We start from the raw sequence: 72089 nt of genomic DNA on the forward strand, positions 1-72089 counted from the left end.
CATAAAGTGGCATAGTTTAAAGTGGCTAGTTGGATAACAGTGTATTACATGCGATTGCGTCGTCTGTGGACCTATTGGGTCGGTAAGCAAATTGGAGTGGGTCTAGGGTGTCAGGTAGGGTGGAGGTATATGGTCCTTGACTAGTCTCTCAAAGCACTTCATGATGACGGAAGTGAGTGCTACGGGAGGATAGTCGTTTAGCTCAGTTACCCTAGCTTTCTTGGGAACAGGAACAATGGTGACCCTCTTGAAGCATGTGGGAACAGCAGACTGGGATAAGGATTGATTGAATATGTCCTTAAACACACCAGCCAGCTGGTCTGCGCATGCTCTGAGGACGCGGCTGGGAATGCCGCCTGGGCCTGCAGCCTTGCGAGGGTTAACARGTTTAAATGTTTTACTCACCTCGGCTGCAGTGAAGGAGAGCCCGCAGGTTTTGGTAGCGGGCCGTGTCAGTGGCACTGTATTGTCCTCAAAGCGGGCAAAAAAGTTATTTAGTCTGTCTGGGAGCAAGACATCCTGGTCCGCGACGGGGCTGGTTTTTCTTTTTGTAATCCGTGATTGACTGTAGACCCTGCCACATACCTCTTGTGTCTGAGCTGTTGAATTGCGACTCTACTTTGTCTCTATACTGGCACTTAGCTTGTTTGATTGCCTTGCGGAGGGAATAGCTACACTGTTTGTATTCGGTCATGTTTCCGGTCARCWTGCCCTGGTTAAAAGCAGTGGTTCGCGCTTTCAGTTTCACGCGAATGCTGCCATCAATCCACGGTTTCTGGTTTGGGAATGTTTTAATCGTTGCTGTGGGTATTACGTTGCCGATGCACTTAAGGTAAGTGGGACGTTATTCAGCTAAAGTTGTGTAAAAACATAATGGGGATGTATTCTAATCAGTTTTTGTGTGCTTTAAGGAGCTACAAATTTGCATGCTAAAATGTTGTGGTAATATGTACTATGTATTTCTTACATTGTTATCCCAGAAAATGTTATGTGTTATTACATACAGCCTGGAATAACGATTGGGTATCAGAACAGCGGTAACTCACCAGTATTATCAGCATTACGACCAGGAAAACGACTTCCCCGAAGCGGAGCCTTTGTTTCAGTGCAATTGAACTTATTCCAGAGGCCGACCCAAAACAACGCCGGCAGAGATGAGGTAGTCGGAGCAGTCTTCTAGTCACTTAGGAGGCGCGCTCACCACCCACCACTTCCGAGTATATTACTCGCTAGTGTTCAGCCCCTGGATAACAAGGTTTATGAGATCAGGGCAAGAGTTTCTTTCCAGAGAAAAATCAGGGATTGTAACATACTCTGTTTCACGGAAACCTGGCTCTCCCGGGATATACTGTCGGAGTTGGACCAGCCATCTGGATTCTCTGTCCATCGCGCCGACAGGATTAAACATCTCTCCTTGAAGAAGAAGAAGGGGGTGTATGTTTCATGATTAACAACTCATGGTGTAATTTTAATAGCATACAGGAACTCAAGTCCTTTTGTTCACCCGAACTTGAATACCTCACAATCAAATGCTGACCGTATTATCTCCCAAGAGAATTCTCTTCGGTTATTGTCACAATGTATATACCCCCTCAAGCTGATACCACAACGGCCCTCAAGGAACTTCACTGGACTTTATGCAAACTGGAAACCATATATCCTGAGGGTGCATTTATTGTAGCAAGGGATTTTAACAAAGCAAATTTGAGGAAAAGGCTTCCTAAATTCTATCAACATATCGATTGTAGCACTCGCGCTAGAAAAACATTCGACCATTGCTACTCCAACTTCCAGGATGCATACAAGGCCCTCCCCCGCACTCTTTTCGGCAAATCTGACCACGACTCAATTTTGCTCCTCCCTTCCTACAGGCAGAAACTTTAACAGGAAGTAAGGACTATTCAACGCTGGTCTGACCAATCAGAATCCATGCTTCAATGTTGTTTTGATCACGCGGACTGGTATATGTTCCGGGTAGCTTCGGAGAATAATATTGACATATACACCAAGACGGTTACTGAGTTTATCAAGCAGTGCATAGGATATCTTCTACCTACTGTGACTATTAGAAACTATCTTAATTAACCAGAAACCGTGGATAGATGGCAGCATTCGTGCTAAACTGAAAGCGTGAACAATCGCATTTAACCATGGCAAGGGGACTGGGAATATGGCAGAATACAAACAGAGTGGTCATTCCCTCCGTAAGGAAATCAAACAGGTGAAACGTCAGTATAGAGACAAAGTGGAGTAGCAATTTTAATGGCTCAGACATGAGACGTATGTGGCAGGGTCTACAGGCAATCACGGACTACAAAGGAAAACCAGCTACGTCGCTGACACCGACGCCTTGCTCCCATACAGCTAAACACGTTCTTTGCCCGCTTTGAGGATAGCACAGTGCCACCGACGAGGCCAGCTACAACTGTGGGCTCTCCTTCTCCGTGGCCGACGTGAGTAAAACATTTAAACGTGTTAACCCTCTCAAGGCTGCCGGCCCAGACGGCATCCCTAGCCGCGTCCTCAGAGCATGCGCAGACCAGCTGTTTGGTGTGTTTACAGACATATTTATCTCTCCCTATCCCAGTCTGCTGTCCCCACATGCTTCAAGATGGCCACCATTGTCCCTGTTTCCAAGAATGCAGAGGTAACTGAACTAAATGACTATTGCCCCGTAACACTCACTTCTGTCATCATGAAGTGCTTTGAGAGACTAGTCAAGGATCAGATCACCTTCACCTTACCTGTCACCCTAGACCCACTCCAATTTGCTTACCGACCTAATAGGTCCACAGACAATGCAATCGCTGTCACACTGCACACTGCCCTATCCCATCTGGACAAGAGGAATACCTATGTAAGAATGCTGTTCATTTGACTATAGCTCAGCATTCAACACCATAGTACCCTCCAAGCTCATAATTAAGCTCGAGGCCCTGTGTCTGAAACCTGCCCTGTGCAATTAGGTCCTGGACTTCCTGATTGGCCGTCCCCAGGTGGTGAAGGTAGGAAACAACGCCTCCACTTCGCTGATCCTCAACACTGAGGTCCCGCAAGGGTGCGTTCTGAGCCCTCCTGTACTCCGTGTTCACCCATGACTGCGTGGACATGCATTCCTCCAAATAAATCATRYAGTTTGCAGATGACACAACAGTAGTAGGCTTGATTACAAACAACGATGAGACAGTTTACGGGGAGGAGGTGAGGGCTCTGGGAGTGTGGTGTCAGGAAAATAACCTCTCACTCAACGTCAACAAAACAAAAAAGATGATTGTGGACTTCAGGAAACAGCAGAGGGAGCACCCCCCGATCCACATCGACGGGACACCAGTGGAGAAGGTGGAAGGTTTTAAGTTCCTCGGCGTACACATCACCGACAAACTGAAATGGTCCACCCACACAGAGGTTGAAGAAATTCTGCTTGTCACATAAAACCTTCACAAACTTTTACAGATGCACAACTGAGAGCATCCTGTCGGCTGTATCACCACCTGGTACGGCAACTGCACCGCCCACACCCGCAGGGCTCTCCAGAGGGTGGTGCGGTCTGCACAATGCATCACCGGGGGCAAACTTCCTGCCCTCCAGGACACCTACAGCACCCGGTGTCATAGGGAGGCCAAAAAGATCATCAAGGACAACAACCACCCAAGCCACTGCCTGTTCACCTCGCCATCATCCCGAACGCGAGGTCAGTACAGGTGCATCAAAGCTGGGACCGAGAGACTGAAAAACAGCTTCTATCTCAAGGCCATCAGACTGTTAAATAGCCAACACTAGCACAGAGAGGCTGCAGCCTACATACACACACTTGAAATCATTGGCTACTTTAATAAATGGAACACTAGTCACTTTAAATAATGTCTCTTTATTAATATTTACATATCTTGCATTACTCATCTCAATCAGTATGTATATGCTGTATTCTATACTATCTACTCTATCTCAGTCTATTGCGCTCTGACATTGCCCGTCCATATATATATTCTTAATTCCATTCCCTTACTTAGATTTGTGTGTGTTAGGTATTTGTTGTGAAATTTTTTGATATTACTTGTCAGWTATTACTGCACTGTTGGAGCTAGAAACACAAGCATTTCGCTACACCTGTATTAACATCTGCTAAACAGGTGTATAACAAATATAATTAGAATTGATTTGATTTAATATTATGTAAAACTTTAACATTTTCGAAATGTTTTTGCAATGTTCTGAGGACCTCTAAGAAAGGTATAATGTATATTGCGTGAACATCTATGGAATATTATGATAAACCGAAAACAAATATGCCCATGAACGAAATATACAGACTTATTTGGAAATCATAGAACATTGTGCAACATTGAGGGAATGTTTTGTGCAACTTATATATCACAAGAATATTCTTGCAACATCCCCAGACAACTCCCATAACTTAATTAAATGTTCTGGGAACCTGTAGCCCTTTCCTGCAGTCAAATGAGTGGTCTCAATGGTGGAATGTTATTCATCTTTTTCATAATTAATACTTTTAATTAATAKATTTCATAATTAATACACCTCACAATGTTCCCACCAGACTGTTCCCTCAACCTAATAAAACATTCTGATCATCTTTAAAGAACAGATTACATGTGTTCTAGGAACGTTTCCACAACACCAGGTGAATGTTTTTTTACAAACATTCTATAATCATCAGCACGACAGGACAGTTTTATGTTATGAGAACATTTTCCGCGACCTAACGAATGATGTGGAAACTTCAATGAACAAATTTGGGTTTGCTGGAAATGCTCCGTTAAATGAGTTAACAATTGTAAAAAAAAAAAAAAAAATGATGCGAACTCCCCGTTTTTACGTAGCGCTCATAAGCTTCCATGAATTTCAAAAGAAAGCTTGACCTGGGCCTGAGCATCAGACTCCAGAGCCCTTTATTGCAGAGTTGTGTCAATGACGTGGTCAGTTTACAATTGGCTAACATTTATCATGTGGTATGCGCAGGCTAAAACATGGTGTGTTCAGAAGCAATCGAAAACTTGAACATTTGAAACAAGCATGGTAACAAATTTTAAGCATCAGCTGTCAGAGCAGCTTACCGATTACTGCACCTGTTGTCAAGGCCGTTGTAAGGAGGAAACCAATGCGCAGCGTGGTAAGCGTACATTCTTCTTTATTATAAGAACGAACACTGAACAAACAAACAAAATAACAAAACGAACCGTGAAGCTAATATGAGTAGTGCAGACAGGCAACTAAACATAGAACAAGAACCCACGAACACCAAAGCGAAAATGGCTATAAACGATAAACAGCTGCCTCTGATTGGGAACCATATCAGGCCACCATAGACATACAAATCACCTAGACCTACAAAAACCCTAGACATACAAAGAACCATAGACAATACAAAAACTAACGTACCCACCCTTGTCACACCCTGACCTAACCAAAATATAAAGAAAACAGAGATATCTCAGGTCAGGGCGTGACACCTGTACACAGCCCATCTGTAAATAGCCCACCCAACTACCTGAAACCCATATTATACATTTTTTGCTCTTTTGCACCCCAGTGTCTCTACTTGCACATCATCATCTGCACATGTATCACTCCAGTGTTAATGCTAAATTGTAATTATTTCGCCACTATGGCCTATTTATTGCCTTACCTCCCTAATCTTACTACATTTGCACACACTGTACATAGATGTTTCTATTGTGTTATCGACTGTATGTTTGTTTATCCCATGTGTAACTCTGTGTTATTGTTTTTTTGTCACACTGCTTTGCATTATCTTGGCCAGGTTGCAGTTGTAAATGAGAACTTGTTCTCAACTGGCCTACCTGGTTAAATAAAGTTTAAAAAATAAATAAATWAATTATGACAATCAATTACAATACCTGTTACACTGTAATTTGATATGTAATTACACACTGTAATAACAACCCCTTAAAATCCAAAGGTATYTATGCTCTCTCTAATTCTCTCTTTCTCTCTTTCTTTCTCTCTCTCGAAGGACCTGAGCCCTAGGACCATGCCTCAGGACTACCTGGCCTGATGACTCCTTGCCACCTGGTCGTGCTGCTGCTCCAGTTTCAACTGTTCTGCCTGCGGCTATGGAACCCTGACCTGTTCACCGGACGTGCTACCTTGTACCAGACCTGCTGTTTTTGACTCTCTCTCTCTACCGCACCTGCTGTCTCGAACTCTGAATGCTTGGCTATGAAAAGCCAACTGACATTTACTCCTGAGGTGCTGACCTTTTGCACCCTCTGTTGCACCCTCTACAACTACTTTGATTATTATTATTTGACCCTGCTGGTCATCTATAAACGTTTGAACATCTTGGCCATGTACTGTTGTACTCTCCACCTGGCACAACCAGAAGAGGACTGGCCACCCCTCAGAGCCTTTTCCTCTCTAGGTTTCTTCCTAGGTTCTTTCCTTTCGAGGGAGTTTTTCCTAGCCACCATGCTTCTACATCTGCATTGCTTGCTGTTTGGGGTTTTAGGCTGGGTTTCTGCATCACACTTTGTGACATCAGCTGATGTAAGAAGGGCTTTATAAATACATTTGATTGATTGGTTGATATTTAATAATTGTTAATGAGTGCATTTGTAAATGTGGGTACATGCTCTGACTAATACTTTGAGAGGCTATTAGCCCATACAAATGCATTGAATGACATATTCACTACAGATTCACCCCCCCAAAAATTGAAAGGAAGTTTGTTCTGAGGTGTCTGTCCTATATCTGAGAGATACATGAAATATCAGGAAACATTTTTTTTTTTATTTTTTTTTTTTACATGTGTGTAACCCCTCATTTTTGGCACTAAGCTGTCTCCATATACAGTATACTTCCATAAAGAAAATTCAACTGGTAACGGGGAACGTTTAGACAAGTCTTGTGCGACCTGTGGGTATCCTAGAGCAAAACCGACATGTACGTGTTCGTGAGAGTCTCACCTTTCCACAGAGGGGTCATTAGTGTGTAGCCCAAACTGTTCGGACGCTACAGACAGAAGTTGGCAGATTAGCTGTACCGACTTCAGACGAGTCCCAAGATGCGTGTGGGGGTTGTAGAGCAAAACGGAGAACACCATCATTTTTGTGAGAGTTTCATCATTCCATAGAGGGTCATTATAGCTTGTAGGTCAAACCATTCGGACGCTATAAATGATTTGTGAATTTTGTGAGAAGAAAGATTTTCGGGTTGTCTGATGGTCTGAAAAACACCGCTCTAGCTCTGTCAACTTTCACCACAGATACAGATGTGCAACATACAGTAGGTGGATGCAGTGGATTGAGATGCAGCCAATGCAAAACAACTGATGTCTCTAGCCTAAATTGACAGATTTTTATGGGGATACTCTACCTACATGTACATATTACCTCAATTACCTCAACTAACCTGTGCTCCCGCATACTGACTCTGTACCAGTACCCCCTGTATATAGCCTCGCTATTGTTATTTTTCTGCTGCTGTTTAATTATTTGTTACTTTTATTTTCTATTTTTTAACACATATTTTTCTTAAAACTTATTAAAGCATTTTTGGTTAAGGGCTTGTAAGTAAGCATTGCACTGTAATACCTGTGTCACGTTCTGACCTTAGTTCCTTTGTTATGTCTTTATTTTAGTTTGGTCAGGGCGTGAGTTGGGGTGGGCATTCTATGTTGATTTTCTATGTTTTGTTCTGTAGGTAATTTTCTTTGTGTTTGGCCTAGTATGGTTCTCAATCAGAGGCAGGTGTCAGTCATTGTCTCTGATTGGGAGCCATATTTAGGTAGCCTGTTTTTCATTGTGTTTTGTGGGTGATTATTTTCTGTGCTGGTTTTTGTTTCACCGTACAGGAGTGTTCGTTTGTCGGTTTATTGTTTTTGTTCAGTGTTCATTTATTCGTATTAAAACAATATGGACACTTACCACGCTGCGCATTGGTCCTCCTCTTCTTCCAACCACAACAAGCGTTACAACCTGTTGTATTCAGTGCATGTGACAATTTTTTTTATTTGATATTATTATTATGCTAATTCAATTTCTGTGGGGGTGTGGACATTATGGGGTTGACAAACTATTTTGCAGATCCTCATCTAAAGTGTGCACTATATACACTTTATAAACATTTATACATTACTTGTTACTCCCCAAAAGCTGGCCACATTAGTAGACAGTACCTGATTCTCCACCAATGGCAAAATATAAACTAAAACATGCAATTTTCAAGGACATTCAGACTTGGCTGTGTGTTTAGGGTCGTTGTCTTGCTGGAAGGTGAACCTTCGCCCCAGTCTTATGTCCTGAGTGCTCTGTAGCAYTTTTTCATCAAGGATCTCTCTGTACTTTGCACCAATCATCTTTCCTTCGATCCAAACTAGTCTCCCTGTTGTCATGACGTTGGCCTGTGGGTAAGGTTTATGACCCCCCCCCATAAATACCTTTCTCCCCTCTCTCTCTTGACTCTACTGAAGGACTCTTGAATAGCCTTTGTTAAACATAGAGAGTCTGGGAACATCAAACAAGTTGGGGAAAGGAACCATATTTCGGTAATAGAACCAGTTGAAAATATACGTTGGTACTTAATGAATATGATGTCAGATCGGGACATTATGTCATCTGAGACATAATCTCAGACATCATCTCAGTCATAATGTCATCTGAGACATTATGACTGATGACAGGACGACATAAACTGTATCTGGGAAAGTCTACACATTCTAGTTATCAGATTCACATGGAATTATTGTGCAATTTAAATGTTTAAAGATGACACTATTTGTGAAAAGATTAAATGTAAATTTAGCTTCCAAATGAGAGATTTGGGTTTTCATAAAGTTAGAGCTCTGCTCAATCAGTGGCCCGCCCCTGTGAAGAGACATGGGTTATAAACTATGAAACACACCCTTCTCTCCCTCCACTATATAAGCCCTTGATGAAAATGTAACTATCTGTTCCGAGGACGATAGGACGATGGTCCATACGTTGAAAAGGACTAACATGTCAACTACAGAACTAAGGTATAAACTTTGAACTCTTATTCACTAAATAAGTGAGACATCCTAGCCGTTGAGTTAGCAACAGCAGCTGTAAACGTGGGCTAGGAAAGGACGGACGACCTATCCCGTCTACCACACGTATACAATTTACCACCAGTGACATTCTTCCGAGGACAGGAAGATCTCTGTTGGCCAACACGGCCAGCATCTACGACCAACCTACCGAAGCGCAGCTCAGAGTAAATATTTATTGCATTTTCCTTTTCCAAATGGGCGGTAATTTAGAATGCATGATACTGTATTTACGATAGCAGAGCTTATCCCTTTGTTCCTCAGTTTTCCCGCTCTTTCACTCAAACCCAACCCCCTTTCCTTTGTGTAACCAGAAATTATGGCGGCTCCGTCCACCAGGGACGTTTTCTGTATGACATCATTTGCATTCTGTGTATATGTAATTCTGTGTGATTAGTTAGTTATTTAGTAAATAAACAACTAAACCCAATTTTGTATTGCTGATTCAACTTGTTAGCCAGGGTTCGTGAAGAATTTGCAACTTTCAGATGAGACTGAAATAAGGTGACGATTAATATTGATGCTATTGATGTAAAATATTACTTGGTCTTTAAGAGTTTATTCGGGAGATAACAGCTCTATAAACACTCTTTCATGGTGCCACGAATTTCTAATTAATTACATTTACATGATTAGCTCAATCAGGTAATATTAATCACAGAGAAAGGATTTTATAGAATAGCATGTCATATCACTTAATCCGGCATAGCCAAAGACACGACACTGTCAATGGTGTGCGTACTGGTAGCGAAGTCAGGTGCAGGAGAGCAGAGGGTTGTGAACAGGCGCACACTTTATTGAGGCAGGAGAAACCAACAGAAGGACGCAACTGTGTCAAAACCTCCAGCCAATTGGCAAAAGTGCAAAAGCGCGCAAACAGTCACAAAATGTATGTTTAAAAAATAAACATACCTCGTGAACAACACGGAATATAAGAACACCAGTCAAGAAAGCACAGGGGCGGAGCTTCGGTGGCGTGCCCGAGCGCTGAGAGAGCACGGCTCCTATCCCAGCCTCGGATGCATCCACCTCCACTATGAACGCCAAAGAGGGATCCGGATGGGCCAGCATGGGAACCGAGGTAAACAGAGCTCTTAGGTGCCCAAAAGCCCTGTCCGCCTCAACCGACCACTGCAGACGTACAGGACCCCCCTTCAGCAGTGAGGTAATGGGAGCAGCCACAACCCCTGATAAATCTATGGTAGTAATTGGCAAACCCGAAYAAACGCTGCACCTCCTTTACCATGGTGGGAGTCTACCAATTACGCACGGCTGAAATGCTGTCACTCTCCATCTCCACCCCTGATGTGGAAATGCGATACCCTAGGAAGGAGACGGCCTGCTGAAAGAACAGGCATTTCTCAGCCTTGACTTGACGTACAGGTACCCTGCGCACCAAGGACACATGCTCGGCGCGTGTAGCGGAGTATATCAGAATGTCATCGATATACACCACTACACCCTGCCCYTGCAGGTCCCTGAAAATCTCGTCTACAAAGGATTGGAAGACTGATGGAGCATTCATCAACCCGTACGGCATGACGAGGTACTCATAATGCCCTGAGGTGGTACTAAACGCCATCTTCCACTCGTCTCCCTCCCGGAGACGCACCAGGTTGTATGCGCTCCTGAGATCCAGTTTAGTGAAGAAGCACCCCCGTGCATTGACTCAATCGCCGTGGCGATAAGAGGTAGCGGGTAACGCTTCGAACACACCGACTGCGTCATTGCATCACTGCTGCATAACATTTTGCGCAGCTAGGCAACTATACTGATGCAGGTATCTTTTGCAGATGGTCGCATGCGGTTGGACACATGGAGGAGAGAATCATTTTCGCAGTATCCTCAAAACCGTGTCTTTTTGACACAACTGCTGACAGCTACAGGGACATAAACACAAAAAATACCCCTTGGAGACAAGTGTCCACAATAGTAGGATTTGCAGGTCAGTTTAGTAGTGAGCTTGTGCTAGATGTGGCTAGTTAACGTTAACTAACAGTAGGTGACATGTTCATGATAGCTATCTAATAACTATAGTTATGCTAGGTAATGGTTTGGCTTATCATGTTCATGTCTATGTAGAAGAAGACTGTAGGAGGAAGTGAAGAGGACTCAGGGACAGGTATCAGAGAGAGAGAAGGGCAAAGAAAGAGAATAAGAGGTCTGGGTCAGCAGCTTCAGGCCAGCAGCCTTGGCGTTTCTGCCACATTCTTTCTTTTCTGGATCCATTTATTGTGCCTATGGCAACGAGTGGCAATTTTACAGCCAGACCCTCTACTACGTCATCCACAAGTGTTGTCACCACCGGTGCATCAAGACCGTCAACGTCATCTACAAGTGCGACCATCGCCTCCACCGGTGCAGCGAGACCCTCTACAACGTCAACATCATCCACGAGTATGACCATCACCGATGCAGCCATGGAAGATGATGAAATGGAGGAAGCACCTCTGGATCTAGGACCACCTGAGATTATTATGAACCTCACAGAAGTGACCACTGAGGACCTCGTTGAACAGGATGTGGCCATGGAGAGAAACAGGGAGAGAAACGAAGAGGAACAACGTCACACCAGGTGTCATCGGAGGTACCAGCCCCCAGAGCCACTCAACTCATTTCAGCAGAGGCTCCTCCAAGCCGTCGAGAGGGATGCAGCCCAACCTGATGCTCACAGGAAGGAGGATGAGGAGACCCTCTTTGCCATGAGCCTGGTGCCAACACTGAAGAGGCTGCCTCAGCAAAGAAAAGCAGCAGTCAAGGTTAAAATGTATCAGCTGCTTTTCAAAGCCGAGTTCAATGGTACGTTTTTTTTCTCTCCACATCACAGGTAGTGTCATAAGTGTTGCGACAGTGAAGTAAAGTAGGTCATTTTTACAGTATACTCATGTAGGCTAATTGATATTTCAGATCAAAGTATTAATATGAGGCAAATGTATAGCTGTTGTTTCTAGGTTAGATAATATCCCAAAACAAGTTTACTGTCTAAATATTTGCCTGTCATATTCATCTTTATCTCTGAAATACAAATTCCATGAGTAAACAGCAAGTAATACCAACTTTACCGCACTGTTCCAATATGTATGCCTCTAACTACACTATATAAGCAGTATTTAGTTGAAATAAATTTCACCTTTTATGGTGTTCCAGAGATGGACTCAATTTAGCCGAGCAGCTCACAGGAAGGACAGGAAGAGGAGTTGTCTGGTTGTTGTTTTGACCTCCCTCATTGTACCTTTCTTTTCACACACGTCAGTTCCGTCTAAATTCAGTCAATTCATAAGGTAATTTGTTTATAAAGTCTTAGGATAGCATTCATTATTAGTGTTACATAGATTTCTGAATTGACAGAATTGAAACTCATACGGAGTTTTCACAGATGCTCTTGGTCTCTTACGAGACTAAAGGTCAATATATTTCTTTCATTTAAAACCACTTGAAAACCAGGGTGTTGAAACTTTTTGTGAAGTTATGTTCCATCGACTGGTCCATGACGTCCAGGGGCCATTTGTTTGTTTAGCTGTGTTATGGCTACATATTTTTTTTTTTTCAGAGACAGAGACACACACACACACCTCTTCTCCACTCCTCTCTGTGCCTCAGATCTCCAGTGCCCTGCCCTCTTTCTCTTTATGGCCATGTCTGAAGTTCCCCTACTACGTCTAGGCTTTATGAGTAGTTCCTGTATTGGTCTGCAGTTGTGCCAAAAATACATGCTCTTGTTGTTCTCTTACAGATTACAGACTACACATTCATTTTTTTTATTTTACACGCACACACACCTCTTTCAATAGTTTTATATATTTTTTAATTTTTACAACACACATACCTGTCATGTTCTTTCCTGTACTTGAATACTTATTAAATTATAATGTTTTCATAGTCAGTTGTTTCAGTTGTTTATTAATATCTAATTTAGACTTAATCTGCTTATTTCTTCCCTACACCTTTGCTGATCTAAGACAAGATGAAAGTAAAAACACATTCTCTTCCTAGGTTTTTTTCCACCTGTATTTTGTCAGGCGAGTGAACATGGTGGTAAACTGTACTATATGTATGGACCCTAGGTTACCCTTTCCCTTTGTTATCATACTAACTGTATGTCGTATAACCTTAATTAGTGCTCCCGCTCACCTGATGTACCATGCCAGGTGTGTATAATACTGACGTTAATGGGAGAGGGAAGGGGTTATGGTGTGGTTTTTACTCCCAAATTTCACTTAAATATAACTTCCAAATGAAGAGAGACAATGATACATAAAGTAATCTGGGGAAAAAAATGCAATTTTATGGACAACGGTGGATGGTTCTTAAAATAACCTTTGTGTTATGGGGCTCTTAAAAGAGCAGTTTCACTCCACGGCATACTACCATGGGACTTCACCTGCTGGCGATGAGAAGTAGGTGGTCAGCTTCTCCCTCACCTGGAGTGCCTGTCTGGGGGCGTTGTTGGCACCTGCCCTGGTGACATCAGGAAGGTTACCATTTGGCGTGCCCATCTCCATCCGGAGCGGATCCTGGAATGACCTCCGCAGGTAGTTGTGGAGAACACATGTGGCCTTCACGCAGGCATCGACATTTGAGGGGCTGAGACCAAGCACTCTCCGATACATTCTCCACCGGGCTGCCAGAATCCCAAAGGAGCATTCAATAACTAACCTTGCCCTGGACAGTCGTTTGTTAAAGATCCTTACAGGCTTTGGCAATGGCAGCTGCGTCCAGCGTAGGGCCTCATGAGGTTGGGTCTTAAAGGGAAGGCCTCATCGCCGACGAACACGTGGGGAACAGGTCCCAGGTCTTCAGCCCCAGGGAGTGATGCAGGTGGTGGAATCTCCAGGGTGCCATCCTGAAGTGCCTGGCCAAAGGCAGAGTCCCGGAGGGTCCCGCCATCACTTCCCTTGCCGTAAGCACCAACATCGACAACACGGAAACAGTAGATGGCATCTCCTACAGCCAAGAGTACAACTGAATATGTACCCTTGTAGTTGTAGAATTGCGAACCTGAGCACGGTGGAGCCTGGATTACTACATGTTTCCCGTCAATGGAGCCAAGACAGTTGGGGAAATTCCACCTCTCCAGGAACTTGGCAGCGATGGCCCTCCAGTCTTCCTCCTTGGGGACAGGCATGTATTCACCTACCAGACAATCCCAAATGGCTTATGCCACAGATGGGACAATGCCTGCCACCGTGGACCGTCCAACTCGGAAGCTGAATCCTATGGTCCTGTAGGAGTCCCCTGTCGCCAAGAATCTAAAATATATTTCAAAATAATGATCCATATTGTGTGTAACTTGAATTCCACCCACATATTATATCTACTCATATAGCTACCACATTACTGTTTATTATGCTCTACTAATTATATTGTAATACTCATCAACCATCATTAACAATGCCTTGAAACAGTACAATTCAGTCTATGACTATATCAATAAACTGTAGTCCAGGCCAACTCTACTCTTAGAAAGAATGGTACTATCTACTTAAAAGGGTTCTCTGGCTGTCCCCATAGGAGATCCCMTTTAGGTTCCAGGTAGTACCCCTTTTGGTTCCAAGTAGAACCCTATTGGGTTCCATGTATTAAGTATTATACCTGGAACCAAAAAAGGTTATCCTATGGGGAAAGCAGAAGGACACTTTTGGAAAAAAATTCTCTAAGAGTGTATGGGAGTCCAATAAGAATGTAATGAATGACTGTAACTGTCTTGAACAACAATGGGTCCTGGAGAAGACTAGCCTACCTTCATCAGGGCAGAAGGCACCTTTCTTTTCATTTGGTAACATTGCATAATTAAAAAAGGATTATAAACCAACTTTGTGAAAAGTTATAGTCCCAATGAACATTCTGTAAAAGTACATCTGATGTCAAATAAGGACTATTAACTAGAGAGCCCTTTAGCTAGCTAGGTTGCACATAAAAACAATGTATCAAATATCAATCAATTATGGTATCAAAGGCTTTAAAAATGTACTAGAATGTAGCTTACCGGAGACAAATCGCCAGGCGTTCAACTGGGCTGATGGACTCCTGGTAGTTGGTATCCATCCGGGTGATCCTGGCTCCAACCATCTGGAGCAGGTGATCGAACTGGCTTCGGTCCAGACGAAAGTAACTTCGGAATTCCTCTCCAAACAMTCGAAGCTCTTGAATGAGACGGTGGAACTCCCCTGCCTGCTTTCGGGACTTTAACCATCTCTGGACCCACACTGACCTGCGCTTTCGGCACGGCTGGTCCCGGCCCAACAGCGCGATCAAGACCACCTTCCTCAACGTTGGTCTCATTGTTGAAAGAGCCTACTCTGCTATCTTGACTATTTATTATTGCATTTCGCTCCAAAACTGCATTTTGGAGGGAAATTATATTATAGGCTCTCACAATTAATTTGTGGATGTCATTGAATAAAGATTCCAAGAACACAGGATGAGATGTTACTATCCTTTGTGCAAGCACTTCCAAGAGTTCATGAACAGTGAGCCTGGTGAAATTTGGGGAGCGCATCGTCAGTAGTGTACCTTTGGTTCCTAGGGTGTTTCGGCCTTTCACACTATACACCCTCCCCAAAGGCGGCCAGCGACAGGGTGATCAATCCTACGCTTGCGTCCCATTCCCAATTAGTCATAGGAGTTGCCTTGTTGGGACTATGCATGCTTGGGACTATGCATGGCAGGGGCGTCCTCCTTCTTGAGCGAACGGGACCAGAGCACCATGTCAGGTCTTAGGGTGGTGGTTGCGATCTCCGGAGGAAACACAAGTTGCCGGCCAATGTCAGCTAGCATTTTCCAGTCGCGGGCCAAGCGCAGCTGGTCTCGCTCTAATAGTGTGGAGCCGCTCTTCGGTGGTTTAGCCCCTTTGCGGACAAAGGTCGTCCGTAAGGGGTGTGATGCTGCTGGGGGTGGTAGGGAGTTGGTGGCAGCTCGCTTGTCCTCCAGGGCGGACGCAAGGTTTTTAAGGACTTGGTTGTGACGCCAAGTGTCCTTGGGTGTGGCTTGTTTTACACCCTGTGAGAATGTGCCTGAGGTTGGCTGGCATGGAACAGAGGGCACAGTCCGGATCTTCACCATACCATTGGTGAAGATTAACTGGTGTTGGAAGGACGTCATATGTTGCTCTGATGGAAAAGCTCAACCGCCTCGCTTCCATGGCCCACAGATCCTTCCAGCTGATCTTCCTCTTCTCCACACTGTCCCATCGAGTCCACTGTCCCTGTTTGGCAAGAGAGACTGCCTTGGCCCACCTTGCAGCCTCCTCCTGATGGCGTACTTCCTGCACTACCATCTTCCGCCGCTCTGGTGCAGTGGCCTTACTCCAAGCAGCACGGGTAGTTAGCCCAAGGCCTCCTCTCCCTTGCTGAACATGACCCACAATGTCAGCATGTCTGAGGGCTGCTGTTGCCTCCTGGACTGCTTTTCCTGGCCTCCATTTGCGCCCAGTTGCCAAGGTCGGCGTGTTGTTGCTCACCACTGGGTCTCGAGATTCATTCAGTGTCATCTGGAGCCTGGTTTTTGCACACTTGAATTCCTCTGTTAGACTGGTGAGGGGCAGCTTGAGGACACCATCTCCATAGAGGCCTATGGTGGTAAGGCATCGTGGAACTCCGAGCCACTTCTTTAAGTAGCCTGTGACTCCTCTTTCCATCTTCTCCACTGTTGAGATTSTAACCTCATACACTGCTAGGGGCCACAACACCCGGGGTAGGAGACCAAACTGCAGACACCAGGCCTTTAACTTTCCAGGTAGCTGGGTGTTGTCGATGGACTGTAGGCTACTACTGATGTCTTTGCGCAGCTGTTGCACCTGGTCTTTGTCCTTCAGGCTTGCATCATACCACCTTCCAAGGCTTTTTACCGGCTGCTCAGACACTGTTGGGATTTGGTCATCTCCGATGAAGAATTTCAGGTCAGCGAGTACTCCCTTCACAATCGAGATGCTGTGTGACTTGGATGGTTTAATCTTCATACGGGCCCAGCTGATGTTCTCCTCGAGTTTTCTGAGCAGTCTCCTGGTGCATGGGACAGTGGTGGTCAATGTTGTAATGTCGTCCATGTAGGCTCTGAGTGCAGGGAGGCGGAAACCAGAGTCGACTCGCTGTCCACCAGCAACCCATTTTGAGGATCTGATGATAACCTCCATTGCCATTATGAATGCCAACGGAGAAATGGTACATCCCGCCATTATACCTACATTCAGGCACTGCCATGAGGTGGTGAACTCTGAGGTGGTGAAGCGGTAGTGAATAAATAATATACTTGGCAAATAAATGAATAAAAAATGTAAAGAAATTATGCAATCAAACTGTTTTTATGTAATCCCACATTGTTTTTATGTAATCCCACATTTGTTTACTGAATATGTGTGCAACAAAAAAAATCTACATTCATATTTTGCTACTATCTGTCAAGTCTACACATACAATTTGATGCATATGTTCGATAAATGCACCACACAGAACGCACTGCAACTGCCTCTGCAACGCAATGCTGCAAGGCAAACGCAGCGTTCCATTGGAAATGAATGTACTTCTGGTGTATCAAAACGCAATGACGCAGTCTGTGTGTTTCAAACGTAACTGTACCTCACCGTGATTTGATTGAGACCTCGATAGTCAATGCACGGGCGCAGACCTCCATGTGAAGTGGAGGACCGAATGTACCCCTGACGCAGGGATTCAGAGACATATGTCTCCATAGTAGCCGTCTCCGCTTGCAACAGGGGATACACGTGACTCCTGGGAAGTGCAGCGTCTACCAGGAGATTTATCGCACAATCCCCCCGTCGATGGGGTGGTAATTGAGTCGCTTTCTTTTTACAGAAGGCGAGAGCCAAATCGGCATATTCTGGGGGGATACGCACAGTGGAGAACTGGTCTGGACTTTCCACCATGGTAGCACCAACGGAAACACCTACACACCTCCCCGAACACTCTCGCGACCACCCCGTGAGAGCCCTCTGTTGCCATGAAATGGTGGGGTCATGACCAGCTAACCAGGGAAGGCCTAGTACCACGGGAAACGCAGGAGAGTCAATGAGGAAGAGACTGATTCTCTCCTCGTGATCCCCCTGTGTCACCATGGCCAGGGAGATGGTGGCTTCCCTGATTAGCCCGGACCCCAATAGTCGACTATCCAGAGCGTGTACCGGGAAAGGTCTAACCACAGAAATAATGGGGATCCCTAAACTAAGGGCGAGCGCTCTGTCGATAAAATTCCCAGCCGCGCCTGAATCGACAAACGCCTTATGCTGGGAATGTGGGGAAAACTCAGGAAAACAAACAGGTACAAACAGTTGGACAACAGAGGACTCTGGATGAGAAGAGTGCAGACTCACCTGGGATGATGCCAGAGTGCCCTGCCTGCTGCCTCGACTCCCAGAGGGACCAACCCTGCACCGACCGGCAGTGTGCCCTCTGCGGCCACAGATGGTGCACGTGAAGGCCCCTCCTCCAGCCTCACTACGCGCAGCCCCTCCCAGCTCCATGGGCACCAGAGCGGGGGTGCTGGAAGATGGAACCGACAGAGCCCTCTGTGGACGTCCGCGGGTGACCAGTAGGTTATCCAACCGGATGGACAGATCCACCAGTTGGTCAAAAGTGATGGTGGCATCCCTGCAGGCCAACTCCCGTCGGACGTCCTCGGTAGTGCATCGGTAGTGGTCGATAAGGGCCCTGTCATTCCATCCTGCTCAGGCGGCCAAGTTCCGGAATTCCAGGGCGAACTCCTGGGCGCTCCTCATCCKCTGCCTCAAGTGTAAGAGCTATTCTTGGTGGTCCAACGTCGCTTCTCCTTCTCCCCACACAGCGTTTGCCCACTCCAGAGCTGTCCCCGAGAGGCATGAGATGAGGGCGGACACCCTCTCCCTTCCCGAGGGAGCTGGGTGAACGGGGCCAGGTATAGGTCCAGCTGTAATAGGAACCCCTGGCACCGTGCTGCAGTCCCATCATACTCCCTGGGAAAGGAGAGACGCATGCCACTGGGACTGGATCCAGGAGGGACGGGTAGAGGTAACCCCGGTTGCTCTGGTCGAGGCACTGGAGAGACTTCCTGTCTCTCCCAGCGGTCCATGGTCTGGACAACGCGATCCATCATGGCACCGAGATGTTGAAGCATTGCCGAGTGTTCCCGACGCGCTCCTCGAATCCTCTGACCAGGGTACCTGCTCCTGCTGACTCCATGGGTGGTGTGATATTCTGTCAAGGGTGTGCGTACTGGTAGTGAAGTCAGGTGCAGGAGATCAGAGGGTTGTGAACAGGCGCACACTTCATTGAGGCAGGAGAAACCAACAGACGGACACAACTGCGTCAAAACCTCCAGCCAATTGGCAAAAGTGCAAAAACGCGCAAACAGTCACGAAATGTATGTTTAACAAATAAACATACCTCATGAACAACACGGAATATAAGAATACCAGTCAGGCGCGTCACAAAGGAGGAGAGGAGCCGAACAAGGAGCCCGAACAAGGAGAGGAGAGGAGCCGACTTCGGTGGAAGTCGTGACACTCCAAGTCCCTGCCGCTGAAAAACATCCCGACAGCATGATGCTGCCACCACCATGGTTCACTGTAGGGATGGTGCCAGGTTTCCTCCAGACATGACGCTTGGCATTCAGGCCAAAGAGTTCAATCTTGGTTTCATCAGACCAGAGCATCTTGTTTCTCATGGTCTGAGAGTCCTTTAGGAGGCTTTTTCGCAAACTCCAAGCGGCTGTCATGTGCCTTTAACTGAGGAGTGGCTTCCATCTGCCGACTCTACCATAAAGGCCTAATTGGTGTAGTGCTGCAGAGATTGTTGTCCTTCTGGAAGGTTTTCCCGTCTCCACAGAGGAACTCTGGAGCTCTGTCAGAGTGACCATCGGGTTCTTGGTCACCTCCCTGACCAAGGTCCTTCTCCACCGATTGCTCAGTTTGGCCGGGCAACCAGCTCTAGGAAGAGTCTTGTAGGTTACAAACTTCTTCCATTGAAGAATGATGGAGGCCACTGTGTTCTTGGGGACCTTCAATGCTGCAGATTTTTTTTTTGTACCCTTCCCCAGATCTATGCCTCAACACAAACGTGTCTCGGAGCACTGCGGACCATTCCTTCTACCTCATGGCTTGGTTTTAGCTCTGACATGACCTGTCAGCTGTGGGACCTTATCAAATAATGCCCAATCAATTGAATTGACCACAGGTGAACTCCAGTCAAATTGTAAAAACATCTCAAGGATGATCAATGGAAACAGGATGCACCTGAGCTCAATTTCGAGTCTCATAGCAAAGGGTCTGAATACTTATGTAAATAAGGTATTTATGTTTTTGTTTTTTGCTTCATTTGCAAAAAAATCTTAAAACCTGTTTTCACTTTGTCATTATGGGGTATTGTGTGTAGATTGATGAATAACATTTTGTATTAAATCCATTTTAAAATAAGGCTGTAACGTAACAAAATGTGGAAAAAGGGAGGGGTCTGAATACTTTCAGAATGCACGGAACTCACCTCTTTACCCCACACATACAATTACCTGTAAGGTCCCTCAGTCAAGTAGTCGATTTCAAACACAGATTCAACCACAACGACCTGGGAGGTTTTCCAATGCCATGCAAAGAAGGGTACCTATTGCTCGATGACAAAAAAAAATCAAAAGCAGACATTGAATATCACTTTGAGCTTGGTGAAGTTATTAATTACACTGTATGGTGTATCAATACACCCAGTCACTACAAATATATAGGCCTCCTTTATAACTCAGTTGCCGGAGAGGAAGGAAACCACTCAGGGATTTCAGCATGAGGCCAATGATGACTCAAAAACAGATACAGAGTACAATATCTGTGATATGAGAAAACTGAGGATGATCAACAATATTGTGATTGCTCCATATTACTAACCTAATTGACAGAGTGAAAAGAATGAACCATGTACAGAATACAAATATTCCAAAATTGGCATCCTGTTTTCAACAAGGCACTAAAGTAATACTGCAAAGAATGTGACAAAGCAATTAACTTTTTGTCCTAAATACCAAGTGTTATGTTTGGGGCAAATCCAATCAACACATTKATAAATTCATTAAAAATCCTACAATGTGATTTTCTGGATTTTTTTTTCTCATTTTGTCTGTCATAGTTGAAGTGTACCTATGATGAAAATTACAGGCCTCTCTCGTCTTTTTAAGTGGGAGAACTTGCACATTTGGTGGCTGACTAAATACTTTTTTGCCCCACTGTATACAGTATTCATACCCATTTACTTTTTCCACATTTTGTTGTGTTACAAATTGGGATAAAAATGTATTGAATTGTCTTTTTTTAATTAATGAAAATTAAAAAGTATTCAACCCCCTGAGTCAATACATGTTAGAATCACCTTTGGTAGCAATTACAGCTGTGAGTCTTTCTGGGTAAATCTCTAAGAGCTTTGCACACTTCGATTGTACAATATTTGCAGATTATTCTTTTTTAAACTCCTCAAGCTCTGTCAAGTCGGTTGTTGATCATTGCTAGACAGCCATTTTCAAGCTGATCTAAGTAAAAACTCTAACTAATTAATAACTTCACCATGCTCAAAGGGATATTCAGTGTCTGCTTTTTTTACCAATCTGCCAATAGGTGCCAGTCTTTGCAGGGCATTGGAAAACCTCCCTGGTCTTTGTGGTTGAATCTGTGTTTGAAATTCACTGCTCGACTGAGGGACCTTACAGATGATTATATGTGTGGGGTACAAAGATGAGGTTGTCATTAAAATATCATGTTAAACAGTATTATTGCACACAGAGTGAGTCCAAATGTTTACTCCTGAACTTATTTAGGCTTGCAATAACAAAGAGGTTGAATACTTATTGACTCAAGACATTTCACTTTTTCATTTGTAAAAAAATATTGAAAAACATTACTCCGCTTTGACATTATGGGGTATTGTGTGTAGGCCATTGACCCAAAAATCTTAATTCAATATCATTTTAATTCAGGCTGTAACACAACAACATTTGGGAAAAGTGGTGTGAATACTTTCAGAAGGCACTGTACTTACGTAACCGCAGTTCTATGAACTAAGTAGCTCATTCAGTGGATTTAAAATCTGGCTAGAATATCACTTGTATGCCGATGCGCCTATGCTTTTCAGCTGTCTTCCAATGATGATTCTCTTCCGACTACTGATTGGATTTGTCAAAGTGTATATATCAATATACAGGAGTGAGGTTGTGGGCAGGCTGAATTGATAGATTAGTGTTAATGGCAAGGAGGAGAAAATTTGGCCTCAGCAAATCCCACTGCTGCTTTGACAGATTTTATTTGCTAACCCTTATTAAACCTCTATGGGATTGGTGTTCCTCCACCGGGATGGTTGAGCTAACGTGCGCTAATGTGATTAGCGTGACGTTGTAAGTAACAAGAACATTTCCCAGGACATAGACATGTCTTATATGGGCAGAAAGCTTAAATTCTTGTTTATCTAACTGCACTGTCCAATTTATAGTAGCTATTACTGTCACTGGTGTAGAGAGGAGTAGGCAGAAGGCAGTCGCAGGTTTAGAACTASTGAATTTATTTAAGCACCAGAGATCAAAGAGGGACGAAACCAAAACGCTGTTGTGCTCAAAATATATCTTCACTAACAAAAGGCACAGGGCGAACCCAAAGTGCAAAATATAAAGTGCACAGGAAATAGTAGGAGAGATTCCTCTCAGGAAATCAAGTAACATTTACAATGACCAACAAAGACAAATGGCAGAGGGAGTATGTATACATATACAGTGATAGAGTGGGGATTGGAACCAGGTGTGTGTAATGATGACGAGAGTCCGGGGTTGATGAGTGAAGGGCGTTTGCCAGCAGTAGGTTCGGCAGCAGCTAGAAGGCCGGCGACCCCGAAAACCTGAGCTGGACTAGAGGGGGAGCCAAAGTGAAGGCTGGTGTGACAATTACAGTGAAAAAATAGCATGCTATTGTTTGAGGAGAGTGCACATCAACAACAAAAAATGTATCACGGCAACTGGTTTGATACATTCACCTCTGAAGGTAAATAATGTACTCACATTCAATAATCTTGCTCTGATTGGTCATCCTGAGTGTCCCAGAGATAAAATGTAGCATAGTTTTGTTTGATTAAATAAATGTTTATATTCAAATGTAGGAAATGGGTTTCAAAGTTTGAACCCCTTGTTACGAGGTGAGGAGCAGGTGAACCCAAATGCAGACTCAGATGAGGAGACAAGGACAGGTAACCAATGTATTTATTGAAAAGTGGGAGAGGAGATGGGGTGCAGTCCAGGAGAATCTCGGGCAGGTAGTAGGGAATCCGGACTGAGGCTGAGGACAAGGAGATTAGGAACCGGGTAAGCAGGTCTGGAGCGGAATCCAATGAAGCAGTAGAGCGGGGATCCAGGGCAGGGAAGCAGGACTGAGAAGACGAGGGACTGGAGACAGGTACCAGAATCAGAGTAGACGGGACTGTACGTGAGGCTAGGGAAAACAGGCACAACAGGATAACAAAATCTATGCAGGAACCAACAGCTAGAAATGCAGACTGACTGAGTAGAGGCTATGATCTGGCAGCGTGGAAGTGGCAGGGCTGAGTATTTGTAGGGTTCTTGATTATGGAACAGGTTGCAGCTGGTGGGAATCTGCTCTGCTTCCAGCACACCTGTCTCCACTCACACAATCACATATACACAGAGAGAGAGAGAGAGAGAGAGAGAGAGCACTGGAGGAGTGGTGGCAGGTTAGGGGGTCCAGGATGAGAAGTAGAGGGCGTGGCAGGAGCAGATGTAACACCCCTGCTGTTTCTGGCCCCACACCCACCCCGTGTGAAGATTAGTGTCTTTTCTGTAGGGAAGCAAATTTTCCATCATGTAGAACCTTCCTGGGAGTGTGTAAACTGAAAATGTTTTATTACCATATCATTTTTGTATGTTCTCTATAGATATGTACTTTAAAATGTATCAATTGACCAATTCGGCACATTTGCGCAGACTTGTTACAACATTTTCTAATYTATTGCAACGCTTCACTGGATCATTTTGAAACTTTGCACATACACTGCTGACATCTAGTGGCCAAAATCTAAATTGTGCCTAACTGAACATTTTTATTATGGCCTTTCTCTTGCATTTCAAAAATGATGGAACAAAAAATGTATTTAAAGAAATCTTGTTTTTTTGTTTGTATTATCTTTTACCAGATCTAATGTGTGATATTCTCCTACATTAATTTATATTTCCACAAACTTCAAAGTGTTTCCTTTCAAATGGTATCAAGAATATGCATATCCTTGCTTCAGGTCCTGAGCTACAGGCAGTTAGATTTGGGTATGTCATTTTAGGCGAAAATTGAAAAAAGGTGATCCTTATTAACATTGTGCCTGGTTTACAAAGACAGCATTACAATTGGGGCATTTCAATTTTATTCACCTTTACACATTAAAAAGTATATTACAATCGAAGAGACATAATCTTGGACTGGAACATATTCTTTCCCACTTTGTAAATCTCTTTGGACTGCAGCCCATAGATAATTGGGTTAAGACAAGGAGCAACCAGAGGAAATATAATGGACGCCATTTTCCTGTGGTTTGACCACTGTGGGTACCGATGAAGAAAGACAATGATGAAACCTGTCATCAGCATAATGAGGTATACAGCCAGGTGTGTGAAACAGGTGTGCAGAGCTTTGCTGTTCAGCGACTTGCTCTTACTCCTCACACACACCATGGCGATTCTAATGTATGTCAGAGCCACACTCCCCATGGAGGTGATGAAGAAGATAGTGGTGAAAAATAGTCCATAAATGTTATTTATAAGCACACTCTCACAGGAGAGCTTGAATAACGAAGCGTTGTCGCAGAAAGGGTTGAAAATGTTTGACCGGCAGCGTGATAAGCGGACAGAGAGACCTATAAGGCCCGCCACAAAGAGAAAGGCCACACCCCAGGCAAACACACACAGTTTTACCAGCATGGTGTTGTTCATGATGGTGGCGTATTGCAAAGGGTTGCAGATGGCCATATACCTGTCAAAAGCCATGATCATTAGTATTGTATGTCCGGTCGTAGCAAACATGTGACCGCAGAATGCTTGTATGGCACACTCAACATAGGTAATATATCTTTCTGCACTTGCTTTGAAAATATCACTCAGCACTCGAGGTATGAAGGTGGTGATACTGAGAGCATCGTTGAAAGACATGTTGCAAAGGAGGATGTACATGGGCTGGTGCAGGCTCCTCTCCATGCAGATGAGCACTGTGAGGCCGATGTTGGCCACCATTGTGAAGATGTAGATGACAAGGAGGATGATGAAGGCAGGGTAGGAGGACTGGTGGGTGACGTTTAACCCTTCTAGGAGGAGAACATGCTCATTGTATGTATGGTTCTCCATCTGAGGGGCGGAGAGACCTGAAAGAGAGAAGATAATTAATAGAAAAACACATAAGATACAGTTCCAATCAATCAAAAAAGTAATGATAGTATAATCAAATTCCGACACTGCCACCAATTTAATGTGAAATTTAAAGAAAATTTAAATGGCTAATGAAAAATGTGTATACATAGACGCCACTCACTTAATTTAGTGAACGGCCCCTGCTACATAAACATACAGGCTATGTTCTACATCTCATACCATTGACAGAGAGAGTGAGAAGTTATTCACTAGATTCCTCTGTGTCCAGTTCACCCTATCTGAAACACCAGCCAGAAAAAGTAACACCACCACCTTTTATTAGGTAAGGGGTGGTATCTCTAATGCTGGGGTATGTACCGTCGGTTCGGTCACAGTACTCTGTGGGGAAACCGTTGTCAAGAAACAGGCTCTAAGTTTGTCTCATCTCTCAGGTTCAGTAACTCACCTACAGTCTATAACCCTAACCCGCCAGGGTTCAACATTGACACTCTGGCCCAGTGCCAGTATACACTGCATTCGGAAAGRATTCAAACCCTTTAGATTTTTCCACATTTTGTTAGGTTACAGCCTTATTCTAAAATGTATTACATTGTTTTTTCCCCTCATCAATCTGCACGCATTACCCCATAATGACAAAGCAAAAACTGGTTTAGAAATTTTTGCTAATTTATACAAATAACACAACTGAAATATTACATTTACAGTACTTTGTTGAAACACCTTTGGCAGCAATTACAGCCTCAAGTCTTCTTAGGTACGACGCTACAAGCTTGGCACACCTGTATTTGGGGAGTTTCTCCCATTATTCTCTGCAGATTCTCTCAAGCTCTGTCAGGTTGGATGGGGAGAGTATAACCGGCATCAATTGTACCGGAACTTTAACACACTTCGCACGGTGAGTACAAGGAGTTGGCACAGGACGTACTGGGCTGTGAAGGCGTACTGGAGACTTGGTGCGCAGAGCTGGCACAGATGGTGCCGGGCTGAAAAGGCACTTTTCAACGGGCTTGTGCTGAAGCATACTCCTTTCCACAACCTCTCTCCGGTATCTCTCATTACCTTCTTCTATCGACTCCCACACAGGCTCTGGCTCACTCCCCGTTTCCGCCGACAACCCCATGTGCCTCCCCCCAAAAAATACATTTGGGCTTCCTTTTGGGCTTTCTCTGTGGCCGCGAACCCTGGCGTCGTCGCTGTCCTCCCTTCTCTTCTTGCGTCTCCCGCAAAGGAAGGCGATTCTGTCCTACCAGGATTTCCTCCCAAGTCCAGGATCCCTTCCCGTCCAGAATCTCCTCCCAAGTCCATGTTACCCTCTCCTCCTGGGCACGCTGCTTGGTCCTGTTGTGGTGGGATATTCTGTCACGCTCGTCGTACGAACTGGAAGCATACTCGGACCAACGTGCAGCGTGATCTGGGTTCCACATCTTTATTTAGTGAAACGCACAAAACAATAAAGCAAGAACGAAACATGATAACAATGGAGTGCTGACATATAACTACCCATAAACAATATCCCACAAAACACAGGTGGAAAAAATGCTACTTAAATATGATCCCCAATTAGAGACAACAATTACCAGCTGCCTCTAATTGGGAATCATACAAATCACCAACATAGAAAAAATAAAACTAGAACCCCACATAGAAAATATAAACTAGACTAACCCCCCAGTCACGCCCTGACCTACTCCACCATAGAAAATAAGGACTCTCTATGGTCAGGACGTGACAACAATGCATACTGGGTTTCACGTAATCGTCTGTCGGACTAACGATGTTATAACAAAATGAGGTGAGTAAGGGTTCACTCATTTTTCGAGAACTTCCGGAAGTGAACGATGGTAGACGACACACCCCCTTCAACATGCATACTATAAATAGACCAAACTCATCTAGTCTCCTCTTATTATCTTTGCTTTCTGTGAAAAAACAAACATCGTCGGATTACTTTCTATTCCTAGAAAGTGTTTTACTCAATTATTTCAATCAATGGTGAGCTCACACATGATGGGATTAATTATACATAGTAATTGCTATTAGCTAATTCATATTGTAGTTTATGTCAGCCGAGAGTTAGAAAAATATGACTGCTTGTGTTACCTCAATCTTTCCTCAGTTAGCGCTATGACAAATGTAGCCTACATTTTTCTGATTTGGATGATTGTGTTATGTTGTAGCTACTTCTGTGAATGTCTGAACATTGCATCAAAAAATAAACTAATCACATTCTGGACATAACTTTGTAAGGACTGTGTTTGTGCAAAATATTTCTGAAAAAACAGTGTGGCCAGCTCAAATGCTGATTGTTGCGTCATACCGAAACTGATTGTAAGCTACAGGGACCACTGTAGAATGATCACACCCGTGTGTGTGTGTGTGTGTGTGTGTGTGTGTTGGTACGTGTGAAAAGGTTAAATAGAAGACTAGAGTGAATATTTAAACCCCTGTATGAATAGAACACTGGTGTAGAGGAGGAATTTGTGATGTGATGTGGGTTACTCGAGATAAAGTAACATAATATTGAGTATAATGGGTTACTAGAAATCTGATGAAGTAACAATAGAAAAAAAAAATATATATACAACTTGCACACCCTCACGTACATGTACGTAAGTGGTGTAAAAAGTATTCTGAGAAATGTTCAGGGTGGTCCCTTTATGGATCATTTGATAAAGATAAGGTTATTAAAAAGCATTGTACGGTACTTGACTTACCCCTAACCAATAAAACTATAAACAATTTTTATTTTATAAAATGTATTTACCCTTTTTCTCCCCAAGTGGTAGTAGTTACAGTCTTGTCTCATCGCTGCAACTCCCGTACCGACTCGGGAGAGACGAAGGTCGAGAGCCATGCGTCCTCCGAAACACAACCCAACCAAGCCGCACTGCTTCTTGACACAATGCCCATTCAACCCGGAAGCCAGCCGCACCAATGTGTCGGAGGAAACACCGTAACCCTGGTGACCTGGTCAGTGTGCACTGCGCCCGGCCCGCCACAGGAGTTACCAGTGCACTATGAGACAAGGATATCCCTGCCGGCCAAACCCTCCCTAACCCAGACGACGCTGGGCCAATTGCACGTCGCCTCATGGTCCTCCCGGTCGCGGCTGGCTGCGACAGAGCCTGGYKTCGAACRCAGAATCTCTGGTGGCACAGKTAGCACTGCGATACAGTTCCTTAGACCACTGCACCACCCGGGAGGCCAACATAACCTAAACTTACTAGTTAAAAGGGAACTGTGTAAACTAGTCAACTGTGAACACCATGTTAACGAGTGTTCCATACTGTAATTGACTATTCTAACAATAGGTGCAATGCTGGGTATGGATGATTGACAGGGGTGTCCTGTACAGATGAGCAATGCCAGTGGAACTCGYGGACGCAGCGGAATTTCACTCACAAAAGGTTGAGCGGGATCTGTTTTAAAGTTCACAAACCAAATGACGAGTTCTCTGACAGCACCCCAGCTGCTTCTCCATCTCTACCTCCAACTCCTGTGTACCACTCCCACAACGCACTTAAGAAGAGTTTGGAAGGGGCCAATGTTCTGCACGAGCGCATCAAAGCTAAACCAGTCATCAAGTTCCAGCAGCAGCCACACAGCTACAGCAGCCTAATGGTTTACATGGCATACCTCATCCCCATACAGTATTTATTTATTTATCTTGCTCCTTTGCACCCCAGTATCTCTACTTGCACATTCATCTTCTGCACATCTACCATTCCAGTGTTTAATTGCTATATTGTAATTACTTCGCCACCATGGCCTATTTATTGCCTTAACTCCCTTATCTTACCTCATTTGCACTCACTGTATATAGACTTTTTCTTTTCTTTTCTTCTACTGTATTATTGACTATGTTTTGTTTATTTCATGTGTAACTCTGTGTTGTTGTATGTGTCGAATTGCTATGCTTTATCTTGGCTAGGTCGCAGTTGCAAATGAGAACTTGTTCTCAACTAGCCTACCTGGTTAAATAAAGGTGAAATAAAATTAAAATTAAAAACAGCAAAGAGAATAAAAGCTCTCTATGGTCAGGGAGTGACAGTATGTTCAATGTCCACGGACGTCTGAGTCAGACAGGGCTCACTGGGACAGTGTTTGTTTACATTTACAGTGTTTGCAGTGTTTAAACATTGGAGTAAAACAAGCTTATATTTTGGCTTCTGGTGGAGCTCATGGAGCTTGTATATCATTCATTTCTAAGTCCAAAAATGTATGTAGAAACTGCYGATCCCAGCTTTAATAACTGAAACCACATTGTGTCTGGATTTGCAAATACATATCAGAAATGTCTGTGTGTACAGTATGTCAAATACATATCAGAAATGTCTGTGTGTACAGTATGTCAAATACATATCAGAAATGTCTGTGTGTGCAACTCTGTGTGTTTCTTACTATGCTTGTTGTTTGAAGCAGGGTAGGGGTCAATTTAAATTAAGTTCACTCAATTCAGGAAGAGATTTTAATTTAAAAAAGGAAAAACTTGAAATAATAGATTCCCTTTTCAGTCTATTGAGAAGTAGATTATGGAGTGATATTAATGCCAACAGAAATTTGAATTTCAGTTTACTTGATTAGTTATATCGGAATTAACTCTAACCCTGTGTAGGCATATTGGTGTGTAAGAGTGACTCTGCTGTTTCATCACACATGTTTGTTTGTTTGTCAGTGTTGCAACTTTTTGCTGCAGTAGAGAGGCCATGTCTGACTAATGAGTACCCCAATCACAGTCACAAAGCCACTAATCACGCCATGTAACACCAGGGGGTTAATGAGGCCTCTATAGGGACACAGCCTCAAGAAAATATGTATGTAACATCTAGCWCTCTGAATCAGGTGATTCAATCTTTGGTTCTATGAGACTTAGAGTACTGTCCAGTCATATGGTCATCTGCAGCAAAACAATATACAAAAAGCTCCAACTCACTCAAAACAGGGCGGCCAGATTGGCTCTTCATTCTTCTATGAATGTCAACCAAATGCATCATAATCTCTTATGGCTTCCTGTTGAAAACATTTTACAATCCAGTCTTTGGGTTTTCATTAGAAATGCTATATTTTTCAAGGAAACATAGTATTCTTCAGACCAATAAGTGTATACGAGCAAAAAACATAACCATTAAACCAAACAGGCAAATTCTGGGCATCTGATACCCCCCAGGCCAAGGACAAATCTCCTCAAATCTACAATTTTATACAGAGCGATCACTGAATGGAATTCTTTACCAACTCAAAAGTAAATCCACCTTCAAGAAAACAATAAGAGAACATCTAATGTGATCGACCGTATGACTGGACAGATTCTGTTCCCAAAGAGCATTTACTGAATGTTAAATTACCTGTCAGGTATTTTAATTGTTTGAAATGTTTTTTTAGTTCTGTGTTGGACCCCAGGAAAAAGTATAATTAATCCCCTCCATACAGTAAGTAGTGACAGCACTGTGCAGAGACTCAGTCAATGTCCAGTCAATTAGACTAACAAACTAAAGTTTTACTTCACAAATTGACTGCACTGTACCAATTTAGGAACTATGGTTGATGTGGTCAGTGTGAGTGTGTGTGCTTCTGTATGTATGTGTGAAGGAGGTGGTGTGTGTGGTTTTGCAGGCAGTGAGCAGTCCCTTTGGCCTCAGAGGTGTTGCAGATGGCCCAGAGATAATTGAATTAGAGGAGGTGAAGTGATGCACCCTGGGATGACCCTCCAGGGCTTGGGACAGGGAATAGATTGGCCCCTCTGGACGGACTGTTCAGTTTGGCCTGTCCCTCTCCCCTCTCTCATTGTTCCCCTGCACACACCCCTTTCTCGCCTTCTCTCAGCCTGGATATCCACTGGACACTTCTGCAGGGTTATACAGCATACTAATGAGGACACAGACAATAGTGTCACACAGAAACCTACAGACAAAAAATGAAAACAGGAAATGCAGGTCAGTTTACATAATGCAACTTTATGTAGGCCTATTATTGTCGGAAATAGGAGTAGGATTCATTATGAAAACATATAATACTGACTGAGCAAAAATCAAAGTTTGAACTATTGTCTAAACTATGTCACCTTAGTAGGTTATACAGGAAAAACCCAATGCCCAAAAGCCAAACAGCAAGCAGTCTTGTGACTGTGAGGTAGAGGTGGAGATGTTGGGCCTCAAATACCAGGAGACATCATTATGGCCTCATCTCATTAGTGTGAACATAGCCATCAGATAAACACAAATTACCTGGTGAATCTCTGGCTCCCAAAGGACTAATTACAATCAGACACTGTTAATAGGTTTTGCTGAAGCCATCCCGCAGTGGAGCTCATTAACGACAGTGCAACAGTCTCATTATGGATCATCCAGTCGCTCCTAGGGCTATTAAAATGGGTGGTGTTGCGACTGGGTCAGGGGTGATGAAACGGCATTAGGCATTAGGGGAGCCAGCTGTTTCCGTGAGCCCATTGTGAATAACAAAGTGTTCGTGATGCTTAGTTGTCATAGAAACTGAAACACATGAGAATAAGAATTTAACAACATAACATAATAAATTCATTAAAAATCCTACAATGTGATTTTCTGGATTTTTTTTCCTCATTTTGTCTGTCATAGTTGAAGTGTACCTATGATGAAAATTACAGGCCTCTCTCATCTTTTTAAGTGGGAGAACTTGCACAATTGGTGGATGACTAAATACTTTTTTGCCCCACTGTACCTGTGTGAAAGAGAAGCTGTGATAGTGTAGCAGAGGCACATAAGGTCTTATCTGATGCCATGAAGTCTGAGCTTGCTAAACATATCAAGAATCTCGTGGAGCCTCAAATGCAGAGAACTTGCCAACGAATTGGCAWATCAAAACAACATCCCTGTCCCAGACAACTGGTCAACAAATGGAAGGGTCGGTGATATTGTAGGCATACATTTAAGATATACAATATACCACACCCTCATTCCATGAATTAAACCCACTGTCACAGGACACTAACACCCACTTACCCCAAGGGGGCTCAACTTTCCCAGTCCCTATGCTCAACTGACCCCATACCCGGGATAAGTTGAGTTGTCACGCCCTGGCCTTAGTATTATTTGTTTTATTTATTATTTTAGTTAGGTCAGGGTGTGACATGGGGTATGTGTGTATTTTGGGGTATTATATGGTAGAGGGGGTGTTGGTTGTAGTTTATGGTTTTGTGTTGAGTGTATGTATCTAGCTGTGTCTATGGGTGTGTAGTTTACTAGGAAAGTCTATGGTGGCCGGAATGGGTTCTCAATTAGAGACAGCTGATTTCTGTTGTCTCTAATTGGGAGCCATATTTAAGGCTGCCATAGGCTTTAGCTGTTTGTGGGTCATTGTCTATGTCTGAACGTTTGTAGCCTGTATGTGCACTACGTTTATTAGCTTCACGGTCGGTCGTTTGTTTGTTTTGTTAGTTTTGTAAGAGTGTTTTGTTTTCGGTTCTCCTTCTTCTTAATAAAAAGAGGATGGCTTATTTTCCTACTGCTGCGTTTTGGTCCGTTAATCCTCCACACGATCGTGACATGAGTCAAGAGATCACTTTTAGATAAGCTGTGTTTTCAAAACTGTTATGTTTACATGAATTCTGATKATTTCCAGAGATACACAACATCCTGAAATATATGTAGATATCTTTGTCAGAAAGAATACTATATTTCCCTTGACCTAGTGACGCTGAATGTAAAAAATGGCATACCCCACTATCCCCTACACAGGTAAATGTACTGTATGGTTATCTTATAACATTCTTCCTTTTTTCCCTCTTCTTCCACTGCTTCACTCTCTCAATTGTCTATGCTGCTGTGGGCTGGAAACATCAACAAATGTGATGCTAATAGAATAAACAAGCTGATGAGTAGAGCTGGTTCCACTATAGGGTTAGTGGAGGTCGTAGTGGTGAATAGGAAATGCAGTCAGTATCACATGCAATGTCTTTGTTCTGGTAGCWAAAACTAGAAATGTTTGTCAGCAGTGTGTGGCAGCCTCTTCTCTTTGCTAGGGAATCTGCAGACCATATTGGAATTAGAATGTCACCTTTTACCCTGGATTTTGCAGAAGGAATTTTTGAAAGAAGTTATACTAAGGGGGGTCCAGTGGTATATTTTTGGGGGTATCTGTACTTTTACTATTTATAATTTTGACTGCTTTTACTCCACTACATTACTAAAGAAAATATTAACTATTTACACCCAGTATTAACCTTTTTACATTTTCCCTGACACTCAAATGTAGTATCTAAATTTTGAATGCTTGCGGGACAGGAACATTTTCCAATTCAGGAGAACACGTGGTTGGAGTGGTTGGAGGTGTGCCCCTGGCTATCTGTCTTGCTGTTGTTTGTTTAGTACAGGTTCTCTCTGGGATTTTCTGTAGTGTGCTCCCCTTCAGAAAATATTTGTTGTGGGTCCTCAGATCCTCAAAAAGTTCTACAGCTGCACCATCGAGAGCATCCTGACCATTTGCATCACCGCCTTGTATGGAAACAGAGGGTAGTGCGTACGGCCCAGTACATCACTGGGGCCAAGCTTCCTGCCATCCAGGACCCCTATACCAGGCGGTGGCGGAGGAAGGCCCTAAAAATTGCCAGACTCCAGCCACCCTAGTCATAGACTGTTCTCTCTGCTACCGCACAGCACTGTATCCCCACCTGCTGGAGATATGATGCCATTGTAGCCTAGAGTCCTGGGGATATTCAATGAAACCACTAGAGGCCAATATCAGACAAGTGCTATTAATTACAAGGTCTATTATCTCTTATTAAGGGAACACATATCACACCGAATTAACCATCTAATGGTTGTGCTCAGTCTTTACTGTAAGCCAGATAAACAATGTGCATAGCTGTCTAACAACCAGTACAGGATGTTATGTTTAGACACTCACCCACATCCCACACAAACAAAATACTACAGTATTCACTGTATTGCTTTTGTAGACTTTACTGTGGTATTCACTGTAGTGTTTTTTCGGGACTACAGTATGTACTGTGGTATTGACTGTAGTATACTGTAGTATTTACACTTAACTATAGAATAAATACCATAGTAAAATTCAACTGTAGTATATACTATTAGATGGTACCCTCCAAGCTCACCCTGGGTCTCAACCCCGCCCTGTGCAACTGGGTCCTGGACTTTCTGACGGACCGCCCCCAGGTGATGAAGGTAGGAAACAACATCTCCACTTCGTTGATCCTCAACACTGGGGCCCCACAAGGGTGCGTGCTCAGCCCCCTCCTGTTCTCCCTGTTCACCCATGACTGCGTGGCCATGCACGCCTTCAACTCAATCATCAAGTTTACAGACGACACAACAATAGTGGGCTTGATTACCAACAGTGACGAGACAGCCTACAGGGAGGAGGTGAAGGCACTCGGAGTGTGGTATCAGGAAAACAACCTCTTACTAAATGTCAACAAAACAAAAGAGATGATCGTGGACTTCAGGAAACAGCAGAGGGAGCAGTCCCCTATCCACAGACAAACTGAAATGGTCGACCCACACAGACGTGGTGGTGAAGAAAACAGGCGGTTGCATTTTCTTCACCACCACCTATTCAACCTCAGGAGGTTGAAGAAATGTGGATTGTCACCTAAAACCCTCACAAACTTTTACAAATGCACAATAGAGAGCATCCTGTCGGGCTGTATCACCGCCTGGTACGGCTACTACACCGGCCTCAACCGCAAGGCTCTCCAGAGGGTAGCGCGGTCTGCACAACGCATCACCGGGGGCAAACTACCTGCCCTCCAAGACACCTACAGCACCCGATGTCACAGGAAGGCCAAAAAGATCATCAAGGACAACAACCACCCGAGCCACTGCCTGTTCACCCCGCTACCATCCAGAAGGCGAGGTCAGTACAGGTGCATCAAAGCTGGTACCAAGAGACTGAAAAACAGCTTCTTATCTCAAGGCCATCAGACTGTTAAACAGCCATCACTGATACAGAGGCTGCTGCCTACATACAGACTCGAATCATTGGCCACTTTAATAAATGGATCCCTAATCACTTTACATAATGCCACTTTAATAATGTTTACATATCTTACATTACTCATATCATATGTATATACTGCAGTAGCGTGCCGTGGGCCTGGCGCCTGGGCCTTCAGTGAGGTCCTACACAGTCCCACCCGAATTAATCCACCTGTTATTACCATCATTTAGATGCCATGGCTCTAGACACTATACATTTAGACAGAAACGCAGTATAACCAGGCGTTGCGTCACCTTGAAATTGACATTTTTTTCKGAGAATTGCAGGGGAAGAGTACAATACAGTACAGTTCAACTAATAGGCAAGAACATAGTCGAGTGCAACAGAGTTATATTAATATTCTTCTTCTATCCATTTCTGGTCCACAAACTTTGAGCTTCTAAGTCCCCAAAAAATAAATACAGTGTGTTCACTAAACAGCGCATTGTCGCACCCAAAGCAGTTTCACCGTGATGATAAAGACACATAACTATTCACTGAAAATAAAAGAAAACAAATAATTTGCAACATAGGCTATTTGCCATTTTATTTTGTTAATAATAGGCTATTTAATATTAACGAAATAAAATGCGAAACATACATACACATTTAATAAAAAATAACATGCATTGTATCCTACTCACCAAAGACTGATTATTAGACGTTGCGTGGCCTTAGGGGATCGTGAGAAAAATGCTGCAAGGCCATTGAGGTTGGCAAAGAAGACCTTGCATTCTTTAAGCTTTGAGGCTCCTTGAGTCAGTACTAAATTTAGTCGATGTGCATAGCAGTGAATGAATAAGGCCATCGTGCCCTCTCCTTAACTTTAGCCTGCACCCCATTGAGTCCAGATGCCATGACTGCTGCGCCATCAAAACACTGTGCCACAACTTTATCCAGACTACATTCATTTTCCTCCAAGAAACGGAAAATAAGAGCGGCAATGTCATCAGCTCGCTTGCCGCTTGTCACATCTTCAAACCGGATAAATCGCTCCTTGACTCCCGTGTCCGTCACATAACGCAGGACGAGTGAGAGCTGTAGCTCCACTCGGTGTCCCCAAACGTTTTCAAAAGCACCATTGCTTCTAGTGCCCAGCCGTACTTTTGGTGTCTCGTTGCTGCCTTGGTTAGACAACTCAAGTTTGCAAAGCCAGTGTGGCTCCAAACACCAAATCGATCACTTGCAAATAATAGGCATTCCCAGCAGTACAGTTTGCAGTGCTTCTCGGAGCCTGTGAGCCTTGACAGCGCTCATAGTTGAAACTTTGAAAGTGGCGAACGAACGAACCCCTTTCCCGCCTGTGACAGGCTTTGTGGCGTCGGGCGACCTCTCCTTACAATGTCTAACTTTTCTTGAAAAGTTCGTCTTGAGAATGGCGTTATAATTATATCCTCGACCAAATCGATATCTTCTCCTCCTTCCGCCATTGTGGGTTCAAAAAACAGTAAACGCGAATTAATTCGTTTATCAAATTTAGTTTCCTAGATCTGCATAGACCTGCCCATAGGACCTGCCTCTCAATATTGGTAATCCATCAAAAGACGTGGACGCCCTAAGCGCCTTGCTAGGCTGCTCCTGTGTAACACTGGAGCCAGCCAGCAGGCGTACAATAGCCAACTCTAAAGCTGATTGGTTGACACAAAATTTTAATTTCCATTCACTTTAAGCTACAAGCGCCCGCACTGTTGATTCTGAAGGCCTGAGGGCAGATTTTAGACCCCTGGCAACACATGATGGCTGAATATGATTGGATAAAAGATCTAACGTAAAGACCAGCCCTCCAAATCTCAACCTGGGGCTGGAAGCAGTGCAACCAAGAGGAAAGCTATGAAATGAAGAGTATAACTCTTACTCTGGGGAATAATTTAATACATATTTGTGGGAAAACATATTTAAAAAAAAATTATATTCTGATGATGTTTAGGCCAGCAGAGAAGGCCTTGCAGGCCCTGACGGCCCACCACTGATATACTGTATTTTATATCATCTACTGCATCTTGCCTATGTCGCTCGGTCATCATACATCCATTTATTTGTATGTACATATTCTTATTCCATTCCTTTAGATGTGTGTGTATTAGGTAGTTGTTGTGGAATTGTTAGATTACTTGTTAGATATTACTGCACTGTCGGAACTAGAAGCACAAGCATTTCACTACACCCGCGTTTACATCTGCTAACCATGTGCATGTGAACAATTGTCACGACTTCTTCTGAAGTCGAAGCCTCTCCTTGTTCGAGCGGTGCTCGGCGGTCGACGTCACCYGTCTTCTAGCCATCATTGATCCTTTTTTCATTTTCCATTGGTTTTGTCTTGTCTTCCTACACACCTGGTTTCAATCCCACTCATTACCTGTTGTGTATTTAACCCTATGTTTCCCCTCATGTCTTTGTCAGAGATTGTTTGATGTTCAGTTTCGTGTTTTTGTATTGGTGTGCGACGGGTCCTCGTACCCACTTTGTTTTATGTTATTATAGTTTTGGAGTTATGTTTTATTTATTGTTATTAAACAACTCCATTACCTTAAGTTTTATTCTCATGCGCCTGACTTTCCTGCCACCTATACACACGACTTTGACAGAATCAGCAGGAAGTCAGCAGGAGTCAGCAGGAGAAGGTACACCGGTCATGGAGGTGGAGGAGCGCGTCATGGAACATACGGAGATGATTTACAATCTGAGTGCCGCCATGGATCGCGTTGTCCAGAATATGGACCGCTGGGAGACACAGAGTTTTTCCAGCGCCTCCACCAGCACAACCGGGGTCTCCCCTGAGCGTCTTTTCCCCGCCTGAACCCAGCAGGATCCATTTATCCCTGGCACAGGGGTACGACGGAGATACTGCTGGCTGCCAGGGTTTCCTTCTCAAACTAAGCTTATATCTGGCCACGGTCCACCCAGCTCCATCAGACCGTGAGAAGAGTTACGCCCTCGTCTCGTGCCTCACCGGGAAAGACCTGGAGTGGGCCAGCGCTGTGTGTGGAGAAGAGGATGCGGCGTTGGACCGTTTTGAGGAGTTCACCCGCCACTTCCGGACAGTATTCGACCACCCACCCGAAGGCAGAGCGGCGGGTGAGCACCTCTACCATCTGAGGCAGGAGACGAGGAGCGCACAGGAGTTTGCTCTGGAGTTTAGGACCCTGGCTGCCGGCGCTGGATAGAGCGACAGGGCCCTGATCGACCATTACCGCTGTAGTCTACGCGAGGATGTCCGTCGGGAGCTGGCCTGCAGAGACACCACCCTCACCTTCGACCAGCTGGTGGACCTGTCCATCAGGCTGGACAACATGCTGGCTACTCGTGGACGTCTAGATCAAGGTCTGGTTGTTCCATCCTCCCACACCCTCTCTCCTGTACCCATGGAGTTGGGAGGGATGGTGCACAGGGAGAACGGAGGGGGTTCCCGCTCGTGCACCATATGTGGTCGCAGAGGTCACACTGCTGGTCGGTGCCAGGTTGGTTCCTCTGGGAATCGAGGCAGCAGGCAGGGCACTCTGGCGTCACCCCAGGTGAGTAGGCACCATTCTCATCCAGAGCCCTCCGTTGCACATATGTTTGTCGCTGTCACTTTTCCTGAACTTTCCCCGCGTTCCCAGCATAAGGCGCTAGTAGATTCAGGCGAGGCTGGGAATTTCATTAATAAAGGTTTAGCTCATAGTTTAGGGATCCCCATTGTTCCTGTGGATATGACTTTTCCCGTTCATGCCTTAGATAGTCGACCATTAGGGTCAGGGTTTATCAGGGAGGCCACCGCTCCTTTGAGTATGGTAACCCAGGGGGGTCACAAGGAGAAGATTAGTCTTTCCTTATTGATTCTCCTGCGTATTCTGTGGTGCTGGGCCTACCCTGGTTAGCTTGTCATAACCCCACTGTTTTGTGGCCACAGAGWGCTCTCACGGGGTGGTCGCGAGAGTGCTCAGGTAGGTGTTTAGGGGTTTCCGTTAGTGCTACTACGGTGGAAAGTCCAGACCAGGTCTCCACCATGCGCAACCCCCCAGAATATGCCGATTTGGCTCTTGCCTTCTGTAAAAGAGGGCGACTCAATTACCACCCCATCGACAGGGGGATTGTGCGATAGATCTCCTGGTAGACGCTGCATTTCCCAGGAGTCATGTGTATCCCCTGTCGCAAGCGGAGACGGTGGCTATGGAGACATATGTCTCCGAATCCCTGCGTCAGGGGTACATTCAGCCCTCCATTTCCCCCGTCTCCTCGAGTTTCTTTTTTGTGAAGAAGGATGGAGGTTTGCGCCCGTGCATTGATTATCGAGGTCTAAATAAAATCACGGTGAGGTATAGTTACCCGCTACCTCTTATCGCTACGGCGATTGAGTCAATGCACGGGCTCGCTTTTTCACTAAACTGGATCTCAGGAGTGCGTACAATCTGGTGCGTATTCGGAAGGGAGACGAGTGGAAGACGGCATGTAATACCACCTCAGGGCATTATGAGTACCTCGTCATGCCGTATGGGTTGATGAATGCTCCATCAGTCTTCCAATCATTTGTAGACAAGATTTTCAGAGACCTGCATGGGCAGGGTGTAGTGGTGTATATCGATGACATCCTGATATACTCCGCTACACGAGCCGAGCATGTGTCTCTGGTGCGCAAAGTGCTTGGTCGCCTGTTGGAGCATGACCTATGTCAAGGCTGAGAAATGCTTGTTCTTCAAAAAGTCCGTCTCCTTCCTAGGGCATCAAATTTCCACGTCAGGAGTGGAGATGGAGAGTGACCGCATTGCAGCCGTGCGTAATTGGCCGACTCCCACCACGGTAAAGGAGGTGCAGAGATTCTTAGGGTTTGCCAACTACTACCTGAGGTTTATCCGGGGTTTTGGTCAGGTTGCTGCTCCCATTACCTCACTGCTAAAGGGGGGCCCGGTGCGCTTGCAGTGGTCAGCTGAGGCGAACAGGGCTTTTAGGCACCTGAAGGCTTTGTTTACCTCGGTTCTGGTGTTGGCTCATTCGGATCCCTCTTTGCCGTTCATAGTGGAGGTGGACGCATCCGAAGCTGGGATAGGAGCAGTGCTCTCTCAGCGCTCGGGTGCSCCACTGAAGCTCCGCCCCTGTGCCTTCTTTTCAAAGAAGCTTAGCCCGGCGGAGCGAAACTATGATGTGGGGGACCGGGAGCTGTTGGCTGTCGTAAAAGCTTTGAAGGCGTGGAGACATTGGCTTGAGGGGACTAAACACCCTTTTCTCATCTGGACTGACCATCGCAATCTGGAGTACATCCGGGAGGCGAGGAGACTGAATCCTCGTCAGGCAAGGTGGGCCATGTTTTTCACCCGTTTTGTGTTTACCCTCTCTTACAGACCAGGCTCCCAGAACGTTAAGGCAGACGCACTGTCCCGGCTGTATGACACAGAGGAGCGGTCCATGGATCCCACTCCCATACTCCCAGCCTCTTGTTTGGTGGCGCCGGTGGTGTGGGAGCTGGACGCGGACATTGAGCGGGCGTCACGTGCAGAACCCTCTCCCCCTCAGTGTCCAGCTGGGCGTCTGTACGTTCCGTCTGCTGTCCGCGACCGACTGATCTTTTGGGCCCACACGTCATCCTGGGATAGGTCGGACGGTGCGCTGTCTTGAAGGAGGTACTGGTGGCCCACTTTAGCTAAGGACGTGAGGATTTATGTTTCCTCCTGCTCAGTGTGGGCCCAGTGCAAGGCTCCTAGACACCTGCCCAGAGATAAGTTACAAACCTTACCCGTTCCACAACGGCCGTGGTCGCACCTGCCGGTGGATTTTTTAAAATGATGTTCCACTTTCACAGGGTAACACCACGATCCTGGTCGTTGTGGATTGTTTTTCTAAGTCCTGTCTCCTCCCTTTGCCCGGTCTCCCTACGACCTTACAAACTGCGGAGGCCCTGTTTACACACGTTTTCCGGCACTATGGGGTGCCTGAGGATATAGTGTCTGATCGGGGTCCCCAGTTCACGTCAAGGGTCATGGAACGTCTGTGGGTCTCAGTCAGCCTTACCTCAGGTTTTCACCCCAAGAGTAATGGGCAGGTGGAGAGAGTTAACCAGGATGTGGGTAGGTTTCTGCGGTCTTATTGCCAGGACCGGCCGGAGGAGTGGGCGAAGTTCGTGCCATGGGCAGAGATGACCCAGAACTCGCTCCGCCACTCCTCCACTAACCTTTCTCCCTTTCAATGTGTATTAGGGTATCAGCCGGTTCTGGCTCCTTGGCATCAGAGTCAGACCGAGGTTCCTGCGGTGGACAGTTGGTTCCGGTGCGCGGAGGAAACCTGGGAGGCCGCCCACGTCCACCTTCAGCGCGCCATACTACGCCAGAAAGTTGGCGCAGACCGTCACCGCAGTGAGGCCCCGGTGTTCGCACCAGGGGACAGGGTCTGGCTCTTGACCCGAAACCTGCCCCTCCGCCTGCCCTGCCGGAAGCTGGGTCCGCGGTTTGTGGGGACGTTTAAAGTCCTGAGGAGAGTGAACGAGGTATGTTATAGGTTACAGCTATCCGCTAATTACCAAATGAACCCCTCGTTCCATGTGTCTCTCCTCAGGCCGGTGGTGGCTGGCCCGCTCCAGGAGGCTGAAGTGCGAGATGTTCCTCCGCCCCCTCTGGACATCGAGGGGGTCCCGGCATACTTCGTTCGATCCATCTTGGATTCGAGACGTGGAGCGAGGGGCCTTCAGTACCTCGTGGACTGGGAGGAGTTCGGTCCGGAGGACAGATGCTGGGTTCCGGTGGAGGACGTGCTAGATCCTTCCATGCTGCAAGATTTCCACCGTCTCCATCCGGATCGCCCTGCGCCTCGCCCTCCGGGTCGTCCCCGAGGCCGGTGCCCGGGGGGGGGTACTGTCACGTCGAAGCCTCTCCTTGTTCGGGCGGTGCTCGGCGGTGACGTGGTCTTCTAGCCATCATTGATCCTTTTTTCATTTTCCATTGGTTTTGTCTTGTCTTCCTACACACCTGGTTTCAATCCCACTCATTTGTTGTGTATTTAACCCTCTGTTTCCCCTCATGTCTTTGTCAGAGATTGTTTGATGTTCAGTTTCGTGTTTTTGTATTGGTGCGCGACGGGTCCTCGTACCCACTTTGTTTTATTGTTATTATAGTTTGAGTTATGTTTTATTTATTGTTATTAAACAACTCCATTACCTTATGTTTGATTCTCCTGCGCCTGACTTCCCTGCCACCTATACACACACGACTTTGACACCAATAAAATGTGATTTGATATAGTAATTAATGTAGTGTTTTTGCAGATTTTAGTATACTGTAGTATTTACTGTAGTGTTTTTGCAGACATTACTGTAGTATTTACTATAGTGTTTTATTATCTTTGACATAGAAGTGGAGGGTTTTTCCTTCAGGAAACCTACTGGGGTTTACTAAAAGAGCAAATTTGCTTTAACCTGTAGGTAGGACTGAGGTCTAAAAGGATAGTTCAGAGCTTCTGCTCTTTTTCTATAACATGTAGCGAACACAATATACGATAAATATACTTGGCATGTAGGTTTCTCACTTATGGGTGGCATGTTTTGGGAAATGGATATGGGAATGGGCCGGGTACATGCAAATTAAATACTTTCGTTTTTACTATAGTTTTAAAAAGTCTAGTGCTTTTGCAGACTAGTGTTTTTGCGAACATTATCGTAGTATTTACAACAGTGTTTTTTTGTGGATAATACTGTAGTATTTACTATATTATTCTATAGTATATTACAACATTCTATAGTAAGTACTACACATGATCGAGGGATACTACAGTTTACTATAGAATTCCCCCTCCCACTTCTAGCCCCACTCAACACAGGTCATGGAATTCCTTAACAATGAGCACGCCTATTTCATCAAGTGAGAGCTACCTCCTGTGATTCCAAGCTTAGTAGTGTTCAGAGTGAATGAGGAGTGGATACTGAACGCAACACTACACCATAGCTCTATGACAGGACTGGACACAGAACACCCCTACACCACAGCTCCATCTACAGAGTAAGTAAACAACTGTACTGTTCTGTACTACTGCTTTTAACTGTGATCCACTAACTCCAGTAGTGAGGACTCAGACACTATTATCTCAGTTAGTGTGCAGTGTGTAGTGCGTATGTGTGAAAGGAAAGGTTGCTGTTTGGAGCATGTGTGTGGTTGAACTGTCCTTCTGGCATTTAGAGCATGCGCCTAACAATTAACACCAAGGGGTTAGTAATACCTCATCTTAAAAGTATTGCTTTTGTGTGTATGAATTTGAGGAGTCTGAAATGAAGGTTGTTATTTCCATGACCCGTAATTCCAATCCCGCTGTTGTGGTATATGATGGTTCAGAATTTGTTTTTGATGACATTCCACATCTGATTGGTAGGTATCTCCCACTCATCTTATCTCTGCTGACAGCAGATGCAACAACTCCTGTGTTACACAAACATACACAACTCCCTACAAAACACTATATATGGCAGCATAAGTGCATTGGCCCTTTTTTACATCAAAATTATGAAATTACACATATGGAATCATGTAATAATCAAAAAAGTGTTAAACAAATCAAAATATATTATATATTTGAGTTTCTTTAAAGTAGCCACCCTTTGCCTTGATGACAGCTTTGCAAACTCTTGGCATTCTCTCAACCACTTTTTTGGTTACTACATGATTCCATATGTGTAATTTCATAGTTTTGATGTCTTCACTATTATTCTATAAATAGTACAAATAAAGAAAAACCCTTGAATGAGTAGGTGTGTGCAAACTTTTGACTGGTACTGTATTTGTTTTTTGTGTGTGTGTGTGAAATGTTCATTGTTGGACATTAAAAAAACACCAGGAAATCAGCTCCAAGTGATTTTAATTTACGAAATCTGTTCCCAAGTATTCCCACACATAACAGAGAGGCACAACGTGACCGTATACAAATGTAAGCAAGGTTTGAAATTATTATGTTTTAGTCAAACATTATATATGTTTGGGCTTCTTGCAGTCAATTTCCAGTTTACAAATTATATGTAATTATGTTCCCTGACCATCCGCTCAAGAAAAAATTGTCCCGTGGCTGAATCTAGTTGATGATACCGGCAGTATGTAATGCATCTGACTTGCCTAGTTAAATGAAGGTCACACATCTGGAAATGCTTCTCCATAGTGTGTTTCAGTGGGCAGTGCTACGCAACCTCTACTCTTTGTGGTCTGCAGGTCAGATCTTTTTTTTTACTGCATTGTTTGGTCTGATCTTGTGTGTAATATGCACAGTAATTTACCAAACTGTTACAATTCAGAGGGAAGCATGTCATTACAGCTTGGGAGTCTTGAGGGGAGGAGTGATGACTTTCATTGACTATCTATCTACTGTATCTATCTACTGTATCTATCTATCTATCTATCTGTCTGTCTGTCTGTCTGTCTGTCTGTCTGTCTGTCTGTCTGTCTGTCTGTCTGTCCCCCCTCTCTCTTTTTCTTTCTCTCTCACTCCCCCTCTCTTTCTCAGCATTGTGCAATTTGTGGGGGAGAATGGACAACCACACTACATCCCATATTCCAGAAATCTCCCCTGGACAGGAAAACTAAACTAGCAGAGTCAGTCCAAGGGGGATTTACCCCTTAATAGTAATCTGTACCATACACACACATATTTCAATATGATTCAATATGTTGGAGTGGGGATTTGCTTAGAGTCAAGGCTGTCAAAATGGTGTGTTGATTTTATCTCACACATGTACAACCACACACACACACACATTGCAATATGAGTGAGTGAGAGTTACTTGGGAGTCAAGGTTATCTTAATATCTGTAATCCAGATATATTTCTCCCCTACACAGACAACCACATGCAACTGATGCAAATTAAAATCCTATATCTGTAGTCCTGGAGGATCTCCAGCTGTTTCAGTTAAACACCATGGAGCTGCAGACATGTGCACTTTGACAGGGCATAAAACTCCCCATCTCAAGTCATATAACACACCTGCCTGGGTATACAGGAAACCTGACCATGCACAGGGAAACAGCTCTTTTTCCCCATTCTAATGAAAATGCAGATCATTTCTCTTCAATCTGAATACTAACACAGAGCACCGTGTCTCAATATGATTTAAATGAATAGCACATCTGCATTAAACAATAGCAGTAGATACATAACACCAGCGGAGATTACAGTAAGCAGAAGTCCAAAGTATAGAGATACAAAGTGAGTATAAAGATTGAGGATACACAGTAACCAGAGTACAAGGAATATAGTCTGACTGGAATTATTGTGTAATTTCTATAGTATTTTAACGAAGGCCACTGGAATTCGCACATTGTTTGTTGACTAGCGTAAACAGTCCAGTACACTGATTTACCATGAAATAATCAAGTTGTGTTTCATTTGGATGAACAGATTGTGCGGCTGGTCAGTGCTGGGGTGCACTAAATGCCTTCCCAAAAACTCTCTCTCAGCATGCCTCCCACATACAGCAACTCATTTGCATAACATTGTGTGATAGGGTGAGAGACTTTCAAAAGTGTAAACATTACAATAATTGTTTATATTCCCTGGGTCGGATCAGTAAGTTGGGCAAGTGTGACCGACAGGTATCAACAACGGTGGATAAATTAAGATATCCTACTCAGGCCGTTAACCATTAGAAGAAATTGTCAGTTTCAGTCTGCTTAAGGGGGTGACTTTTCCATCGGCACCAATGCGTTAGCAGCTGGGTCTGTTCTGCTTAGTTCATTGGCAGTATATGAACCAGAAAAAACTAGCGAGTGTGATGTCTCGCTTCCTCCTCCGTCTCTGCAGATATGACAGCCAGCGACCTCCAGCTGAACTCTGATTCACAGAGGTCGACTCCTCCCTCAAGAAGCAGGGGCCCCTTCAACAGCATCAAGGTAGGCTCAAGAGTTACATGTATCATTTTCACCTGCAACTAGCTCCAAATGTCAATTCAATACCAGAAGTAGCAAAGGAATAGAAATCCATGAGAGTAACATACTTTTTAGAACGCCACGTGATGCTGCTAATTAGCATTTTACCGTCTGGCTGTTGCTGTTGTGTACAACTTCCTAAATGATTGGTTCTTGTTTGCGAGGTTGACAATAGCAAAAACATTAACAAGACAAAACCTCTTCACATCCTTGCTGCAACTGATGCTATTTGGATTATGAAAAGGTAAAAAGCAATACTAGGCAATTTTAGGTGTTTCTAAGCAGGGTCTTTTAAAAAAACACCAAGAAATCTAATATGTGTTAAATATTACATACTGCTCCTGTCTATCACCTCATCTACCTGTCTCACCTCTCATCATTACTCCCAACTCTCAGTTAGTGGCCATGTTAGAGAGCATCAAATCTGCAATACTTTGTGGGTAAAATGTAACTGACTGACTGATTGATCTACAAATAATAATGAGTAGCTATTTAGGTTGCAAGCTGATTTGAGGATAATCTGTAATGTCGAATAAGCCCAAGTAATGTATCGGTCTGATTTATGGGTCGTGCTGTCACAGAACTGAGACAATACTAGGAAGTGAGGTAAAATCTGTGTCTACAGATTGCTGTTCAGGAGTCCAGACATGATGACCTCATGGGGTTAGAGGAGCATGCTAGCATGCTAACAGTAAGGAAATTAACCTACCTTCATTGACAGGATATGTTTTAGGACTGGAGAAAAAAAATCTTCAGAGAGGAAAGGGAGTGAATCTTCCTTATTTTACGATCTTTATTTTAGTTTATTTCTTACTGTAGTGAAAACATTGATGTTTTGGCATCCCGTACTGTGATTTTCCTCTATAGTCCCAGCTGGGGTTGTGTTTCCTGGTGTTTTTAGCACATCCTTGTATTGTTTCCCCATTTAGAAACACATAAACATGTCCTCTGAATGGGGTATGCATGGGAAAGCTTCTAGACACTTATGAAACCGATTAACTAGCCTGCTAATACTGTTGCACTCGCTAAGTCTAGGGGTCTTAGGCCTAGTTAACTGGTCTGTAACCGAATTTAAGATGTGCATCTAAACTCAGCAAGAAAAGAAACGTCCCTTTTTCAGGACCTTGTCTTTCAAAGATAATTCGTAAAAATCCAAATAACTTCACAGATCTTCATTGTAAAGGGTTTTAACACTGTTTCTCATGCTTGTTAAATGAACCATAAACAATTAATGAACATGCACCTGTGGAACATTCGTTAAGACACTAACAGCTTAGACGGTAGGCAATTAAGATCACAGTTATGAAAACMTAGGACACTAAAGAGGCCTTTCTACTGACGCTGAAAAACACCAAAAGAAAGATGCCCAGGGTCCTTGCTCATCTGCGTGAACGTGCCTTAGGCATGCTGCAAGGAGGCATGAGGACTGCAGATGTGGCCAGGGCAATACATTGCAATGTCCATACTGTGAGACGCCTAAGACAGCGCAACAGGGAGACAGGAAGGACAGCTGATCGTCCTCGCAGTGGCAGACCACGTGCACCAACACCTGCACAGAGTCGGTACATCCGAACATCACACCTTCGGGACAGGTACAGCATGGCAACAACAACTGCCCGAGTTACACCAGGAACGCACAATCCCTCCATCAGTGCTCAGACTGTCCACAATAGGCTGAGAGAGGCTGGACTGAGGGCTTGTAGGCCTGTTGTAAGGCAGGTCCTCACCAGACATCACCGGCAACAACGTTGCCTATGGGCACAAACCCACCATCGCTGGACCAGACAGGACTGGCAAAAAAGTGCTCTTCACTGATGAGTCACGGTTTTGRCTCACCAGGGGTGATGGTCGGATTCGCGTTTATCGTTGAAGGAATGAGCGTTACACCGAGGCCTGTACTTTGGAGCGGGATCGATTTGGAGGTGGCGGGTCCGTCATGGTCTGGGGCAGTGTGTCACAGCATCATCGGACTGAGCTTGTTGTCATTGGAGGCAATCTCAACGCTGTGCGTTACAGGGAAGACATCCTCCTCCCTCATGTGGTACCCTTCCTGCAGGCTCATCCTGACATGACCCTCCAGCATGACAATGCCACCAGCCATACTGCTCGTTCTGTGCGTGATTTCCTGCAAGACAGGAATGTCAGTGTTCTGCCATGGCCAGCAAAGAGCCCGGATCTCAATTCCATTGAGCACGTCTGGGACCTGTTGGATCGGAGGGTGAGGGCTAGGGCCATTCGCCCCAGAAATGTCCGGGAACTTGCAGGTGCCTTGATGGAAGAGTAGGGTAACATCTCACAGCAAGAACTGGCAAATCTGGTGCAGTCCATGAGGAGGAGATGCACTTTAGTACTTAATGCAGCTGGTGGCCACACCAGATACTGACTGTTACTTTTGATTTTGAACCCCCCTTTGTTCAGGGACACATTATTCAATTTCTGTTGGTCACATGTCTGTGGAACTTGTTCAGTTTATGTCTCAGTTGTTGAATCTTATGTTCCTACAAATATTTACATATGTTAAGTTTGCTGAAAATAAACACAGTTGACAGTGAGAGGATGTTTATTTTTGAGAAATCAGTTTATGTGCGTAGTTGTTGAATGTACATGTGCCCAGGGAGACAGCAACCTTAGCTTGGTCCAGGGCCAGCTCTGTCTCTCTTGACCTCTTGGTTGGGCAGTCCAAACAGATTGTTGATTTGCGCAGATGTTGACAATAAATACAAAAAGAAAACAAAKAGCATGCCCAAAGTAAAGAAACAAAACCAAACTAAAGGCCTCATGGCCACCAACCAGCAGCCTCATGACTCCAAGCTGGTACTCTGACTGACAATAACTTTTATTGGCAGTACATGTGCTTATAAATAGCCTAGTGGTTAAAGCATTGCGCCAGTAACCAAAAGTTTGCTGGATCAAATCCCCGAGCTGACAAAGTAAAAATCTGTTGTTCTGAGCAAGGCAGTTAACCCACTGGGCGCTGAAGATTTGGATTTTGATTAAGGCAGACACCCGCACCTCTGATTCAGAGGGGTTGGATTAAATGCAGAAGACATTTTTCAGTTGAATGTATTCAGTTGTACAACTGACAAGGTATCCCCCTTTCCCTAAACCAGGGAAAGTCTGTCCTAACACTAACCTTACCCCATATCATAACACCACATAAATGCTTCTGTGTGTCTCTTTTAACTACACTGTTTTATGAGTCTACTGCCTCATGAATGCACTTGTATTACAATAAAACTGTACCTCAGCAAATTAAGAATTACTTTAAATAAAGTTGAGGGATAGGACGCTTGTACTACAGGTGCAGTACCAGTCAAAAGTTGACACACCTACTGGCAAGGCTCAGGAGAAGACCCAGATGAAGACAGTTTTGAAGTAACAAAAGTGTATTACTCAAACAAGGGGGCAGGAGAACAACAGGTCAAGGGCCGGCAGAGGTCAGTAGTCCAGAGCAGAGTCCGAAAGGTACAGAACAGCAGGTAGGCTCAGGGTAGGCAGAGTTCAGTAATCCAGGGTGGTATTGCAAGTTACAGAACGACAGGCAGATTCAGGGTCAGGGCAGGCAGAATGGTCAAAACCAGGAAACCAGGAACTAGAGCCAGCCAGGAGCACGGACAAAGACGCTGGTAGGCTTGACGAAACAAAACAAACTGGCAACAGACAAACAGAGAACACAGGTATAAGTACACTGGGGTTAATGAGGAAGATGGGCGACACCTGGAGGGGGGTGGAGACAAACACAAAGACAGGTGAATCAGATCAGGGTGTGACACCTACTCATTCAAGTGTTTTTCTTTATTTGTACTATTTTCTACATTGTAGAGTAATAGTGAAGATATCAAAACTATAAAATGGAATCATTTTATAGTGGAATCATGTTGTAACCAAAAAAAGTGTTAAACATTTTAGATTTTKGATTTTTTACAGTAGCCACCCTTTGCCTTGATGATAGCTTTGCACACTCTTGGCATTCTCTCAACCAGCTTCATGAGGTAGTCACCTGGAATGCATTTCAATTGACTGGTATGCCTTGTTAACCTCTCTTGGGCACGTGAGACGGTAGCGTCCCACCTCTTCAACAGCCAGTGAAACTGGTGGGCGCCAACTTCATATACAGAAATACTCATTATAAAAATTCAGAAAACAAAACATATTTTACATAGYTTTAAAGATGAACTGCTTGTGAATCCAACCACGGTGTCAGATTTTTTAACCTGTCTAGCCCCCACATTCCARTGAAAAGGCAGCGCGCGAAATTCAAAAAATATTTTTTTGAAATATTTAACTTTCACACATTAACAAGTCCAATYCAGCAAATGAAAGATAAACATCTTGTGAATCCAGCCAACARGMRCGATGTTTTAAATGTTTTACAGCGAAAACACCACGTATATTTATGTTAGCTCACCACCAAATACAAAAAAGCACAGACATTTCTTTCACAGCACAGGTAGCTTGCACAAAACCCCCAAATAGAGATAGAATTAGTCACTAACCAAGAAACAACTTCATCAGATGGCAGTCTTATAACATGTTATACAATAAATCTATGTTTTGTTCGAAATATTTGCATATTTCAGGTATAAACCATAGTTTTACATTGCAGCTACAATCACAAATAGCACCGAAGCAGCAAGAATAACTACAGAGAGCAACGTGAAATACCTAAATACTCATCATAAAACATTTATGAAAAATACATGGTGTACAGCAAATGAAAGATAAACATCTTGTGATTCCAGCCAATATTTCCGATTTATTAAGTGTTTTACAGCGAAAACACAATATAGCATTATATTAGCTTACCACAATAGCCAGAAACACAAGCCATTTCCCAGCAGCAAAAGTTAGCGATCGTAACAAACCAGCAAAAGATATATAATTTTTGACTAACCTTGATAAGCTTCATCAGATGACAGTCCTATAACATCAGGTTATACATACACTTATGTTTTGTTTGAAAATGTGCATATTTAGAGCTGAAATCAGTGGTTATACATTGTGCTAACGTAGAATATTTTTCCCACAACGTCCGGATATTTATCTGACACTCACATATTCTGACCAAATAACTATTTATAAACATGACTAAAAAATACATGTTGTATAGGAAATGATAGATACACTAGTTCTTAACCTCTAACGAGTCACAAACCCGGATCCGGGATCCCCCCATCAAAAAAGCTGACTAGCATAGCATAGCCTAGCCTAAAGCTACAGGGATATCATATAATAAAATGTTCATGAAATCACAAGTCCAAGACACCAAATGAAAGATACAGATCTTGTGAATCCAGCCATCATTTCCGATTTTTTAAATGTTTTACAGGGAAGACACAATATGTATTTCTATTAGCTAACCACCATAGCAAAAGACACAACTTTTTTTTCTCGCAATGTCCTTTGTTTCGAACTATAGGATAGAACAGAACATTCTGTCCACCATATTCAGACTCAAATACAGAAGATATAAAGTATGGTGCTAGTACGTTTGTCCCTGACCAAGTAAAAAACTTCATCACAAACTTGTACAGTCCCTGTGACTAGAGAGTAATTAATATTTATATAGTTTGCAAGAAGGATAACTGATTATTTGGTTACAGAAAAATGTGCAATAGTTCAGGTAAAATCACAGTTCATAATATCCAATTGGCTTAGATAGCAAACTGAGAAAACTAGCGTTGAGCAAGAAGGCAGAAACCACTATGCATCACAGCTAGTGGCCTAATCGTGCGAAATACCTAACTATCAGTAAAATAAAAAAACTTTCGAAAAAATACACATCCTTGCCGCGTACGTCAATGAAAGCCCATACAATTGGACATCCCAGGCAATTTATGTGCAGATTTTTTTAAGTGTTTCTACAGCGTTAAAACACACATATAGCAGTCTAATTGAGCTTACTATTTTTAGAAAAAGAAAAAACCACCCCAGACTCGTTAAGACAACAGCAACGCCACATTTACCTAGGCCAGCTAGGTCCCTCAAGCAAAGGTTAGCGATCGTAACTAATCAGCCAAATAGATAAAATAATCAATTTGACTAACCTTGATAAAACTTCATCAGATGAACAGTCGCCTGTACACACTCATAAATTGTCCCACTCAATTTCGCACTATAGGTTTTTGTTCGAAAATGTGCAGCATGTAGATATTAAGCACGCGACATAATCAGGTGGTTTATATGGCACCCATGTGATCAGTAGCCAGGACTCCATTTCCAGGCATGTCTGAGCCGGCGATCCCAATTCTTGGAGAGGCACCTATAAGTAACTAATCGATTAAATAACGGTCAAACTTGACTAAAAAGATAACAGCTATCAAAAATCAATCAAAATCATAATCAAATTCATTTATATTGCAGCTCCTCACACTGAATGTTAGCAGAATGTTATAAGTAACTGCAAGGTAGTGAGCGAAATTCTAGTGTAGTCTGAAGTTCTCAGACATCACTTAGCGCAGTAATTAAACCACACAAGTAATCTAACCTAACTATTCCACAACACACAACCACAGAATTGGGTCTCATAAGTAACCAGAGAACACGAGTAAAAGCTTTACATAGTGATTAAGGGACAAAGAATGAAGGGAATAATACACAAACGATCATATGAATGAGTGGTGGTACAGAACGGCATATGCTGCGAATAGCTCGACAAAAGAAGGGCAGACAGATGTATACACATAATGGGAGTCAAACTGGTATTACAAAACACCAATTACTAGGAGATGAGTACGCAGTAGGGTATGTAACATAACTCAACATGCATAGTTTACAGTGGCTAGTGTCATGTATTTAATAAAGATGGCAATATCTGAGTAGAGTGATATAAGGAGGTTACTCAACTATCACTACATACCAATGGTAGAGTGAGAGGAAGAGGGTGTAGAAGGTATGCTAACATGTTACTATTATATTAAGTGGTCATTGAGAGAGATGGAGTATGGTGAGCGAACTGATGTGTATTACATATGTTCTGGCTACTCGACCATTCTTTATCTACAAAGTGTGGGCCTTAATAGAGACCGAGATACTAATATTGTAATATAGGCAGGCCCAGGAGCCACGAATAGGAAGTAGTTATGTGCGGTGGCTGTATAACAACAAAGTGACAGAATGAAACAGCCTTGGCCTGTCGAATAGATAGCTGCAGTAGCTTTAGTCAGTCTCTCGGTCCCTGCTGTTGATGCACCTGTAACTGACCTCCACGCACCGCTCTAGGTATGAAGCCGGGGTCGAAACACGTCAGCAGTGGCTTTGTGAGTGGAGTATGTTGATACCTTGGGGATGCCGTTTGATTTGTACGCAATTACCGTAGCGTGACCAGCGCCTAGATGTAGGTGTCCTGGAGGGCAGGGTATAGAAATCTGTTTTACCAATGAGTCAGACACAGATTTGACTGGTGCATTCTTTTTCAATCCATCTTTGCCCTTCCGGTGATGGCGTTCTGCAGACTCATCATACCTCTCTGGAGAGCCTTCACGCCGTTGTGGGACGGCAGACACTTGCCCGTACGAGAGGAACGCGTAGATACAAGCCCGACTAGGATGCTCCCTTAGATTGTGCATCTTGTTAGAAGTTTGTTGCAGACAATTACTTATTTGGTGACACAGCCGAATTTCTCAGCCTCCTGCAGGTTGAAGAATCGCGTGACCTTGCTCGCGCCTCTTCCCACAACGCCTGTCCTGTGTGAGGTGGACCCATATCTCGCTTTGTCCGTGGCATGTGTTACATCCGAGGATCTAAAGACTTTCCACCTTCTTCCACTACTGACCCAAACCGCTTCGATTGTACAGTGGCTCCAGTAAAGGGCGGAGAGTGCTGCCCTCATGCTTGTTTGGTGACCTGAAAGTCAATGAACATCAACCTCCTTCTGCGCTGTGTTGTTGTGATTGACGTGTGGATGTTGGGTGGAGGATTGATCTCTCCTTGACACACCAGTATAACATAAGTCTTTACTCACCGGTAGGGCCCTCACCTGTCTGAGTCACCTTGTAGGTAAGCCGTCTCGATCGTTTTTGGTAATCAAGGCCTACCACTGTGTGTCATCCGCAAACTTTGATGATTGAGTTCTTAGTGGAGGCTCGTGCATTGGCCCAGCATTTTGATGCCTCCGTAATGAGGTGAAAACAGGGAGGTAACAGGTAGAGGTGTCTAACCAAAACTGACACCCTTGTGGGGCCCCAGTTAATTGAGAGATAGCGGGGTGGAGATGTGTTACCAGTTTAACCATCTCGCGGACCTGACGGATAGAAGGGAGGCGGGCCCGTGCAAAAGAAAGTCCAGGTACCCAGTTGCCATCCAGCCCTATGGCGTGCGAGTTGAAGACCACAGGGTCCTGCTGTTTCTGGAGCTTTGAGTACGAGTATATTATGGAAGGAGTTATCTATTATTGGGTAAGTACAATGGCTTTCAGAGTCCTATATATCGATGAAACATGTCATTCTCACATGGGTATTCCTCTTGTCTCGAGAGTGGGTGAGGGGCGAGTGTAGAGCCAGTGGTAGGTCTTCGCGATTGCGTCGATGTGGACCTGATGTGTTGGGTTTTCGGCCTGAACGCAAATTGGTAAGTGGGTCTTAGGTAGGTGATCCAGGTGAGAGGAACTAGGGGAGCGGGCTGATCATGTCCTAACGTATGAGAACAGTATCAAAATACGAACTAACCGCAACATTATGTCATAGAATGAAGGTAGAAGGTGAGTTGCTACCGGGTCGACGGATAGGTCTCGTAAGAGTCAGCGTCAAAGTACCTTACGGCGTATATCATTGAGGAACAGGACACACAATTGGTCTGGTCTTTCATCTACTTGAGCATGAGCTGGGAACAGCCAGACTGGCGACAGAAATGTAGAATTGTAGACATAAGGATATGAATATATCGACGGTAAATCACACACCTGAGGGAAAGAGAGCCAATGTTTCAACACCAGAGACAACAGCTGGTCTGTGACTCGCAATGCTCTGAGTGTGATGCGGCTTGGGGGAAGACCAGTCTGAGGCCATGAGCGGCCAGCACGTTGCGCAGGGTTAACGAGAGACCACAAACACGTTTAAATTGTTTTACTCCCTACTCGGTCGCAGTGAAGGAGAGCCCGACAGGTGTTTGGTAGGGGCGCCAGTGTCAGTGGGCACTGTATGTCCTCCCAAAGGCCGAGGCAAAAAAGTATGTTTAGGAGTTGGCACATGTCTGGGCAGCAAGACTATTCCTGGTCCGCGACCCGGGGGGGGGGCCCCCTTGGTTTTGTTTCTTAGTAATCCGTGACTGACTGTAATTGACCTCTGCGGTCTCCAACATTAACCTTTCTATATTCTTGTTTGGTGAGCATTGATTGAATTGCGAGCCTACGATTATGTCCTCTGTACTGGGACTAGCCTGTTATGAATGAACCTTGCGATGAAAGAGAATAGCTAATAACACTGTGTTGTAGTCTCGGTAACATAGCTTCAGGCAGGTACGACAATTGTCCTGGTTCAAAAGCAGTGGTTAAATTCGCATCTTTCAGTTTTTTCACGCCGAGATGCTGCCGTCAATCCAGGTTTTTTCTGGTTTGGGAATGTTTTAATCGTTGCGGGGGGTACGACATCGTAGATGAAAGCTACTTCTAATGAACTCGCCACCGCAATCCAGCTATTCGTTCAATATTGTTGCTTGGACGCAATGCGGAACATATTCCAATCCGCGTGGATCGAAGCAGTCTTGAAGCGTGGATTCAGGATTGGCGTCGGACCAGCGTTGAACAGACCTGAGCGCGGGAGCTTGTTGTTTTAGTTTCTGTTTGTAGGCTGGAATCAACAAATGGAGTCGTGGTCAGCTTTTCCGAAAGGGGGGCGGGGGAGGGCCTTATATGCGTCGCGGAAATTAGTATAAACAATGATCTAGGGTTTTTCCAGCCCTGGTAGCACAATCGATATGCTGATAGAATTTAGGGAGTTTTGTTTTTAGATTAGCCTTTGTTAAAATCCCAGCTACATGGAATCAGTAAGTCAGATAAAGTTCGTTCAGCAGGGCCATCGATGTGTCTGCTTGGGGGGGAATATATACGGCTGTGATTATGATCGAAGAGAATTCCCTTGGTAGATAATGCGGTCGACATTTGATTGTGAGGAGATTCTAGATCATTGAACAGAATGACTTGAGTTCTGTGTTTGTATAGATGATCACACCACGTTCTCGTGATTATGCAAAATAAGGCATCACCCCCGCCCCTCTTCTTACCAGAAAGATGTTTGTTCTGTCGGCGCGAGCATGAAGAAACCAGCTGGCTGCACCGACTCCGTTAGCGTCCTTGAGTTAGCCATGTTTCCGTGAAGCAGAGCACGTTGCATCCCTGATGTTCTCTGGAATGCTACCCGTGCTCGATTTCATCAACCTTATTGTCAAGAACTGGACATTGGCGAGTAGTATGCTAGGGAGTGGAGCGCGATGTGCCCGTCTCCGAAGCCTGACCAGGAGACCGCCTCGTTTGCCCCTTTTACGGCGTCGCACAGGGTCGCCGGCTGGGATCATCCATTGTATTGGGTGGAAGGCAAAACACTGGATCCGTTTCGGGAAGTCATATTCCGGTAGGAACGATGATGAGTTGACGTTAATCGTATATTCAGTAGTTCTCCCGACTGTATGTAATAGAACACTAGATTACCTGGGGTACGATGTAAGAAATAAAACATAAAAAAAACAAAATACTGCATATTTTCCAGAACGCGAAGCGAGCGGCGGCCATCTCTTTTTCGGCGCCGAAGAAGTTCCAGTTGGACAGCAAATAGAAAGATGCATTAGTTATTAATGCAACCGCTGGTGTTAGATTTTTAAAATTATCGTTACTAGACATACGATGTGCGTTACAGCCAGACCAGTGCCGAAATTAATGGCGGACAAATCCTTTTACTACATTTTTACTCGGTTACATTTAAGCATGCGCAAATTAAGAAAAATCATAAACAACGACATCATATAACTATTATGGCAAACGATCAAAATCATAAATCTATATGGAGCAAGGTTGTCCTTTTTCAAAAAGAAATCGGTGTGACTGAGCAGGACTTGCTTGGGCCAGAGAAATTGTAAACCACGTCCTTCTTCAACTTTGGAATAGCAGCTAACATTAGCTATGTGGCGCAGACATGCCCAAATCTTCAAAACGCAATACTAAGGAAAATCCGAAAATCGCAATATACTCGCATAAACTGATATAACTCGGTTTAAAATAACTTCGTTATGATGTTTCTAACACCTATATCGAATTAAATCACAGACGGATATATCTAAGGCCGATAACTTGAGCTTTTCCGAACGCCATGCTGAGGTCCTGCTTTGCGCAATGACGAACAATGAAAAGAGTGCACCCCCCATGCCATGGGCTTTTATAAGGTCTGAGATCTGCCTAGAAACTCCATTCCAATTATCATTGGTTACTGACATCCAGGGGAAGGCGCGTGCAGTTCATGTCGACCCATAGGATACATACAGAGTTTTAAACTGATCCTAGAACAGGGTCAACATTTTCAGATTTTGCAGTACCTGTCAGGAATTTCGCTGCCAAATGAGTTCTGTTTCACTCAGAGAAATAATTCAAACGGTTTTAGAAACTAGAGATTGTTTTCTATCCAATAGTAATAATAATATGCATATTGTACGAGCAAGAATTGAGTACGAGTTTGAAATGGGCACCTTTTATCAGAGCTACTCAATACTGCCCCTGCAGCCCAAACAGGTTAACAGTTTTGGAAACTTTAGAGTGTTTTCTATCAAAATCTACCAGTTATATGCATATCATATATTCTGGGCCTGAGATGCAGGCAGTTTAATTTGGGCATGCATTTCCTCCAAAATTCCGAATGCTGCCCCCTACCCTAGAGAAGTTAAAAGTTAATTTGTGGAATTTCTTTCCTTAATGCGTTTGAGACAAGGTAGGGGGGGTGTACAGAAGATAGCCCTATTTGGTAAAAACAAAGTCCATATTATGGCAAGAACAGCTCAAAGAAGCAAAGAGAAACGACAGTCCATCATTACTTTAAGACATGAAGGCCAGTCAATTTCGAAAAATTTCAAGAACTTTGAAAGTTTCTTCAAGTGCAGTCTCAAAAACCATCAAGCGCTATGATGAAACTGGCTCTCACGAGGAGCGCCACAGGAAAGGAAGACCCAGAGTTACCTCCAGAGGATAAGTTCATTAGAGTTACCAGCCTCAGAAATTGCATTCTAAATAATTGCTACACAGAGTTCAAGTAACAGACACATCTCAACATCAACTTCAGAGGAGACTGCGTGAATCAGGTCTTCATGGTCGAATTGCTGCAAAGAAACCACTACTGAAGGACACTAATAATAAGAAGAGACTTGCTTGGGCCAAAAAACACGAGCAATGGACATTAGACCGGTGGAAATCTGTCCTTTGGTCTGATGAGTCCAAATTTGAGATTTTTGGTTTCAACCGCCGTGTCTTTATGAGATGCAGAGTAGGTGAACGGACAATTTCCGCATGTGTGGTTCCCAGCATGAAGCATGGAGGAGGAGGTGTGGGGGTGCTTTGCTGGTGACACTGTCAGTGATATATTTAGAATTCAAGACACATTTAACCAGCATGGCTACCACAGCATTCTGCAGCGATATGCCAACCCATCTGGTTTGCGCTTAGTGGGACTATCATTTGCTTTTCAACAGGACAATGACCCAACACACCTCCAGGCTGTGTAAGGGCTATTTGACCAAGAAGGAGAGACGGTGATGCATCAGATGACCTGGCCTCACCAATCACCCGACTCAACCCAATTGAGATGGATTGGGATGAGTTGGACCACAGAGTGAAGGAAAAGCAGCCAACAAGTGCTCAGCAAATGTGGGAACTGCTTAAAAGCTGTTGGAAAAGCATTCCAGGTGAAGCTGGTTGAGAGAATGCCAAGAGTGTGTAAAGCTGTCATCAAGGCAAAGGGTGGCTACTGTAAAAAATCTCAAATCTAAAATATATTTTGATTTGTTTAACACTTTTTTGGTTACTACATGATTCCATGTGTTATTTCATAGTTGTGATGTCTTCACTATTATTCTACAATGTAGAAAATAGTAAAAAAAATAAGAAAAACCCTTGAATGAATAGCTGTGGTCCAAACCTTTGACTGGTACTGTATGTAAAAGATTTTGCTCTGGTTGTGAAAATCCTCATAAAGTTACTCATAGGCCTCCAGACCCTCTTGACTACTGTAGCAATATGTTTTGTTGCATTCCATACTTTCTTTACAAACTTCTTGGGATAGGGGGCAGTATTTTCACGTCCGGATGAAAAGCGTGCCCAAAGTAAACTGCCTGATACTCAGGCCCAGAAGCTAGGATATGCACATTATTAATAGACTTGGATAGAAATCACTCTGAAGTTTAATAAAACTGTTTGAATAATGTCTGTGAGTATAACAGAACTGATTTGGCAGGCGAAACCCCAACACAATCCATCCAGGGGGAAAAAATTTGAGGTCAATCTGTTTTCCATTAGTTTTCTATGCTAAGGCATCTGGTTGCAGTTCCTATGGCTTCCACTTACATGTCAACAGTCTTTAGAAATTGGATGATGTTTATCCTTTGAGAAATGAGAAGTAGCCCTGTTCTTTCCATGTGAACACAGTTTATCCCGTCTTAAATTGTAATCGATTTTTATGTTTTACGATACCTAAGTTTGGATTAGGAACTGTTACGGCGTTCCTCCTCCTCTTCATCCGAAGAGGAGGAGCATGGTCGGACCAACACGCAGCGAGGTATGATGACATAAATGAATATTTATTGAAATACGAAATGAACACGAAAACACTTGAAAATTACAAAATAACAAACACGACGTAGACAGACCTGAACATGGAACTTACATACTACACGCAGAACTCACGGAACAGGAACAGACCACATCAAACGAACGACAGCCAAAACAGTCCCGTGTGGTGCACATACACTGACACGAAGACACAGGAGACAATCACCCACAAACAAACAGTGAGAACAACCTACCTTAATATGACTCTCAATCAGAGGAATGCCAAAACCCTGCCTCTAATTGAGAGCCATACCAGGCACCCCTTAACCCAACATGAAACCAACACATAGAAATGCCCACCCCGCTCACGCCCTGACCAATAAACACATACAAAACAAGAGAAAACAGGTCAGGACGTGACATAACCCCCCCTTAAGGTGCGAACACCGGGCGCACAGCACAAAGTCTAGGGGAGGTCTGGGTGGGCATCTGACCCACGGTGGTGGCTCAGGCTCCGGACGCTGTCCCCACACCACCATAGTCACCTCCCCGCTTCTGTATCCCCCTCCCAATGACCACCCTCCAACTAAACCCACCTAAATGAAGGGGCAGCATCGGGATAAGGGCAGCAGCTCCGGGCTGAGGAACTCTGGCAGGTCCGGCTGAGGGACTCTGGCAGGTCCGGGCTGAGGACTCTGGCAGGTCCGGGCTGAGGGACTCTGGCAGGTCCGGGCTGAGGGACTCTGGCAGGTCCGGGCTGAGGGACTCTGGCAGATCCGGGCTGAGGGACTCTGGCAGGTCCGGGCTGAGGGACTCTGGCTGATCCGATCTGGCGGAAGGTCTGGCTGATCCGGTCTGGCGGAAGCTCTGGTGATCCGGTCTGGCGGAAGGCTCTGGCTGATCCGGTCTGGCGGAAGGCTCTGGCTGATCCGGTCTGGCGGAAGGCTCTGGCTGATCCGGTCTGGCGGAAAGGCCTCTGGCTGATCCGGTCTGGCGGAAGGCTCTGGCTGATCCGTCTGGCGGAAGCTCTGGCTGATTCCGGTCGGCGAAGGCTCTGGCTGATCGGTCTGGCGGAAGCTCTAGCGGCTCCTGTCTGGCGGACGGCTCTGTAGGCTCTTGGCAGACGGGCGGCTTTGCAGGCTCATGACAGACGGGCAGCTTTGCAGGCTCATGACAAGACGAACAGTTCAGGCGCATTGGGCAGACGAACAGTTCAGGGCCGTTGGGCAGACGGGCAGTTCAGGCGCGCCTGGGCAGACGGGCAGTTCAGGCGCCGTTGGGCAGACGAACAGTTCAGGCCCGCTGGGCAGACGGGCAGTTCAGGCGCGCTGGGCAGACGGGCCGTTCAGCCCGCTGGGCGACGGGCAGTTCAGCGCCGCTGGGCAGACGAGGCAGTTCAGGCGCCGCGGGCAGACGGGCAGTTCAGGCGCCGCTGGGCAGACGGGCAGTTCAGGCGCCGCTGGGCAGACGGGCAGTTCAGGCGCGGGGCAGCGGGCATCAGGCGCCGCTGGGCAGACGGGCACACCTGTAGGAAGGAGACGGAGAGACAGCCTGGTGCGTGGTATAGGCACTGGCTGCGCTGGAGAGGAGGAAAGCTCTGACAGCGCTGGACAGGTGGGAGCAGCTGGAGAGAGAACCCGAGAGACAGCCTGGTGCGGGGGGCTGCCACCGGTGGACTGGTACTTGGAGGTGGCACCGGGTACCGGACCGTGAGGAGGAAACGTGCTCTTGAGCACAAAGCCTCCCAACCTTACCAGGTTGAATGGTCCCCGTAGCCCTGCCAGTGCGGCGAGGTGGAATAACCCGCACTGGGCTATGCAGGCGAACCGGGGACACCACCTGTAAGGCTGGTGCACTGTACGCCGGCCCTAGGAGGACGTACTGGAGGCCAGATACGTTGGGCCGGCTTCATGACATCGGCTCGATGCCCAACCTAGCCCTCCCAGTGCGGCAAGGTGGAATAGCCCGCACTGGGCTAAGCACGCGTACTGGGGACACCGTGCGCTTTACGCATAACACGGTGTCTGACAGTACGACGCCCTCTCCACTCCACGGTAAGCACGGGGAGTTGGCTCAGGTATCCTACCCGGCTTTGCCACACTCCTCGTGTGCCCCCCCCAAGAAATTTTTGGTCTGACTCACGGGTCCCAACCGCGTCGCCGCGCTGCCTCCTCATACCAGCGCCTCTCAGCCTTCGCTGCTTCCAACTCCGCCTTGGGACGGCGATATTCCCCTGGCTGAGCCCAGGGTCCTCTACCGTCCAGGATCTCCTCCCAAGTCCAGAAGTCCTGGTTTGCTCTGTTGAGCATTCCCTTGCCGCTTGGTCCTAGGTTGGTGGGTGATTCTGTTACGGCGTTCCTCCTCCTCTTAATCCGAAGAGGAGGAGCATGGGTGCGGACCAACACGCAGCGAGGTATGATGACAATAAATGATATTTATTGAAATACGAAATGAACACGAAAAACACTTGAAAATTACAAAATAACAAACCACGACGTAGACAGACCTGAACATGGAATTACATACTACACGCAGAACTCACGAACAGGAACAGAACTACATCAAACGAACGACAGCCAAAACAGTCCCGTGTGGTGCACATACACTGACGACACGAAAGACACAGGAGACAATCACCACAAACAAACAGTGAGAACAAACCTACCTTAATATGACTCTCAATCAGAGGAAATGCAAACACCTGCCTCTAATTGAGAGCATACCAGCACACCCCTTAACCCAACATAGAAACAACACCCATAGAATGCCCCCGCTCACGCCCTGACCAATAAACACGATCAAAACAAGAGAAAACAGGTCAGGAACGTGACAGGAAACGTTGTTTGAAATGTTTGGACCAAGTTTACAGGTAACTTATTAGATACTTTGTAGTCATGTTGGGCGAGTTGGAACCGGTATATTTTCTGAATCGAACGTGCCAAATAAATTGACATTTTGGAGATATAAAGAAGACATTTATCGAACAAAAGGACCATTTGTGATGTTTCTGGGACATTTGGGAGTGCCAACAGAAGAAGATCTTCAAAGGTAAGGCATGAATTATATCGTTATTTCTGAGTTTTGTGTCGCACCTGGCTGGTTGAAATATTACTTTCATGTGTTTGTATGCGGGGTGCTGTCCTCAGATAATCGCATGGTCTGCGTTCACTGTAAAGCCTTTTTGAAATCTGACACTGAGGCTCGGTTAACAAGAAGTTAAGCTTTATTTTGATGTATTATACATGTATGTTTTGTGAATTTCTATTATGAGTATTTCTGTTCTTGAATTTGGCACGCTGCAATTTCACTGGATGTTGTCAAATCAATCCTGTTACTGGGATCTGAGCGGGAAGGGATCACTAAGAAGTTTTAAAGGTGTCAAATGTGCAACTAGATGTAGTGCCCCGTGTGGAACAAGAAGTTCTCCTGAATATTTAAATCAGACATTTGAGCTCTCTGTAGTTCATTGATCAGATCATATTATTTACTACTTAGAGTAAGCTGGGAACAATATTTTTAATACACTTCATGTATCTACAGTCTGTCTGCATACTGATGAAACCATAAACAAATATATACCATGGTTTTCCTCTCTCTCTCCCTTCCCTGTCTATCCTCTCTCTCCTATCTCTCCTCTAGTTATTTGTGCTGTGCCATGGGATGCTCCAGCTGGCCCAGCTGTTGGTGTCTGGATATCTGAAGAGCTCCATCTCCACCATAGAGAGACGCTATGGCTTCTCTAGCCAGAAGTCTGGCATCTTGGCATCCTTCAATGAGGTAAGCCTAAACCTAACCCTGACCCTATCCCACCACTCTTTTGGGCTGATCAAGATAACAGGAAGATTGACTGAGAAATTCCAGATCCATATAGGTTCAGATTATTATTTGTATTTATATATGAAAAAATTGTATACTTTAAATGTTTACATGTGAGAGTGGGCACATGAGTGTGTTAATGGTTGTGTTTGTTTGTGTGAGTGTGTTGTGCTCATGATTCTGTGTGTGTGTGTTTATGTGTGTGTGTAGGTGGGGAACATAGTCCTGATAGTGTTTGTTAGTTTCTTTGGTAGCCGTGTCCACAGACCACGGTTCATTGGTGGAGGGGCACTGGTGGTCAGTCTGGCTGCTCTGATAATGGCCATGCCTCATTTCATCAGTGGCCCCTACCAGTACACAGACCACATCAGCGGTAAGTCACATACACACACACACATACAGTACATACACATATTTGTTTGAATCTCAAAACAAAAATAGTAGTTATCACCTAACTCTTAACTCCTTCCTACCTCTACCTGTGTTCAATAGAATCCAAGGATGACGACTCTGGCCTCTGCCAATTAGAGAGCTCTTTCCAATCAACCTTGTCCAATCATAGCTGCACTCAGCAAGAGAGTCACTCCCAGCAGGGAGTATTCCCACTCCTGCTCCTAGGACAGCTACTCCTGGGAATCGGCGGCGTTCCCATCCAACCCTTCGGAATCTCCTACATTGATGACTATGCCAGCAAGAGGAACTCTCCTCTCTACCTCGGTATGAGCACTGGGAGTGACTGGGAAACAGGGAATTCTTGGAATACAGGAAATACACATTCTGATGCAGGTCTTTTAGGTTTTTAACTAGGAATCAATAGTATCACTGTTGTTCTTTTTAAATGGAGAGTTGCACCATTCTTCTCTAACGTTCCCGCAATTTTGGGCTCCACTCAATCCCCTCCAATTCTGAGAATACTTACAGGGACATTAGAATGAGTTACATTAGGAATTTCACACATAACCCTGGTGCAGGATGTGGAAAAATAGTAATGAAACTAAAGTGAATGTTTTGTATCCAATCATTGTTTTGCTGCTCTCAAGGCTGTTTCATGTCAAGTGTGTGTCATGTCATGTCAATCTATATGATAAAATGATACTTGAGATCAGCAAACAATGGGCAGTCTTTCATTTTCTTTTCATCAACTTCGAAGTATGATCTGGGGAGAAACTAAACGATAAGCAGTCTTTTCCGTGTCACTGTATTGATCCCACAACAGGGGTGACATGTCTGACTGTGGTTCCCCCCTGCAGGCATCCTCCTGGCTGTCACGTCTATTGGTCCTGCTTTTGGCTTTATGATGGGCTCCTTCATGTTACGCTTTTATGTCGACATCGACAAGATGTCCAAAGGTGAGCACATACACAAAATGCATCATACTGTGACACTTTCTGTAAGTTCTACAGTGCCTTCAGAAAGTACTCACACCCCTTGACTTTTTCCCACATGTTGTTGTGTTATAGCCTGAATTTAAAATTGATTAAATTGAGATTTGAGATATGATACCCCATAATGTCAAAGTGGAATTCTGCTTGAAATTAATTAAAATTGAAAAGCTAAAATGTCTTGTCAATAGGTATTCAACCACTTTGATACAGTATGACTGAAACGAGCTGCAAAAAACAGTCAAACTGGACAGTTTTATCTCCGTCTCTTCATTCAATGACTCAATCATGGACACTCTTACTGACAGTTGTGGCTGATTCGCGTGATGTATTATTGTCTACCTTCTTGCCCTTTGTGCTGTTGTCTGTGCCCAATCATGTTTGAACCATGTTTTGTGCTGCTATCATGTTGTGCTGCTGCCATGCTGTTTTGCTACCATGTTGTTGCATGTTGTGTTGCTACCATGCTGTGTTGTCATGTGTTGCTGCCATCCTATGTTGTTGTCTTAGGTCTCTCTTTATGTAGTGTTGTGGTGTCTCTCTTGTCGTGATGTGTGTTTTGTCCTATATWTTTTTTTTTTATCCCAGCCCACCCCCCAGGAGGCCTTTTGCCTTTTGGTAGGCCGTCATTGTAAATAAGAATTTGTTCTTAACTGACTTGCCTCGTTAAGTAAAGGTTCAATAAAAAACTTAAACAAAAGATATAGCAAGCTTAAATAAGTTCAGGAGTAAAAATATGCTTTACAAGTCACAAAATAAATTCCATGGACTCACTCTATACATGTATATTTGCAATAATATGCAATAATAGTGTTTTTCAGAATGATTTTTGAATGACTACCTCATCTCTATACCCCAAACATACAATTATTTGTAAGGTCCCTTAGTTGAGCAGAGAATTTCAAACACAGATTCAACCACAAAGACCAGCAAGGTTTACCAATGTCTCGCGAAGAAGGTAGAAGGGCACCTATTGGTAAAAAAAAGCAAGCATTGAATATCCCTTAGAGCATGGTGAAGTTATTAATTACACTTTGGATGACGTATCAATACAGCCAGTCACTACAAAGATACAGACGTCCTTTCTAACTCAGTTTCCGGAGAGGAAGGAAAACGCTCATGGATTTCACCATGAGGCCAATGGTGACTTTAAAACAATTTAATGGCCCTGATAGGAAAAAACTGAGGATGGATCAACAACATTGTCGTTACTCCACAATACTAACCTAAATTACGGAGTGAAAAAAAGGAAGCCTGTACAGAAAAAAAAATATTCCAAAACATGCATCCTGTTTGCAAACAGGATGTATGTTTTGGAATATTTTGTACGGGTTTCCTTCTTTTCAATCTGTGGTTTRGATTAGTATTGCAGAGTAAATGCAATGTATGAGGTATACAGAGATGAGGTAGTCAGTCATTCAAAAATAATGTTAAACACTATAATTGCACACAGAGTGAGTCCAAGCTACTTAACTTGTTAAGTAGATGTTTAACCCTCAATTTGTTTAGGCTTGCCATAACAAAYGGGTTGAATACTTACTGACTCAAGACATGTAAGCTTTTAATTTTTAATGAATTTGTAAACATTTCTAAAAACATAATTCCACTTTGACATTATGGGGTATTGTGTGTAGGCTGTAACACAACAAAATTAGGAAAAAGCCGAGGTTTGTGAATATTTTCTGAAGGAACTGTATTTACCTTTAAATACGATAATTTCCATTCTCAGAGCTTTAAAACCTCCCAGGAAAACCTCCCTACAACTTAAAAACAGCTTTAGTTCTCAGAATGTTTAAAAAACGTTCAGTTTTACCGGTCAGGAAACTTAGGGCTTCGTTCCCGGAACCAATCTGAAACCAAAAAACACATGTTCCCACAACTTCCAAGGAACCAAATGTGCCAGGTCTCTTACTCATTCACTCACTGACTCATTCACTCACACTCTCTCTCTCACNACACACACACACACACACACACACACACACACACACACACACACACACACACACTCCCAGGAGGTCCTCAGATGTTCACAATATGTCAGGAGTGTCTCATCTGGAGCTGATATGGGTTAGGGTTGTGGTTGAGGCTAGGGTTAGGATTGAACTGGGATGTGGACATGAAGCTAGGGTTAGGGTTAGAATACAATATTGGGTGGGTAATGTACCAAAGGTTGGTGTTAAGGTGTGCTACAGGTCAACTTCAAGGTGCATGCAATAATTTTTTTACATTTATTATTTAACCTTTATTTAACTAGGCAAGTCAGTTAAGAAAAAAATCGTATTTACAATGACGGCCTACACCGGCCGATGATGCAGGACCAATTGTGCGCCGCTCTATGGGACTCCCAATCACGGCCGGTTATGATACATTCTGGAGGTCCTCCTCTTGTAGTTTCCTTTACAAGCCAAAATAAAACTCTGAGTGATTGTGTTTTAATAAACAGAGTTTAATGGAGACTAGCTGGAATAATGTCAATGATAACGACCATCTTATCTTTACTCCACTCCTGTGAATTCTAACAGGCAAACATTTACAGTGCATCGGGAAAGTAATCAGACCCCTTGACTTTTTCCACACTTTGTTACGTTGCAGCCTCATTCCAGAATGTATTAAATTGTTCTTTTTTTCTCATAGATTTACACACAATACCCCATAATGACAAAGCAAAAACTTTTTTTTCGATTTTTTTGCAAATTTATTGAAAATAATAAGCTGAAATATCACATTTACATAAGTATTCAGACCCTTTACTCAGTACTTTGTTGAAGCAACTTTGGCAGCGATTACAGCCTTGAGTCTTCTTTGGTATGACGCTACAAGATTGGCACACCTGTATTTGGGGTATTTCTCATTCTTCTCTGCAGATCCTTTCAAGCTCTGTCAGGTTGGATGGGGAGCTTTGCTGCAGCTATTTTCAGCTATTTTCAGGTCTGGCTAGGCCACTCAAGGACATTCAGAGACTTGTCCCGAAGTCACTCCTGTGTTGTCTTGGCTGTGTGCTTACGGTCGTTGTCCTATTCGAAGGTGAACCTTCGCCCCAGTCATAAGGACCTGAGCGCTCTGGAGCAGATTTTCATCAAGGACTTTTCCAATCCACCTCATTCTGTGTGAACCACAGCTTTTCCTGCAAGCTTCAGACACCTCAGAAACTGGATTTACCCCAGTCATGGTCATGGACCAGTGTCCTGTCTTTCCAGTTTCATGTAATTGAACTCGTTCTTCCAGTTTGATGCATCTCGTTTATCAAGGTGTGAGAGCATTGTTAGTGATTGTGGACATGTTCAAACTGTTCAAACGCCTGCTGAAGTATGTATGTGTGTGTGCGTGTGTGTGCATGTGTGTATGGCGTGTGTGGTGCATATCTATAGTTATTTACTTCTGTAGAAAAGTGCATGATATCAGACTTATTTCTGTGACAGAAATTAGCTTATTCCCTTTTTGGAGGAAAATTTGTTCTTAACTGGAATCTCGGTCTCTCTGAACATCTGGTATGACCTCATTCACTCAGTCTTTCACTTTAGTCATTCAGAATGAATGTGGAGTTTCTCACAGTGAAAAAGAATATGACTTCTTCCTGGAAGCTGCTGTAAGTTAGAAAGAGATTCAATGTTCTGTTGAAAAATGCCAAGGAAAAATATGTACTTTCTTTCCTAATATCAACATTTTGTCAAAAGGTTATAACGTTTTAAACCAGGAAGTGTTCTCAGGGTGCACTTCAAAACATACAGTACCTTTGATTGCATTGGTTATTTCATTGAATAGTTGATTGAATATTGTTATTTTATTATTTTTGAATACTTTACTTTGCCACTAATACAGTAACATGTCTTTCTTCTATCTGCAGATCAGATAGGTCTGGAGCGAGGAGACCCTCGCTGGGTGGGAGCCTGGTGGCTAGGCTTCTTGGTGGCAGCCTCCTTCCTCTTCCTCACCTCCCTGCCCTACCTRTTCTTCCCCCGGCAGATGCCCAAAGAGGTGTAGTATGGGATACAAGCTGACACGTTGTCACAGTCATGATATATATTTGTGATTGATTGATTTTATGTCTTATTAAGCATTAACTTAGAAAATGTAATGAAAGTTGAACAATCTTCTCTTATAGAAAAATTTGGTTCAGAGAAAGAGTGATGAGGTTTGACCTTGTTGAATAAGGTCCTGGCTGATATCTATCATTCTGTAAGGGAATGTTTCAAAAGAGGTTGAGTCTTTGGTTCATGTTTCGCTCATCAGTCATCTGGCACAAAGAAGAATCATTGTGCCAGGTCTTGCTCAATAGCATAGCATAGCCGCACACACACACAAACACACACACACACAGTCTCTTGAATGCTGGCCAAGGCTTTAAAAGCTCTGAAGCTTGGCGTGTAACTTGAGTGCACTGCAGTGTTACATACACTTTAAATGTTACCATTTCGCAATCAGCGATCTTGTAGGCAAAACTCTCTCTTTCCCACATCATGTTCCCTAGACCTGACAAAGGCTATTAGAGAGTTAATGCAATAATGACAGGATTACATGTTTGCTGTGCCGTGATCCAACTCTAATCTGTTGTAATACAGGTACAGCGCATAATTGCGGTGTGGTTCTTTCTCTCCCCTGGTTAGGAAAATGGAGGCGATGTCACAGAGCCCAGAGCAGAAGAGGAAAAGAAACCACTGCCAGACCCCGTTCAGGAACTCACCCTCACACAGTTTCTCAAAAGTGAGACACTTTTATAAAACCACACCCGTCTGTTTTCTTTCCGTTTCTCTTCACTGTGTCTATGGGTGACTACAGGGCATTAAGGGTGACAGTCACTGATATACATACTGATAGTATATAAAAAGTAGAAGTGGTCACATTGTGTCCTCTCTCTTCCTCTATTGTTGCAACCCCCGTGGTAAATATTGTCTTAAGCAGTGAGGTCATTAGCCATTAGCCCCTCTCTCCCTCCCTCCCCTCCCTCCCCCTCTTTCTCCCAGGTTTCCCTCGTATTGCCCTGCGGACCCTGCGGAACCCCATCTACCTTTTGGTGGTGCTGGCACAGGTCCACCTGGCAGCGATGGTAGCCGGCCTCGCCACCTTTATGGCCAAGTTCATAGAGCGCCAGTTCACCCAGACTGCCTCCTTCTCCAACATGATGATCGGTGAGAGACATTATTCGTTATCTCTGTGAAACATCTTGATTTAGATTAAGGTTAGGGTTTGTCTAATAAAGAAAAAATAGAACCAATATACAAAATTAAAATTCCACTCAATGGAGAGTTATTACTTTAAAATCAAATCTGCAAAACTCAAGTATTTGGCATGTGTATTTAACTCGGGTCTGATGGGAATAAGAAATATGGGTAATATCACATTATATACACACTTAATACTAGCTGAGATTAATAATAGAGTATGCTCCAACTCTCCAGGGGTCTATGAATAGCACAGAGAGCATGGAATTCTACCACAGAAACACTGCTATTGAGCAACTGGAGGTAATCATTCCAGAAGACAAAGACTCAGAGCACAGGCAATCAAACCCCTGCCGCCCACTACTGTTTATAGCAGGGTCAAATCTGGATGGGATTTACTTTCCCTTTACCCCAGTGTTTTAGTTCTTTGGCAGGGTGCAGAATCTCCAGCGTTTGCACCTGAAGCTGCCAATATCAACATTTTACAAGACTACAAAATAAGGCCAACTATTATTAGGAGGGGGTTAACAGAGCTAGGCTGAGGGGAACCACCCTGCCTATGTAAGGGGAAACACTGGTTGCGTTCCAGGTTCTTTTTCAAAGGCAGGCAGCACAGAGCTCATGTCTCCAGAACCATGTTGTCTTCTGAGATCTAACTTCTGAGATGTGCAGGGCGACTGCAAAAAACACAACCTTAGAACGTTTTCACAACTTATATCGGAGTGACTGTTATGCTTTATTAATAAACAAATTAGGCACATTTGGGCAGTCTTGATACAACATTTTGTTACAGAAATGCAATGGTTCATTGGATCAATCTTAAACGATCCTCGTACACTGATGCCATCTAGTGGCCAAAATCTAAATTGTACCTGAGCTGGAATAATACATTATGGCCTTTCTCTTGCATTTCAAAGATGATGGTTAAAAAAAAATACAAAAGAATGGTTGGTTTTTTCTTTGTATTATCTTTTACCAGATCTGTTGTGTTATATTATCCTACATTCCTTTCACATTTCCACAAACTACAAACTTTCAAATGGTACCAAGAATATGCATATCCTTGCTTCAGGGCCTGAGCTACAGGCAGTTAGATTTGGGTATGTCATTTTAGGRGAAACCTCTGTGTGCCTGTAGGTGGGGTGAGTATCCCTCTAGCGGTGCTGGGCATCGTGCTAGGTGGGGCTTTGATGAGGAGGCTGAGTATGTCTACTAGAGGCTCCGCCCTCATGTGCACGGCAGCCATCTTGATGTGTATGCTCACCGCTCTGCCTCTCCTCCTCCTCGGCTGCTCCACACAGAGTGTCACTGGCGTCTACCCCACCACGTAGGTTACCATCACCTCTCCTTAAAACAGCACTGAAGCCTTAAGTTGCCATTGTGAACTCCACCAGGTACCATTCCTCMTTCTTCTTCCTCTGTTCTCAGACAGAAAGGCTCCTTGGGGTGTAAAGCTGGGTGCTCCTGTCCGACCGAGACTTTTAACCCGGTGTGTGGCTCAGACGGGGTGGAGTTCATATCACCCTGTCATGCAGGCTGCATGACCAAAGTACAGGACAACAACACCATCAAAGTCCTGGTAAACCACTACACCTGCCTGTTCATGAATAGGCTGAATCCTAACTTTCCCAGGCCAATCATATTGAGGTTAAAAAGAACACAGAGAGAAAACTAAATCACATAACATGCAGAAACATGAAGAAACCCAAGATTATGAATTTCCAGGAAGTAG

At 44.3% G+C, this 72089-nt stretch overlaps 2 protein-coding genes and 1 long non-coding RNA gene across 4 annotated transcripts in view; 2 read left to right on the top strand and 1 right to left on the bottom strand.

Moving 5' to 3' along the window:
• The first annotated feature begins 11770 nt into the window (after window positions 1-11770).
• LOC139022850 (uncharacterized) lies at window positions 11771-12803 on the top strand. The gene is made up of 2 exons (XR_011473909.1): window positions 11771-11848; window positions 12197-12803. It is a non-coding gene; the product is annotated as an uncharacterized lncRNA (long non-coding RNA).
• An 11602-nt stretch (window positions 12804-24405) lies between these two features.
• LOC111950161 (olfactory receptor-like protein COR6) lies at window positions 24406-28289 on the bottom strand. Its single transcript, XM_023967562.2, has 2 exons — window positions 28185-28289; window positions 24406-25413 (listed from the first exon to the last, which is right to left on the bottom strand). The coding sequence occupies exon 2, from the start codon at window positions 25394-25396 to the stop codon at window positions 24452-24454; it is 945 nt and encodes a 314-aa protein (XP_023823330.1). The 5' UTR covers window positions 25397-25413; window positions 28185-28289; the 3' UTR covers window positions 24406-24451.
• A 14950-nt stretch (window positions 28290-43239) lies between these two features.
• LOC111950674 (solute carrier organic anion transporter family member 2B1) overlaps window positions 43240-72089 on the top strand; it is a 32923-nt gene continuing 4073 nt past the window's right edge. Inside the window, exons 1-11 of one of the 2 annotated variants that reach the window (XM_023968453.2) lie at window positions 43240-43353; window positions 46135-46223; window positions 63637-63774; window positions 64024-64186; window positions 64306-64530; window positions 65064-65162; window positions 69043-69173; window positions 69803-69899; window positions 70160-70324; window positions 71495-71684; window positions 71786-71936. In XM_023968453.2, the coding sequence (XP_023824221.1) occupies window positions 46137-46223; window positions 63637-63774; window positions 64024-64186; window positions 64306-64530; window positions 65064-65162; window positions 69043-69173; window positions 69803-69899; window positions 70160-70324; window positions 71495-71684; window positions 71786-71936 (1446 nt within the window). In that variant the 5' untranslated portion in view covers window positions 43240-43353; window positions 46135-46136. The remainder of the gene's footprint in view (window positions 43354-46134; window positions 46224-63636; window positions 63775-64023; window positions 64187-64305; window positions 64531-65063; window positions 65163-69042; window positions 69174-69802; window positions 69900-70159; window positions 70325-71494; window positions 71685-71785; window positions 71937-72089) is intronic. The other variant, XM_070434452.1, reaches the window with a different exon arrangement.

Source organism: Salvelinus sp. IW2-2015, linkage group LG23 (assembly GCF_002910315.2).
Source record: "Salvelinus sp. IW2-2015 linkage group LG23, ASM291031v2, whole genome shotgun sequence".
NCBI lineage: Eukaryota > Metazoa > Chordata > Actinopteri > Salmoniformes > Salmonidae > Salvelinus > Salvelinus sp. IW2-2015.

Excerpts from the sequence above, each read along its gene's own strand:
- LOC111950161 (XM_023967562.2), bottom strand. The coding sequence starts at position 25,396 with ATGGAGAACCATACATACAATGAGCATGTTCTCCTCCTAGAAGGGTTA.